We start from the raw sequence: 65,065 nt of genomic DNA on the forward strand, positions 1-65,065 counted from the left end.
ATTTTATGACTCCCTTAGGGAGGGGCAATTCCTGGAACTTGTTACGGGTGCGAGCAGTGGCAGGTTATCTGCATAGGAAGGGCTCTGAAGGAATTAACATTTCAATTCCTCTATTCTCTGGATCCTAACCTATCTGCCTTGCCGCAGTCTTGGCTGGGCACAGAATCACGAGCCACTCAAGCAGGAACAAAACTTTATTTTGAAAAAGCCGCCAATACTCTGTAGGCGCTGGCAAGCCAAACCCGGTCCTCCCATGAGGGCCTCCACCGGTTTCCACCGGAACCGCGCCTCCCCCGGAACCCGGGGTCCCCCGGACCTCCCCCGGAATTCCCTCCTACTATCCTTCCCCAACCAATGGGAACTCTCCATGAGTCCTGTAACATGAATCCGGTAGCAGGCCAAGGTGAACAGCGGGAGTCCAATTTCCATATGAATGTAAATCTTAACATAATCATATCTCAGTGGCTAGCTGGCGTCACTTTACAACCAAAGGTGCCATACATCGTATATTTGCTTGTGGCTCCTAGCACTGCCTAATACTGGTTTCACCAGCACCACCACCACCAAAAAAAAAAAAAAAAAAAAAAAGATGTATGGAAAAGTCAAAGTGAGATATTAAGTCCTACCCAAATCTATTGCTAAAGAAAAGTGACTGTTGGGAAGAGAAATAGCACTGCTGGACTCACCATGGAAGGGAAGCTGGCTTGCCATGACAATAATTTAGGGCACTGTGTCTTCTTGGTGGCACAGGGGAACTTGTGTTGCCCCAGAGCAAAAGTCCTTTGGTGCTTTGACACTTTCAGCTCTGTCAGATCTCTGTATAGCAAGAAGCAGAGACGTGGAAAAAAAAAAAAAAAAGAAGAAGCAGAGATGTGGATTCATCTTTGGGGAAGGCCTTTCCTTTGGTATGAGAAAAAAGGGCTGTGAGTATTTGCCACTGTCAATAAAATAGTCTGTATTTCTTAACAAGTTTAATGTAATTCAAATCAGCCTGTGTGGTTCATTTCAGTTCCTTCATTGCCAAACCTGGGAGCGGACTGCTTCAGTTCCTCTGCCTTCTCTTTGTGATGATCAAGGTAAAAGATATTGAAGATATTGGCTGCATCAAACTTTTTTTTTTAATATTTACTTTTTTTTTAGGTGTAGATGGACATGACACAATGTCTTTATTTTTTAAAATATTTTTTAGTTGCAGTTGGATACAATATATTTATTTTTATGTGGTGCTGAGGATCGAACCTGGGGCCTCGCACTTGCTAGGAGAGCGCTCTACAACTGAGCCACAATCCCAGCCCCTGCTTCAAACTTTTTGACATTATTTTTCTTTCACTTAATAGTTGGGGGAGGGGTTTTCAGGGATTGAAACTGAGACAGGGGTTCACTTGATGCTTTGACTATCTCTCTTGTGGCTTTGAAACTTACCTATTATAGCCTAGGGGCACTTAAGCACTGAGTCACATTCCAATCCCCCCCCCCTTTTTTTTCTTTTTAGTATGGGGGATTGAAAGTGGGCATCAACCACTGAGCCATATCCCCAGCCCTGTTTTGTATTTTATTTAGTGCCTTGCTATGCTGAGGCTGGCTTTGTACTCTTAATCCTCCTGCCTCAGCCTCCTGAGCTGCTAGGATTATTGGCATTCACCACTGCGCCTGGCTCCCAGCCTGTTTTTCAATATTTTTTGAGACAGAGTCACCAAGTTACTTATGCTGTCCTTAAACTTGCCATCTTCCTGACTCAGTCTCCCAAATCAGTGGGATTATAGGTGTGTGACACCACACCTGGCTATCTTTTTCTTAGTAGATCTGGTATCCTTTTACCCAGCTGTGAGCACAAAATCCTTGATTTTCTTCACTTTTTGAAGCATGATGACAAGGCACGCAAAGGGTGAGAATCAGCACAGTAAATGTCTTTTTTTTTTTAATATTTATTTTTTAGTTTTCGGCAGACACAACATCTTTATTTGTATGTGGTGATGAGGATCGAACCCTGGCCGCACGCATGCCAGGCCAGCGCGCTACCGCTTGAGCCACATCCCCAGCCCCACAGTAAATGTTTAGAACCAAAGAGCAGCAACCGATGCTTTTGAAGTGCCTATTCACTCCAACCCTGTGGATGGATCACTTTACTTCACCTTAATTGGAGGTCAGTTTTTTTATCATTATAACAAAATACTTGAGGCTGAATGACTTTTAAAAGAAAAATGACTTGTCTCGTTTATTGATACTGGGGGTTGAACTTAGGAGCACTTTACTACTGGAGCTACATCCCCAGTATCCCTTGTTTTTAGAGACTGGCTCTCTAAGTTGCTGCAATTGGCCTTGAATTTGTGATCCTTCTGCCTCAGTCTCCCAAGTCACTAGGATTTACAGGCACACACTACTGTTCCCAGCTGAAAGGGTTAATTTAGCTCACAGTTCTGGAGTTCAAGGGTATGGCATCAGCTCTGCCCAGCTCTGGCTTCACAGCAGATGGCATTGTAAGGGTCCGGCGAAGCGTCGGAGAAAGAGACCACGAGACTAGCTTCATGCAATGGCAAGGGGGATTTATTGGATCGGTTCCAGCGCGCTGGGACTCTGTGCTCACTCAAGAAGGGCGAGCAGCCCAGAGCCCAGAGCAGAGGTCAAGCAGAGCTTAAGTACACTTTTTGGAGAGGGTGGGGGGCTTTGCATACATCAGAACAAATCATCATGAGGCGCGGGAAAATTGAACAACAACTCTGATACATGATTAGTCCATTCATTGGCGGGAACAGGCTGGGCAGGGGTGATTGGTCACTTCTAAACTGGGTACACATTCAAACTGATTGGTTCGGGCCCTGTGACAAACTGCACAGGGCCCTAGGCTGAATGGCCAGTAGGGCGTTGTCTTAACTATCTCAGGAATCTGGGTGTAACAGAGGAACTTAATAGTACCTAATCTTTTACATTTCAATTCAAGGTTTCCAGCTTAGAAACTTTACCCTTTCAGCATCATGGTGGCAGAAGTGAGAGGGAAAGATCACATCGCCAGAGAGGAAGCCAACTGGCCATTCAGAGTTCAGTCTTAAACTTTTGTAACAACTCACTCTACTCTGGAAAGAACTCACCCCAGGAGACCAGCATTCCCTTCCAAGGCAGCCAGAGTGATTCCCACACCTCCTGCTAGCTCCCACCTCTTAAAGGTTCTATTCCCTCCCACATCACCACCCTGGGGACCAAGTTTACCCCACAGGAACCCTTGGGGGATACACTACATCCATACCACAGCACCATCCTAAAGGGCTCTCCAGTTAATAAGAACTGGAGTGAATCTTCTCCTGACCCAAAGCTTTGGAAGAAAACTATGACATCAAAATTAACCTGAAAACAGTGCTTTTAGAGTTAGACTAAGCAGCCAAATGAGCCAGTTGGTTTATTAATATTTATAGTTGAGTCATGTTGTAATTTTGTTTTAAATGCAACAGCTGAGAGTTTTCCTAGATTCCAAATGAATATTTATTAAAATGAAAGTACATTATAGTGGTTTAAAATTAGAAGATTTTAAAATAGAATTGAGAACCAGAAATTAGTGGGAATTCCCAAGAGCAGATGAAATTAATCAATTACAAATTTCCCTTGATTCCATTTCTATATAAACAGTGATTTCTCTACCAAAAAAAAAAAAGTGATATAAATGACTAAGGGTCCATGATCTTTTTTTTTTTTTTTTCTTTATTTTGTGTTGTAGGGAGTACTGGGAATTGTGCTCAGGGGTACTCTATAACTATACTATCTCCACAGCCCTTTTTATTTTGAGACAAGGTCTCACCAAGTTGTGAGGCTGGCACACATCCCTAAATTGCTGGGATTGAGGGTGCATCCTGCTGCACCTGAAAGGGTAAAGTTTCTAAGCTGCAAAGCCCGAGTTAAAATGTAAAAGACTGGGCATTGTAAAATTTTTAAACTACAAAGCCTAAGTTAAAATGTAAAGGATAAGATTAAGATTTGTTTCAAGTTCTGTGAAGTTTTTAAAGTTCTGTTAAGTTGCAATTTCCTGAAGTGAAATTAAGTTCTGTTTTCCCCGAACCTGCAATTCATGTAGAAGCTAAAAACAACCCCCTCCCAGAAACCGTGCAGTCCAGCACGGACACACTTCAGGGCCCAGACCAAACAGTTTGAATGTGTACCCGCTGTAAGAATGACCAATCACCCCCACCCCACCTGTTCCCGCCAATGAATGTGCTAATAATGTCTCAAGAGTTGTTGTTCAATTCTCCCGCGCCTCATGCTGATTTGTTCTGATGTATGCAAAGCCCCCACCCTCCTCAAAAAGTATACTTAAGCACTGCTTAACCTCAGCTCGGGGCTCTGGGCTGTTGAGCCTGGAGCCTCAGCGCGCTGAACTGGATCCTCAATAAATCCTCTTCTGCAATTGCATGAGTCAGTCTCTTGGTGGTCTCTTCCTCCTTACACACCCAACTCTCACAGTAGATATTTATTTGCTGATTGATGTGAGATTTCATTTGCTACAAGAAAGTTTAGTTCAATTTCATCTAAAAAGTCCCTGAGAAAAGAATGTACTATTCAAGATGGATGAGGTCTCAAGATACACATCCTGATTAGATAGGCACTAGCTACAGGCTTCCAAGTTTCCATCTTTTACACCAGTGAAAGAGAGGAAATCCAGGCTCTTCAGTTTAGCTTCAGCGTTATCAGTAAACTCCCTGGTGGCTTTCTGCAGTGGAAGTCGGGGTGGGCCCATTGGAATTCCAGAGACCAGAGTCATGATGGCTTTGGTCTGAGATACTCCAAAACCTAGACAAGAAAAATAAATGAGGAAGCATATCTGGCACTGTCCACATCCACAAAAGCATCCCAAAGAAGAGATCTTATGCCAACAATGACTTCTACATTAGGATAAGATGCAAGTAAAAGGCACATTTCTTGTCAATACTGTCACCTTGACTGGGTAGACAAAGAAAGGACTTTTCCTGTTGCACACACACAGGAATGCTGGAAAATGTTAACAAACTATAAAACAAAACAAAGTAAGGCTCAAAGTCAACCTTTGCAAGCAAAGGAGGAGGATCCAAAGCTATCAGGAATACAGTTATAAGGATAAGAAAGATCTGAAACCAAATAGCCCTTGAGGATAATCTGACTTAAGGTATACACTGGTGTGATATTTTTTTTTGTGTGTGGTATAGCAGATTTAACTGAGATACCCAGCTCTTTTTATTTTTTATTTTGAGTTAGGTTCTCACTAAGTTGTTGAGATTGTCCTCAAACTTGTAATCCTTCTGCCTCAACCTCTCAAGTAGCTCAGTGGTATGTAGCTCAGTGGTAGGGTGCTTGCCAAGCATCTGTGTGGCCCTGGGTTCAATTCCCAGTATCACAAAAACAAACAAAGCCAGGTGTACTTGAAAAAATGCCAAAAAGAAAATACTGGAAATAAAATGCATACTGTTTGTTCAGGGAAATTAAACAGTAGAAAACACAGCTAAGGAAAAAAAATGGTGATTTTTTAAGAAGGCAAGCCTAAGGAAACTCAGAATATAGCACAGAAAGACATGTTAAATATTTTTTTAAATTAAAGCACAGGGCTGGGGATGTGGCTCAAGCGGTAGCGCACTCGCCTGGCATGCGTGCGGCCCAGGTTCGATCCTCAGCATCACATACCAACAAAGATGTTGTGTGTGTCCGCTGAGAACTAAAAAATAAATGTTAAAAAACTCTCTCTCTTTCTTTGAAGAAAAAAATAAATAAATAAATTAAAGCACAGATTTGAGAAGATCCAAAATCCATCTAATACATTTTCAGAATGACAGTCTTCAGTGAATGCAGTCAAGACAATATTCACAGCTGATAATAGGGACTTTTTCAGAACTGAGGAAAGACGAAGCCTTCAGGCTGAAGAAGCAGGTGAAGTGGGTGCCCTGTTAGTATGCAAAAACACAATAATCTTGTGTCATAATCCCTAATCCCTGTCTTTTAAAGTATCTGTCACTTGTTTTCTTAGCTACCTATTGTTATGGTTTCAAGCTATAAGAAGTAACTTCCTTTTATTAAGTGAACTTAGTTAAAATAACAACTGAGCATTGGGAAGGAAATTACTTAGCAGGATTAAACATATGGAATAAAATTTGGCAGATGCAAAATGGACTTCCAGACTTATTATGAGTAGGTAGAGCAAGGAGCTGTCTTTATGTTAAGACAAGTTTCTTTAATAAGTCTTCCTTTGACCAAGTCATGAAAACTTCAACTCCCATGAAGTCTGAAAAGATCTTTTTATTTTATTTTATGTATGTATGTATATATGTATGTATGTAAGTAAGTAAATAAGTAACAGGGATTGAACTCAGGGACACTCGACCACTGAGCCACATCCCCAGCCCTATTTCGTATTTTATTTAGAGACAGGGTCTCACCAAGTTGCTTAGCCCCTCACTTTTGCTGAGGCTGACTTTGAAGTTGGGATCCTCCTGCCTCATGGGCCACTGTGCTTGTCGAGCTTTTTAAAGACATGTTTTTTAGGTCATGAAAACTATCTTCAAGAGCTCCTCCACCCTTAAAACGCAAAGATTCAGACAAACAAGTAAATCCTTTCTGTTAATATCTTAGATTCACGTTTTACAAAACTGTTGCAGTAACATAGCTGGTAAGTAAGATGATCTTATGTGGCATAGAGGTCAACTTCTAGTTATTTTTAACCTTTCAGTATCATTTTTTTTTAATATGTAGTTTTTAGTTTTCGGCGGACACAACATCTTTGTTGATATGTGGTGCTGAGGATCGAACCCGGGCCACACACATGCCAGGCCAGCGCGCTACCGCTTGAGCCACATCCCCAGCCCTTTCAATGTACTTTGTAGGAACATATAACTATTATGTCAAACCACAATTTTGTGAAAAGTATTGTCCAGGACAAGGGAATTATAATAGGTAATTGATAGCATGGGCAGCACTCAAATATGACAAAAGTCATGACAGTACAAATGCAAATGGAAACACTGTCTTGGAAGGATTAAGAGAGCTAGTTGAGAACCTTTGGGAAGGAGGGGCTGGATACATAATAGGTGCCTGGGGAGAAGGAAGTTTCCAGGGTGAGGCAGAAAGGATCCGCATGGGGAAGTGGGAGGACTGCCAAGAAAACACCAGAAACTCTTCCTGGACTTGACCCAGGTTCATTTGGCTCAAGGGCCGGTCTCTTGCAGAGGATGAGTGAATGGTAGCATTTGTCATTTGTTGTGGGACATCATTTAAGACACTCTGGAGAGCTTCCTCTGCTCAGATTCACTGTATCCCCTCTCTCCCCAATTTTATTTTGTCATATTATCCAAACCTTCATCCATTTAAGCTTACCTGTGTTTTGGGGTTTTCTTTCTTTCTTTCTTTTTTTTTTTGGTGCTGGGGATGGAACCCAGGGCTTTGTGCATTCAAGGCAAGCACCCTACCAATTGAGCTATATCCCCAGCCCAGGCTTATCTGTTTTATTTTATTTTTTAAAATATTTATTTATTTATTTTTTTAGTTTTCGGCGGACACAACATCTTTGTATGTGGTGCTGAGGATCGAACCTGGGCCGCACGCATGCCAGGCGAGTGCACTACCGCTTGAGCCACATCCCCAGCCCCAGGCTTATCTGTTTTAATAAACTCTTTTTAAATTTCAAATGCTCTTGGGAGAGCTGTCAGTCATTCACAATTTAGTAAAATCTGTATTCAGACCTCCTTCCCCAAGTACTTAGGCTGAAGTCAGTCACAGTTCAGTAGCAGCATTTTAATGAGCAGAGGCAAGTGTTGACTGTTGAGAGAGAAGGTAGAGAAAGTGCAGCGCATATGGTGTGGGGAACAACATGCTAAACTGGAGAAGATTTGTAGAAGACTATCAAAGACCTCCCAATCAGGGTTACTGAACCGTTTTATTTGGTTGGCCCTGGAGGGTAGTATTAAAAACAGAACCCAGCTTGCGACAGAGCAGTCAACAGTGCTCTTGTTGAACCCTCAGAGAAAGTGAGGAGATTCTGTTCCCTTTAACACTCCCCAACAACAGACAAGGCAGGAAACAGATGTGGCACTTACCTAGTTTGACCACAAAGTTGATAAATCTCTGGATGCAAAACTAGAAGGGAATAAACAAATCTATAATCAACATTAGTGAACTGTGAAAGCTGAGGAGGTGGAAACTTACAACCCCTCAGGGAAAAAGGGAAACTGAGGACAATTTCCCTCATCTGTCAAGTTCCCCAGCCTGCTAAAAGTAAGCCTGCCAAAAGTATCTGACAAACTGCTCCCAAGATGTGGCCCTGCTAAACCCTATAAAACCCAGATCCTTGTAGCCAGTTGCCATTTTCCCCTTGAAAATGTGCCTCTCTGTTGCTTAATAAAGCATCCCTGGTCAGTTGAGGTGTGTCTCCATTTCTTTTTCTTTTTGTATTCTCTTTCATTTCCTTCCAAAAACAACTTAAGGAATTTAGCAAATTATGGAAATTTTAAAAAGTGTGCACATCTAAGTTTTCTGAAGGCCTATCGTAGTTGGAAGAAACAGACGATCCACCCAGGATAAGGTAGGATCTTTTCATGCATACAAACTTTATAGAATAGGCCCATGCAGAAAAAAGTGAAAACTGTAGAATGTTACAGGTGGTAAGATGGGAATGCATCCCTTATCCACCAGTTTATGAGGAAAACTTAGCAGCTAGTGTAGTGTTTTTTAAGTCGTGGTACACATATCTCCGAATACCTTCAAGATAACCAAGGGGTGCTTGGACAAGGCTGACTTGTTACAGAAAGCTCAGTCCTTGCAACTGATGCCAATCCAATAACAAGGACTCGGTTTTGAGAAAAAGGAAAAGAGTTTTATTGCTTTGCTAACAAAGGGGAAGCATAGGAAATTACTGTCCCAGAGGTTATGATTCTGCCCATCCAGGGGAACAGGGGGTTTTTAAAGTGATTCAAAGGCTGCATTCTGCAAGTCCTCTGTTGCAGTTGTAATTCACTTGTTAATTTGGGAGACATAATTTCTGAGATCTTCTGTGCCACCCCCAAAGTCTGAATTACTTTTTTTCTTGTGGTGGTTGTATGTTCAAGGACAGACAACTCTGGAAGAAAGGTAATCCTGTTCTCCGGGATTAGGGAGAGGGAGAGATTAGGGAGAAGGAGGGAGAGAGGAAGAGAAAGAATCATATCCTTTTAAAAATAAGTCACAGTGGCAGGGAAGCAAGGACTGTCTTCAAAGCATAAAGTGGACCACTACAATGGTTTTATGAGAATTAACTTCTAGTTATTCAACCGCTAGAAGTGCTGTATTCTAAAATAGATTAAGCCGGGCACAGTGGCACACACCTGTTATCGCAGTGGCTTGGGAGGCCGAGACAGGAGGATCACAAGTTCAAGGCCAGCTCTGGCAATTTAGTGAGACCCTGTCTCAAAATAAAAAATAAAAAGAGCTAGGGAAGTAGTCCCCCCCCCACCACCAAAAAAAGTATTGATATTGATAAGAAGAGTGATAATCCAATTCTTCTGATTAATGGATAATGTTTTCTTGAGGATCAGAGGGTTTTCCTTTTCCTTTTTTTAAGCAGTTCTTGGGGACTAAACCCAGGGCCTCATGCATGCTTGGCAAATGCTCTACCATTGAATTACATCCCCCGCAGTCCTTTTGATTTTTAAATTTGCTACAGGGTCTCACTAAATTGCTAAAGTTAGCCTCAAACTTGCGAACCTCCTGCCTTAGCCTTCCATGTAGCTGGGATTACAGATCACCATGTCCGCCTATATCTCATTCTCTGAAAGGGCTGCACATAATTCCATTGCTTAAATTGGGTATATTAAGTGTAAGCTCTTGGAGGGCTATAACCAGCCTTATTGAAATTCTGCATCTGGCATAAATCATCGAAATGCTAGCTCAGTCCCTGGCATATGAGTAAACGAGTAAATTTACCCCATCACACTTGCCTTCAGTAAGAAGCAGAGAATGTGCTAAACTGAATTCCTACTAACACTGCTTTTTTTTTTCCTTTTTTTAAGAGAGAGTGAGAGAGGAGACAGAGAGAGAGAATTTTTAATATTTATTTTTATTTTTTAAAGAGAGTGAAAGGAGAGAGAGAGAGAGAGAGAGAGAGAGAGAGAGAGAGAGAGAGAGAGAGAGAGAGAGAATTTTTTTTTTTAATATTTATTTTTTAGTTCTCGGCGGACACAACATCTTTGTTGGTATGTGGTGCTGAGGATCCAACCCGGGCCGCACGCATGCCAGGCGAGCGCGCTACCGCTTGAGCACATCCCCAGCCCTACTTATTTATTTTTATGTGGTGCTGAGGATCGAACCCAGTGCCTCACACATGCCAGACAAGTACACTACCACTGAGGTACAGCCCCAACACCCCCAGTCCTCTTTTTTTTATTTATTTTTTTGAGAGAGAGAGAGAGAGCGGGAGGGGGGGGATCTTTTTAATGTTTTATTTTTTAGTTTTTGGCAGACACAACATCTTTGTTTGTATGTGGTGCTGAGGATCGAACCTGGGCCGCACGCATGCCAGGCGAGCGCTACCACTTGAGCCACATCCCCAGCCCCTCCCAGTCCTCTTTTAAAATATACTTTATTTAGAGATAGGGTCTCCCTGAGTTGCTTAGGGGCCTTGTTAAGTTGTCGAGGCTGGCTTTGAACTACTGATCCTCCTGACTCAGCCTCCTGAGCCCCTGGGATTACAGGTGTGAGCCACTGTACCTTGCCCTAACACTGCTTTGAATGGGATGATTTATTTGATTAGGGACTAAAGGGAAAAAAAGATAGAAACTGAGTCAGCCACAAGAGAAGCTTGAGTGCAGGGTCAGTTACACAGCTGCCTCACAGTTTGCTCCATTTACGGTTTCCCTTTCATTTGGCTCAGAACAGGCTGGAATTTTCATAAATAAGTTCTATGAAACTAAAGAAAAAAAAAAGAAAAAGAAAACAAAGAGATGGCAGATTCTGCACAATTCAGACTCTTGAACCCTATTTTAAACCAAAGTCGTGGCATGATTAGTTAGATGACACAGCTTCTTGTGTCCTACGTAGTTTCTGCTGTTAGCTTCACCTAGTCTGGATCATAGGTAACTATTAAACTATTTAAACTGTAAGAAGGAAGTAGATTTATGCTGGCCCAATTTGGAGGCCTAAGGGTGGAGAAGAATCAAGCACTCCTTGGTACTGATTGCTCTTGTTCTCCTCAGGTTGGAGCTGCAGATTACCCTAGCTGCTAGAATATTTGTACTTTAGCTAAGTAATTCTCTAATTACCCTGATGGTGGCCTGTCCGTTCAAACAGATCCCTCAACTGAGCTTTATGAGGAGAATCCACTTGTTTTGCCTTTGCTTATTCTCCTTCACTGTCACTTATTTTCTCTGGCTGCTCCTCTCAGCACTGAATGCTATGCAGAAAACCCCATGTCTCCAGGCCCCACCCTGTTTGTTTCCTGAGAGAGAGAGAGAGAGAGAGAGAGAGAGAGAGAGAGAGAGAGAGAATTTTTTAATATTTATTTTTTAGTTATCGGTGGACACAACATCTTTGTTTGTATGTGGTGCTGAGGATCGAACCTGGGCCACACACATGCCAGGCGAGCGCGCTACCACTTGAGCCATATCCCCAGCCCCTGTTGCTTTCCTCTTCATCCCGTTTACCAACAATGCACCCACTCTCCACTTATGTCTCCATGGGTTCTGCCCTTCAGTGATGCTCTTCTTTCCCTGGACAGCTGGGCTGTCCTCTGTGCAGCATTCACAGCCACCATTATTGTCTCTAGGGCCTTCTCTGTAACACACCACACATCTGCTTTCTCCTCCTGTTTCAAAGTGTCTCCCTGTGGCTCCCCACGAGGTTTCCTGCCTGGTGGCTGTTTTCTATCCGGGCACATTTCCAGGGTGCTGACCTGCCTGCCTTTGGTTTAAGCCTTCCCAGTTTTAGGTTCCCAGCTTCATAGCTTCCTCCTATTCTCTGATGACTCAAATGAGTCCTCAAGGGGGCTGCATGTGGTCCATTTCCCAGAAATCTAGGACCATTTTTTTATAGTCACAAAACTACTTTGAAGATAGAAGTAAAAATAAGATCCTTTCCAAAAGGAAGAGAAGAGTCATTCCCTGTGAGGCCTGTCTTGATCAGACAGGGACAATGGGGACAGGTTCTGTTTGAAACAAATGAAGCAAAAGGGAGTGAGGTGGTTTCCATGGGGGCAGGTGTGCCAGGAATGCTGATGAGGGAGAAGATAAAAGACCCTCCTGTAGGAAAGGCTGTGAGTTTATATGAAGCAAAGAAAAAGTCTGGAATTTAACTCTTCTGTATAATTAATATGAACCAATAAAATCAATCAATAAATGGTTTACCTGATAGTTCAGGGCTGAAGAGAAGTCCTTCCTCTCAAAAGCCTCCAGCATCTGGTTTGTCTTTTTTCCTAGGTAGTTATAGGTGCTGGCAAGACAACAGCAAATACTGCAGGGTCAATAACTCAACTGGAAAGGTACAGATCTTCACCACTGCTGTTTAAAAAGGGGAAAAACAAAACAAAACAAAACAAAAAAACCCAGACTGCCGTAAGTCTATTTTTAGGTCCTAATCTATAGGGGACCAGGTTGTCTTTAGTTCTGAGCCCTCTAGCAACATAAAGCAGTGTCCTCAGAGAAGGCAGAGAACACCAAAAGGGACAAAGAAAAAAGAGAGAAAGGTTAAAATCAGGAAAAACAGAACAGAATGTAAAAGCTGGAGGTGTACTTGGTTGGGAATGATTAAGGCTAACACCTGCCTGCCCCAAGGGCACATGCAGGGGGAGATGCTAGGAAACTGTGGACAAAATGTAGCACCTGGGAAGAGTCCTAAAAGCCATCTGCTGAGAGCTGGGTGTGTGGAGCGCCACAGTAAGACCTGCAAATCCCAATAAAGTAGCTAAATTCCTCTCCCACTTACAATATGTTAATTTGGAGACAGGATTCCAGAGAGTAGAGGATATAAAATGAAGGACCATTTGTTAAATGCCTATCATATTCCAGGGGCTTCACACAAATCAGATTTAGTCCTCTCAGAGCTCTGGAAGGTAATTCTGGTTTCTATTTTGCTCAAAAAAGGACTGCCTAGTTGCCGTGGAAGTGGTAGGAACAGGAGGGTAAGGGAATCAATCTACAAAATGGGCCCACAGTGCTGAGCACCACAGGTTTTTTTTTTTTTTTTTTAACAGTCTCACAGTTTCTTTTTTTTTTTTTTTTAATATTTATTTATTTATTAGTTATTGGCGGACACAACATCTTTGTTTGTATGTGGTGCTGGAGGATTGAACCTGGGCCGCACGCATGCCAGGCGAGCGCGCTACCGCTTGAGCCACATCCCCAGCCCCACCACAGGTTTTTTTAAAATTATTTTTTAGTTGTTGATAGACCTTTGTTATTATTTTTTAATTTACTTATATTCGGTGCTGAGAATCGAACCCAGTGCCTCACATGTGCCAGGCAAGTGTGCTACTGCTGAGCCCCAGCCCCAGCCCCCAGGTTTTCACTTTCAAAAAGCATTTGCCTGAAGCCCTGCCTGGTGTAAGTCCACAGGATATGTTACATTCCTTAGTAAAAAAATTCCCTGTTATCTGCAGAAGAAATGCAGGCCCAGAAATGCACATAAGAGCAAAAATTACCCTCAAGAGAAGGATTTTTGTGACCCTTAAAGAGACCAAATCCCAGAACTTGAAGAGATAAGGATAATTTCCCCTAACCATAAAACCTGTAAGAACAGGTTCTGAATATGTCAAAATACACTTTACTGTCAGGTATATCTTTTTTTTTTTTTTTTTTAATGGTGCTGGGGAGAAATTTAATTATAAATAACAGGGCCTTGTGCATGCCAGGCAAGTGCTCTACCAACTGAGCTATAACCCCAGCCCCTGTCAGGCATATCTTTAAAAAAATTTTTTTTCAGCTGTTAATGGACCTTTTATTTTATTCATTTATTTATATGTGGTGCTGAGAAGCAAACCCAGTGCCTCACACAAGCTAGGCAAGCCACCACTGAGCCACAACCCCAGCCCCCATTGTTCTCTTTGGTTCCCATTTTCCTTGGGCAGTATACTTTGTTGGAGAATAACTGTTTAGATGTTAGTAACCATTCTTTCTTTTTGTACTAGGAATTGAATTCAGGGGCATTCAACCACTGAGCCACATCCCCTGCCCTATTTTATATTTTATTTAGAGACGGGGTCTCACCGAGTTGCTGAGCACCTCACCATTGCTGAGGCTGGCTTTGAACTTGAGATTCTCCTGCCTCAGCCTCCAGAGCTGCTGGGATTACAGGTGTGGGCCACTGTGCCCAGCTTTAATAGCTATTCTTTAACTTGTACTCCACTAGGGTCACTTTGATCCATTTCTCTTTTGATTATGATTATGGAAAATCCCATGAGAAATACTGAATGATAATAAAAATAAAATGATTAAGGACATTGCATTGTTTCACTAATGGCTTTATTCAGCTTCTGTACTCCTGCTCGCTTGCTGGCTGCTGTGTCAACCTGGATGTGGTTTTTGCCTTTAAAAACCCTAATATGTTGAAGCTCAAGGCTCTTTCCTGCAGAGACAACGTGGTCCTACAGAGAGCAGTCCTAGCCAGTCAGACAACAAAGACTCTTCAATTTGTACAAAACTGGGACTTGGTGTGTTTTCTGAGTGACCTGCCCCACAACAAACCCTGGCCCTTTGGGGGACACTTGACTAGACCAGGCAGTGCTATTTAATGATATTCTAAGGGGCCATTTTTGGGCAGCAATGACTGGCCAGGGGCATGCTGAAGTAAAGAAAGCCCACCTGGAGAGAGAGAATGAGAAGAGAAATAAAGAGGTGGAAAGGAGGCAGAGTGAGGGTCTTGGGAAGAATCCAGATGCAGGATGACTTGCCTTGGCTGTTGACAACTCTGTAGTTCCTGGTTCCTCTCTAGGGTCTGGTTTTTCCTCCTCATGGTTTTATGTACTCTCTCATTATTTTATAATAATTTTCCTTTTTTAAAAAAAAAATCTAAGGTAGTTTGAGTGGGTTTCTGTTATTTATAATTAAATTTCTGACACAGACAATGTAAGTACATCCTTGAGACACTGATCATCAGGGTCTGCAGCACTAAGGGCTGAACCCAGGAGCTCATGTGTCTCATCTCTAACTGCAATGGAAGCTTCTACGTAAGGATGACCTAGTTTCTAACCAACTGCTGAGCCCTACTTAATTCCCTTTCCCTGAACAAACATGGGAACAAAAGGTAACTTCTATTAGAAAGGATGTGTATGAAAGAAATAAAACTGCTCCAGTGATGAGTGCCTTCCTGTGGGACTTTAAATGTATAATGGCTGAGACAAATGAGTCATGCTTACCTGCCCACGGCTCCAGTTGCTCCCATTACCAGACCACTCAACAGTTGCTAATGAGAAATAGACAAAGAGAATTCACTTTTAGGAAAAAGAGAAGAGAAACTCCAGTATATCAATCATTACCTGAACTGGAGGGAAACCGACTTGCTGTGTCAGGGGTGACTTACCTCATCCACCCCAAAGAGCAAAGAAAACTGTCGTTGGTGATTCTGATCAACACACTGGCCGAAGTCTAAGAGATCTGTGTCACTGAATTTCAGCCCTTGGAAGGTGGGGATCTTATCCTGAATCCCATCCAACAATTCCTCTGCACGAACTGCTCAAAACAATAAATACCTCCTTAATCTACACAGCCTCAGAAAATATCAAACAACATTTCCTAGAGATCCACATCAGCCCTGAGCTGCCACTGGCTGCTGTCAGCTGGACTGGCTGTAGATGGCATAAAGGCTTGCCTCTGTCTAGTAGCTCCTAGGTACCTTTCAAATTATAATATTTAGCTTTCCATTCCTTGAGGGCAGTCGATGGATATTTGTGACATTGTCAATACAATATTTGGTTTCTGCTCCCAATTCCTGCAACAGAGCTCCTGAAACCTTTGTAGACAGAGGTGCTAGGAGGAGTTATTGTTCTTATATTCGGTTTTTGACCCTGGTTTCTTACATATAGCTGCTAAGATGTTTGGAATTTCCTGAGTGATAGGTGCATCTGACCATTTTTACATCCCTTAGAATTTTCTGGCTGATAGGAGCATTTTGTTTTAAGGAGTTGATTCCTGATGGGTTCTTAGACTCTGGATGCAAGTTGGTTGAAGACCATGTGATTAGAGGGTTGGGACTTTCAGTCCCATCCCTTAACCTCTGGGTAGGGGATGGGGTGGAAGGTTGAACTGAACACCAATGGTCAATAATGTAATCAAGCATGTCTACCTAATAAAGCCAAAGGACAAGGTTTAGACAGCTTCTGAGTAGCAGAACGTGTGGAGGTTCTTGGTGGATGGCACTCCCAGAGAGGACATGAACTTTTGCTTACCCTTCCCACATGCCTTATCCTATGCATCTCTTCATCTGTATCCTTTGTAAGTCCCTTTGTAGTAAGTAGATAAGAATAGGTAAAGAGTTTCCTTGAGTTCTATGAGTTGCACTAGCAAATTAATCACACATGAGGAGGGAGTTGTGGGAACCCCAACTTATTACCAGTTGATCAGAATCACAGGTCACAACCTGGGACCTGAGCCGGCATATAAAGTGGGAACAGTTATGGGACTGAGCCCGTGGGATCTGATGCTAACATGAGGCAGACAGTTTCAAAATATAATTAAACTACTAGATACCCAGTTAGTCTCCAGTGGAGAACCTGCTGTTAGGTAGGGAGAAATCCATGACCCCACTCCCCCAACCCCATTCCATGTTGGTGACCAGAGGTGACATGTTTGGTAGTATGTGTTGAGTGTGAGGAAAGAATGGGAAAAACTGTTTATTTCCTCTGAATGTTTATAATGCATAGCCTTCCATTTTTCTTTTGTGGAATTTGGAAAAGGAGGGGCTTTAAAAACTAATCTCCTAACAAATTTCATCTAATTGTAAAAGTCTTCTCCCTGGAGAAGAACAGTAGAAATGAAAGAAAACTAGAAGAAAATTCAGAAAAGAATACAGTACCTTGGCTCTGGGGAGGCACTGAGAGTACAGGAGGTAGAAGGTAGACGCAGTCCTGCCCTTGTGGGGCTTTTGGTCTTGGATCTTCTCAAATGAGAAGAAAGAGGTGTTTGCTGTTAAGGGCTGAGAGGTCAGTCCTTCTTTCATGCCTAAGAACTGGCACCATGAGGTGGTGTGAATCATGGCAAAGGGCTGGGTATTAGAGGGACTCACTTTGGAGTAACTGAAGCTGCCTCATCAATGGTGCTTATGGGTAGCGTGGGATGGAGTGGGGCTTTCTTGGGGTAAGGGTTGGAGGAAGCGTCAAGAGAACCAGTACTTACTCTTTACCCCCGTCAAGGCAGGAATGTGATAGTAATAGAATGGCAATGCAGGGGCAGATGCTGCCACCTCTTTTAGAAAATTAATCAGGACATCTGAAAGTACAGGAGGAAAAGTCATGGCGTGAACAAATGGAAAATAGTGGCTTTCCCTGGCCAAAAAAAAAGAAAAGAAAAAGAAAAAAAAAATCATCTGATGGACACAACCATCCTTCACAGAAGCTGAGCAGTCCTGATCACGCCTAGCTTTTCTGACATTGCTACTGCAGTATCTTAACACCTCAATCCATTCAAAGTTTTATTTCCCTCTCTGAAGAAAGGCTCAAATAAGATGATTATTTTCTTCCTATACATATTCAACAACTATTAAAAAATTAGGGCTGGAGGTGTAGCTCAGCAACAGAGTGCATACCTAGCATGGGATTGATTCCCAGAGCATTAGTGTGTACGCATGCGCGCGCACGCGCACACACACGGAGCAAAATATTAGTGCAAACTTACCCATGCTTAAGAGACTGAAAAGACAAATTCTAGTAAAAATCAAAATGCCCATCACTAGAATGCTTCTCTCTTGAGAAAAACAGTCCCATACATTGCCCTGGGTCTGACACCCTAGGTTACTGTCTAAGGCAGAAGTGGATACCTGACCCAAACATAGGCACGTACCAATTGAGGCTCAGTAGACAACTCAATCAGATTACTTGGTGAAACAACTGAAGTACTTTAATACAATCTCTGCTGTGGATCTAGGGGTAGAAAATATTCCAGAGAACCACTGTACCACTGCCATCTCCAGTCTGAGATGAGTTTAAACTTCATGAGTTTACACACAGTCTTTCTGAATGGAAGCAAGGAGTAGACAGTGCAAGGCACTGCGCATTCAGAGCCATCTACTTACCCTTGTTCCACGGCTTGAGAAAGAAAGGTGCAATGACAGCAATGCCATCAGCTCCAATTTCTGCTGCATGCTGGGCCTTTGTAATGAGAAAAGATCATACTAATGACCATCAGTGATTTATCACAGTCACCTACAGCTTAGATATTAGAGTTCAACAACAAATTCTTCAAATTTGCCAACTAATGCACCAGTAGAGAGTGGAAACAATGATTGAATATAATGAAAATGTCATTGCTAGGAAAATCCTAGGATGCAAACTAGAGATGCCAGGTAGAAGTAAGCTGGGTATTTAATCTTACAAATATTTGGATTTTTTCAGTACAAAACACCTTGCTGAGGAGACATGAATAGTTTATTATAACTGTTAACAGAGAAATTTCGGTATGTAATCTCTACTGTTCAGCCTACTGTATCATATTATCTTTCCCATCTAATGGCATGGCAGTCAAGTTTAATATTTATATTACAAATTGAGAGTACAGTTGAGAAAGTTAAAAGAAAAAGATTATACATACCACAAAAGATACATTGCACTAAGCTTCTAATGCTTCATCAAATTTCTCTTACTGGGCCTTTGTGATATTTTTAATCCATCTCAAGTAGAGTACCTAAACCCTCCATATTGTAAGAGAGCTGTGTATGGTCACTTTATACTGCACAGAGCCTGCTTCTCAATGGTGGCTTCCTAAGGTGCCACACCTATCTCCTCCAGCACAGCATCCACTACGTACCATATACCACATATAGCACTGCAAGTAATTTCATCATAAAAACGGAGGTCCCTTGAGTGGTCTCTCCAAAGTGGAACAGCATACATACCAGTTCTTGTGACTCCTTCAAGCTCAGTGCCCCCACATGAATCACCACCTGATCCAGCCTGCAAGGAAGAAAACACTGATGAGTTATTTGAAGTTTAGAAGAACACAGAGGGCTCCACCAGTCTGGTTTGTGCTAGTTTTAGCTGTTAGTTAATGCCTTACTAGTCTCAATAGCAAGACTATTAAAATTCTTTTTTTTTTTTAATATTTTTTTTTTTTAGTTTTCGGCGGACACAACATCTTTGTTCCTTGTATGTGGTGCTGAGGATCGAACCTGGGCCCCTATGCATGCCAGGCGAGTGCGCTACCGCTTGAGCCACATCCCCAGCCCCAGACTATTAAAATTCTACAGTGATCTAGCGCTTAATCACTGAGCCACACCCTCCTTTTTTTTTTTTTAAGAGAGAGAGAGAGAAAGAGAATTTTAATATTTACATTTTAGTTTTTGGCGGACACAACATCTTTGTATGTGGTGCTGAGGATCGAATCTGCCAGGCAAGCGTGCTACCACTTGAGCCACATCCCCAGCCCCTGATCTTTTTTTAAATAAAAAATATTTAATACAAAAATCATAATAAAATTAAAAAGTATTAACTGCATTACAAAGTGTAAGCACTAAAAGGTTACAGAGCTTTTAACTTAGTATTTATAAAAACGAGGCAAGAATGTATCTTTTTTTGTCCTCAGTAAATAAGCTGGCCACTAAAGTTATTTTAAATTGTCCCTTTCTTCCGATTTTATGAAAGCTCATTAGATACTGCTATTGATTCTATCTAATCAGAAGCACCTGGCAATGTTTAAGTTTTCTGTATACTGGCAGTTTTAAGCTACCTATTAAGTGTATTTAAAAAGAGAATTTTTGTACATCAAGACCAACGATAGCAAAGCAGTTCTCTCAGGATAGAAAGGCCATCTAAACTAACTCACACTTCACTCAAGACACCTGGAAACAGAATGCTTTCCTAGTCAAGAGCTTCACAGCAAGGACAGAATAGAAACATCCAGAAAAGGGCCTGTGGTAAACAATACAGGCTCTGCTAGGTAGGCACAAAGAATTGGTGATCAGTATCCCGGACACCCCAGAGCTTAGTCTACCAAAAGCCTAACAGCTTCTAATAGCTTCTTCAAGGTGTTATAGTTCACATCTGGAATGTCCCCAAAGTCTCACATGATAGAGGCTTGGTGCCCAATGCAACCATGTTCAGAGGTGAGGCTTTTGGGAAGTGACTGGGTCACGAGGGCTCTGAGCTCATCAATGGATTAGTCTACTGATGGGTTCATTGGGATGCCTGGCGAGGTAAACTATGGGACCACTGGGATGTGGTGGAATCTGTAGGAGGTGGGGCCTCCTACAGGAAGTAGGTCACATATCTTGTCCCTGACCCCTTGATTTCTCAAGGTCTCCTGCCTGTGATGAGGTGAGCGGATTTGCTCCACTGTATGCTTCTGGCCAAAATGCCCTATCTCACCATGGGCCCAGAAGCAATGAAGCCAGGTGACAATGGACTGAAATTGCTAAAACTCTGAGCCAAAATAGATCTTTTGTCCCTTAAGTTGATATTTCTCAGGTATGTGGTCATAGTGACAGAAAGCTGACTAACACACAAGGCAACAATAGATTTTAAAGTTGTTCCTCTATACTCGTTTTTTTTTTTCAATGCTGGGGATTGAACCCAGGACTTTGTGCATATGAGGCATGTACTCTACCAACTGAGCTATATTCTCAGCCCCCCGTTCCCCTACACGTGATCCTTTTAACAAACCACAAGTAGAAAAAGTTGGTGTGTAGGCTCATTTTATAGATAAGAAAAACAGAATTAGGGCTGGGGATGTGGCTCAAGCGGTAGCATGCTCGCCTGGCATGCGTGCGGCCCGGGTTCGATCCTCAGCACCACATACAAAGATGTTGTGTCCGCCGAGAACTAAAAAATAAATATTAAAAAAAAATTCTCTCTCTCTCTCTCTAGACTCTCTCTCTCTCTTTAAAAAAAAAAAAAAACCAGAATTAAAAAGTTCCAGACTAGGGGGCTAGGGGCATACCTCAGAGGTAGAATACTTGCCTAGCATGTGCAAAGCCTGGGTTCAGGACCACATAAAACAATAAATAAAGAAAAAAAATTAATTAATTTTAAGACTGAGACTCCAGGTTGGTGGGATAATTTTACTGCATCTCTATCTGGCAAGAGGCACTTAATAGCACTTAGCTATAGACTAACGAGCTCTGTTCAGAGAGTCTCTATGACTTTACTGAACCAAGTGCTGAGGAGGCCAAGAAATGTTTCATTTCCCCTTTAAAACATTTTCTATTGGTTTTAAAGGGGAAAAGAACAAAAGAGAGACTTTTGATTCGTATTAAAAGTGGAAAAAATGAGGCCAACTACAGGGAAAAAGAACCATCCTCCCAAAGGAAAAGGGAAGGCTGACCTCAATCTCAGTGCTGAGAGACAGGGAGCTAATCCCCATCCCCCCTTGGCACACAAAGGAAGCCTCAACTTCAAACTGCCACCTTACTAGACAACAGCTTTGACCTCTCCGCTTCCTCTCTGCCAAAGAACATTCCCCAAGAATGAAAGAGGAATCTCATGCAAAGATACTGTAGTTAAAACCATTCAGGGTGATGTGCCAACATCCAGAAATAGTAACTCTGAACTAAGAGGATAAAAGCGACAGTAAGGGGGAGGAAGGGGAAGTGTCTATTGACATCAGTTACCACTGTAAGGCCTTAAGAATACAGCCCTGGACCTGGTGTGGGGGTGCAGGGCTGTAACCCAGAAACTCCAGAGGCTGAGGTAGGAGGACCATAAGTTTGAGGAGGCCTCAGCAACTTGGTGAGACCCTGTCTCAAAATTAAAAAATAAGAAGGGCCATGGATGCAGCTCTGTGGTGAATAGAGCTCTCAAATACTATAAAAATTGGGAAAATAGTAAAGACAGGAGTCTGAGGAATTTAAAAAAATGTCCAGGGAATAAAATTTAAGGGTTAGCCAAGGGCTGGGGATGTGGTTCAAGCGGTAGCGCGCTCGCCTGGCATGCGTGCGGCCCGGGTTCGATCCTCAGCACCACATACCAACAAAGATGTTGTGTCCGCCGAGAACAAAAAAATAAATATTAAAAAAAATTCTCTCTCTCTCTCTCTCCTCTCTCACTCTCTTAAAAAAAAAAAGGTTAGCCAAGCAGTGAAATTTTGAGAATTAATAACTGATTAATCAATACTTGAGGACTTATTTTGATCAAGCATAGCCCCATATTTGACAGTGTCATAAGGAAGATGATAGGTAAAATATTGACATATTTTTGTTTGGAGATAAAGATGAAGACGTTCTTCCAAGATCATAACTAGGAATTAGTCTAACGAGAAATGAATTCACTGTAAAAAGCTGTTTCTTATCATTTAAGCCTCAGAATTTGACCAGAAGAGATGTTTGCTCTGAGATCCCAATATTCATCTTTGGGGGTGCTCCATGTGACCCTGGGGGAACAGCAACAGTGAGACTGGTCTTCTGCGGGCAGGATTAGCAAAGCTTGGTTGTGAATTCCATCACTGAATCCTCTGGTGATCCTTGGCTTGCTGAATCCTGGGGCCTTGCTGGGAAGTGACATGGTCAGGTTTGCATTTCAAAAGAATAGTAAGACTTCAAAGTGGAGGAAGGAAGGCTGACAAGCGGTTCTGCCCTCATTAGTAGTTTTTTTTTCCCCCCTTTTTTGCAGCGCTGGGGATTGAACCCAGGGCCTCACACTTGCTAGGTAAGTTCTCTACCACTGAGCCGCATCCCCAGCCCTCACCAGCAGGAGGCTCCCTCCCTGAGACGGAAAGGGACATGAACTGTTCAGTACCAGAGCTGGGCAGCCAGCTGTCAGTCACCACCCTCTAATCCACTTACCCCTTCATGCCAAGGACAGGTAGCCCTGAGGGGACTGGCCTTACGAGGACAAGGACAAGAGGCCATTTTCCAATAGTTTGCCAAGCAGTCTGGCAAGAAAGGAATGCAGTCTCCACAAGAAAGGAAGGGCTCACCTCGATGAGGTACAGGATGTCCTGGGCCCCTGCCCAGCTGACCTCCAGCTGGCTTCTGATCTCTGATGGGTGGTGGGGAGGCAGTGTCCCTGGGGAAGGCCTCAGCCAGCACAGGTCTGACTGGCATACTATGTTTTATCTCCACGGAGCCACTTACTTGTTCCTCCCTTGTGTCACCCACTCCTCTGCGACCTGGCGACGTTCAGAGACACTCAGGGACAGGCCTTCTCCAGTAGTGCCATTCACTGTTCCAAACAAAGAGTCACTCAGTGGGACCAACTCCTGCCTTCTGCTCCTCCAACCCCAAGGACAGAAGTGCAGGGTCACAGATCCCTGCCCAAGGGGGAGGGACACTGAACTATCAGAGGATGGAGGGGAAGATGCCATGTGCCAGTTTCCACTTCAGGCTCCAGGTTTTTCTGCCCTTCACTTTATCCAAGCAGTGGGAAGATTAATTGAGACTTGCAATTACATGTCTGTCCTTGTTATCAGGGACAGATGGCAAATATTTTAAGTAGAGGAGATAACTACCCACATTTAGGCCAATATCCAAACACATCACCCAGTTCTCTCTCTGGGCTTACAGGGCAGGAAAATCAACTCTATCCAGTATTGGCAGGTCATGGGCGGGGAGCCTATGTGGGTGCATTTGCATGCTGCAGATGCCAAGGGACCTGTTCACAGTCTGACAGTGAGCACAAGGGGTGGTAATAACTTTTGTACCAAAGAACTCAATATTCCCTTATTCTCACAGTCCAACAAAGCCGACATTCTTTTCAATTACAGTAGAAAATATGAGGTCAGAAACATGAAATAATTTAAACTTGAACCCAGAGCTATGTGATTCTGGAACTCATCCTCCTTCCTCTTCCCCTTCCATACAATCATGTCTCAATGATCAGAGGAACAGCCAATGCAGCAATGTGCAAGACAGAGGCCTCATGTGCAGGGCAGCACTTTGGATCTTGACCTCCAAGCCCTGAGTACTGGGCTGGAATAGGGCAGGCCAGACAGGTGAGGGAGGAGACAATGTTTTTATCCCTCCCTTGGGGGCTTGAGGTACTTCAGGTGTGCTCCAGTCCTAGGGATGCTCCTACTCCATTCCTACGTCCAGGGCAATCCTGGGACCCTCTGAGTAAGAGGGTAACTTGGAGCTGCAGGGGGACACTAAGTGGTTCTGTAATCAGGTCTTGGTTTTGACATGTGGCCTGGCTCAGTTTTACTCACAAATTTTAACCTGAGGTGCCTCCAGGGCCCAAGTATAGTATACTCAGAATGAAACCTAGTCACGGGTCAGAGAGCCTAGAACACCATACGAGAGGTAGCTCAAACACAGTTCTTAGGCTTACAGGGTCTGACTTTTTTTTTTTTTTTTTAAACCTTCACTCTGAAATAAATGGGGATAAGCACTCTTCCTGTTGAATCTTTTGTGTGCTTCGGCTTCCAGTCTTTCTTCCATTTGTAATTTGAAAGCTCAGTTGCAGACGGACCAAAGCCCACTCTTAAGAGAGCTAAGAGGGTTTTAGTTGTGACTTAAGAGGGCTTAGCTGCTATTCTCCCACATCTTAGTTGAATAACTTCATCAAAAGAGTATAATGGAGCCACAGATTTTCATCTCTCAATGGGAGTGAGAGCAACACCCTATCACTTGGCACCACCAAATGAGATCATCGGTTGAGGGGTCCTATAGGTCTAAGGGGAGACTATAAATTCACAGCTTTGAGTTAGCTTAGTCAGGCTCCACCAGAACTCAGTGGCACCTCATTGTGTTGTGTCATGGGTCAGTAATGAGGTGAGATCTATCTTCTGATGACTGAGCTCGAGAGAGAGATTTCAAGGCGACTTACCAAAAATGTTCTTCACTCCTTGTTCTTTCACCAGATAATCCACATACTGACCGATTACTGAAAAGTTGATTTCTCTAAAAGATATGGGAATAAATAGAAAGAATGCTTAGTCCTTTTAGATGGTTATTCGACCCATTCCCAGGTCTATGAATTACTCTCTTTTATTGACCAGTTTGTAAAATTCTTAGTCTGTTCTGAATAATGGCTGGGATGTTTTTTTTTTTTGTTCTCATTTTTCTGAATTTGGCAATTTCTCCATCCAGCTAAATGTGTCTCATTTACAAGTGCAAAATGCTATTAGGTGGTACATGCCTATAATCTCCAGGACTAAGACAGGAGGATTGCAAATTCGAGGGCAGCGTGGGAGACTTACTGAAACTCTGTCTCAAAAATGACAATAAAAAAAAAAATGACAATAAAAAGCCTGAGGTTGTGGCTCAGTGATAGAGCACCTGCCTAGCACTTGTGAGGCACTGGGTTTGATCCTCAGCACCACGTAAAAAATAAAGGTACTGTGTCCATCTATAACTAAAACAATATTTTTTTTTAAGAGAGAGAGTGAGAGAGAGAGAGAGAGAGAGAGTGTGTGTGTGTGTGTGTGTGTGAGAGAGAGAGAGAGAGAGAGAGAGAATTTTTTTTTAATATTCATTTTTTTAGTTCTCGGCGGACACAACATCTTTGTTGGTATATGGTGCTGAGGATCGAACCCGGGCCGCACGCATGCCAGGCGAGCGTGCTACCACTTGAGCCACATCCCCAGCCCAATATTTTTTTAAAAATGACAATAAAATGGCTGGGGATATAGCTCAGTAGTAGAGAGCTTGCCCAGCATGACCAAGACTCTGGGTTCTGTCCCTAGTCATGCAAAAAAACAAAACAAAAACACAAACAAAATTCCCCAACACTATTGGTTATAAACAGAGCTTTACTTTTTTTTTTTTTTTTTTTTTTTTGTGCTAGGGATTGAACTAGGAGGCACTTTATCACTGAGCCACATCCCCAGCTCTGTTTTGAATTTTATTTAGAGACAGGGTCTCACTGAGTTGCTTAGTGCCTTGCTTTTTGCTGAGGTTGGCTTTGAGATCCTCCTGCCTCAGCCTTCCTAGCTGCTGAGATCTACCTTCTGAGGACTGAGCTAGAGAGAGATCTCAAGGCGACTTAGTCAGCTATGACTAAGTCAAAAATTAAATGTATGGGATGACAGTGTGTGCACCCGGCGAGGCTTTACATTTAAACTTTATCACAAATAATATTTAAAAAACAGTTTACCTAATCCTCACTTGTCCTCTTTTGGGAAGAGTGATGATTTGGCATATAGTGTTATAAGAACCTTTTCTACCTGGTGAGGAATTCCTTAGGCTTGTAAGATAGAGAATTCCATCTGAGAATTTAAGAATTTTAGCACTTAATACCTGTGAAAATCAATGAAGGCTTAAACCAGTCTGCATTTGTTTTACTACTACTACTTTTTTTTTTTTAAAGAGAGAGTGAGAGAGGAGAGAGAGAGAGAGAGAGAGAGAGAGAGAGAGAGAGACAGAGAGAGAGAGAGAGAGAGAGAGAGAGAGAGAGAGAGAGAGAGAGAGAGAGAGAGAATTTTTTAATATTTATTTATTTTTTTTTTAGTTCTCCACGGACACAACATATTTGTCTGTATGTGGTGCTGAGGATCGAACCCGGGCCGCACGCATGCCAGGCGAGCGCACTACCGCTTGAGCCACATCCCCAGCCCACTACTTCTTTTTTTTTAATGGTTCTGGGGACTGAACCAAGAGTCTTGAGCATGTGAGGCAAACGTTCTACCAACTGAACAATATCCCTAGCCCTGCATTTGTTTTAAATGAAAGAGGACCAACAGTTGGAAAGGAGCTTTGCTGTCACTTTGCCTCTCAAAGGGTAGTCCAGGGAAGAGTCTGGTGGAGTTGATGGGAATGCAGAATCCCAGCCACATACACGGTCCTACCCAGCCAGAATCTGCATTTTCACAAGATACCTGGACAATGTGCCTGCACTGTGTAGTCTGTGGCAAAATGACCTTGGAAGGATCCAATGCTTAAGGTGATGAGGGTATTTTTTAAAATAAATACTGTGAGCTGATTGTGCCACTGGAACTCCTTTTTTTTCTTCATAAAAATCATACTGATTTTAAAACCTACAAACAGACTCACAAACAAGTTGTATTAAGTGTCTGACCCTAGTCAAAGGACAGGTGGGGTGATGGACAGAAATTCAAAGGAAAACTATGGCAGGTGTGGGTTAATGTTATGTTGCTAAAAAAAAGTACTAGCTGGCTGCCATTTGTACTTCTGTTAGGAGGGCCAGAGAATTCTAATTTAATTTTAGTCTTGTTAACATTCTTTTCATCTTTGCTTACTGTATTCCTTAAGAACAATAACAAAAAATCTGAAGCACCCAGGAATTGGACATCAAAGGAAAAGGAAATAGGAAGGAGACTGAAGAGAAAATAGCTGACTGTGAGATTAAAGGGAAAGATAGGAAAACAAAGAATGCAGAGGCAATTACTGCCCACAGGAGCCCAAAGGAGAGCCTGTTCACTCAGGAAAGGGGGTGCTTCAGTGCAGTCACAAGGTCACAGGTGTTGGCCTATATCCCTGTACGCCCCTGTCACTGCTCCTACCTGCCCTAGTCTGTGCCTGGTACAAGGTGGTGTTCAACCAAGGCTGGGCATTGGAGTGGCCACATGGACATTTACACTTGCATTATGCTTTCAGATTTCACTATCACACGTTAACTGAGTAAAGGAGATAGTGTATACGATTAATAAAATAGAGAAGAAAAAACAGCTATGACTAAGTCAAAAATTAAATGTATGGGAGTTCAGAAAAGGGCTGATAAAGCCCAAGGAGAGAGGCTGGGAAGGAACTGGGTCTGGAAAAGTAATGAGGACAAAACCTGATGATTCTCCTTCCCTCTAACAAGGGATTGAACCCAGCAGAGCAATACCACTTATTTACACATTTATTTTTTATTTTGAGACAGAGTCTTATAGGTTGCTTACAGCCTTGCTAAGTTGCTAAAGCTGGCTTTGAATCTTCGATCCTCCTGCCTCAGCCTCCCAAAGCCACTGGGATTACAGGTGTGTACAACCATGCCTGGCATCCAGCCTTTTTTATTTTGAGACAGAATCAAACCAAGTTTCTCAGGGCCTTGCCTAGTTGCTGAGCCTAGCCTTGAATTTGTGATCCTCCAGCCTCAGCCTCAGCCTCTAGAATGGCTGGGATTTATAGCCATGCACCACAGCATCTGGCTTCCTTGAACATTCTTGAAAGCTGCTCTCTGTCCGACCCTACGCTGATGTCTTCCTCTTTCTATACCCTCAGGCAGACCTAGGCCAGCATGTGAAACTCAAAGTCTCTTTCCTCAGTGAACTTCATACTGTCTTATGGCCTGAGTGGATCAGTCTTCCCTATATATTCAACCAGCCTCAGTCCATCCGGCCTTGCTGGGGGACAGGCTCCATCACTGGACAATTTCCCTCAGGCTAGGGATGCTAATCTATGATGCATCATCCATTCCTTTGAGAAAACAGAAAGCACAGCTTGTTTCTTATAAAATGCACCTAACCTACCAGAATGGGATCAATATTAGAATTTTTGGGGCGCTGAAAGAATTGCCCAGAAAATATTCTCGGACCCATGACCTTTTGGAACTACCAAATATCCTTAGAGAGACCACAGGTTGAAAAGGAGCGGCCTCTGGGCTGGGGATGTGGCTCAAGCGGTAGCGCGCTCGCCTGGCATGCGTGCGGCCCGGGTTCGATCCTCAGCACCACATACCAACAAAGATGTTGTGTCCGCCGAGAACTAAAAAATAAAAATATTAAAAAAAAAAAAAAAAAAAAAGAAAAGGAGCGGCCTCTAGATGTGCTCTATGACTTTCACAATGTTAAAATTTCTCTGCACATTAAAAAAACAACAAAAGACTACCTGTAAAGCCAGGGTGTCCAGCGATGCCAGGCTGTATTTCCACATAGATGGGAAGAGCAGTGGGGGGCCAACAGAGGCCTGCATGCTCCCTAGGCCACCTCAGGCCTTTCAGATCCCTGCCTGACTCGGCAGCCGCAGCCCTTGGCAGAGACTCGGCAGTTCCAGTCACAAGAGGACCCAGTGAAATCATCCTGAGACATTTTCATATTTGTCACAGAGGTGCCCCAAATGGCAGGTAGTCCTTCTCTTTTGGGACATTGTCTCTTCCCTATTTTCTCTCCCTATACTACTTCACTGTGGTAGCCAGGCCTAATTTCCATGGCCGAAGGCATGGTCAGTTGCCAAATATCAGGAAGTCATTAGAGAGAATGGAAATGAGACTGGATTATTCTTTCTAACCTCTAGGCATGTGGGGCTAGGTGCTCAAAGAAGTGAGGTGACACACTTCTATGCACATGAGAAGGCTGTGATGCCCCTTCTCATCCTGGGCACACAAGAACACACCTGATTACTGGCCACGTGGGGGACAGTGGCCCAGACCCAAATTCCATGCTTGCTTTTGCCATTCTTTTTTATTTGGGGGGGTGGTGGTACCAGGGATTGAACCTAGGGGGCACTTAACCACTGAGCCACCTACGCACGCCTTTTAAAAAATATTTAGAGACAGAGTCTCACTAAATTGCTTAAGGCCTTGCCAAATTGCTGAAGCTGGCTTTGAACTCCGAGATCCTCCTGCCTCAGCCTCCTGAGACACTGGGATTACAGGAGTGCACACTGTGCCTGGTGACATTCTTAACCCCAAGCTACTTTCAATTCCCTTGGGTGCAGATTTGTTGCTTTGCATCTATAATTGATTGACTGATTTTGATACTGGGGATTGAACACAGTGGTGCTTTACCACTGAGCTACATCCCCAGCCTTTCTTTTAATATTTTGAGATAGGGTCTTGCTAAGTTGCTGAGTCTGGGCTTGAACCTGTGATCCTCCCACCTCAGCCTCCAGAGTTACTGGGATTATAGATGTGCACCATTGTGCCTGGCTCCATGATTTTATATACATAAATTTTTAAAACATATTTTAATTGTTAATGGTTCTTTATTTATATGTGGTGCTGAGGATTTAAACCAGTGCTTCACACATGCTAGGCAAGTGCTTGACCACTGAGTTACACCACAGCCCTCCATGACATTTTTTAAAAAAGTTCCTTTTTAGTTGTAGATGGACACAAGATCCTTATTTTATCTTTTTAATGTGATGCTGAGGATAGAACCCAGTGCCTCAGGCATGCGAAGGGAGCACTCCACCACCGAGCCACAACTCTGGCCCTCATGATATTTTTAAAAAATAAAAGTGCTTAACTTCTCACCCCCAGTACAGAGGCTACATAGATTATTTTAAAAAGCACCTGCAATCAGCCAGGTATGGTAGCCCAGGAGGCCGAGGCAGGAGGATCTCGAGTTCAAAGCCAACTTCAGCAAAAAGCGAGGCACTAAGCGACTCAGTGCGGCCCTGTCTCTAAATAGGGCTGGGGATGTGGCTCAGTGGCCAAGTACCCTTGAGTACTGCTGAGTTCAATCTCCAATACCCGCTACCCCCCATAAAATAAAGCATATACAATCAAAAAGGAATAAAGAAACCCTACTTGGTATCTCCCTGGAGATGATTCCTCTTATAGTTTGACATTTTTATATTCACAAATACACAGCATATTATTTTCTTATATAAGTATAACCTTATTATAAATCATTTTATAATATTTTTCACTTAGCATTCTAAATGGAGCATTCCTCCCACATTTTTAGACATTCTCTTGCTATCTTGACTAAATGACATTACATTTTCTGGATGAACATAATTTATTTAATCTTCTATTCTTAGACATTGAGTTTATCCAAACTACATAAGAGGAAAGAACTTCTTATCAAATTACTTTTGCCACAAACTGAGGCCCAAAATGGCTGAGTATGAAACTGCATGCAGATGCTACCGTTTTTCTCTCAGGGCCTAAGGATAAGACAATTTTTCTAACATGGTTATTCAGAGTGAAATCCCTATTGGTGTTTGTTTCCTGTCTGGTGTATGACACACTGTGAAAGATGGTCCTGGACAAGACAGAGTCAACAGAACTGGTATGATGAGGTATGGACATGAAAAAACCAGATTTTCCATTTTATTTTGCTTTTCTGCATAACTCTCAACATTCAAGAGCAGAGAGAAGTTACATGAGCCCTTGGCAAAATAACAATATGGCTGCTTCAGATCTTCTTGGGCAGAGAAGCATGCAGGGACCAAACTGTTCTACCCCGCAGGAAGTGGGAAATGTTCTGTTCCGGCAGGCTGGTGATCGGGACTCCAAAACATTGTCAAAGAGACAATAATCAATGTGACTCTGACCCCAGCAGGCCAGGCCTTTCCCACAGGGCTAACAGGTTTGTTTTAGGAGAGGGTGTTAGATTCCCATGGTGTTGCCAAGGGCATGGAAGAAAGAAACACGAATTTTTTGGGGATATTTTTGCCAATCTGAAATGGACTTTTTGTTCTAGTGACTGTGAACTTGCCCAAAAGAAAAGGTGACTTCTTGAAGCAACTAAGGAAAGCAGGTGTTTTTTTCCTACTGGAAAAAATGAAGCTGGGGCCTGAAGGTGCAGCTCAGTGGTGGAGTACTTGTCTAGCATCTGAAAAGTCCTGGGTTCAATCCCTAGCACTGGGGAGAAAAAAAGCAAAGAAAGAAAAGAGGATGGTGGGATGACTGGTGGGATGGTAGATAAAGACCTGTTTCCAGCTATGTGGCTTGGGCGAGCTTGTTAGTCTTTCATTTCCAAAGGTTGCAGCGTCTTCAACTGCAAAAATAGAGATACAGTGGCACACGCCTATAATCCAAGCAGCTCAGGAGTCTGAGGCAGGAGGATCATGAGTTCAAAGCCAGCCTTAACTAGTTATTCAGAGTGAAATCCCTATTGGTGTTTGTTTCCTCTCTGGTATATGACACACTATGAAAGATGGTCACATGGACTGGTATGATGAGGTATGGATTTTCTGTTTTATTTTGTTTTTCTACATAACAACTTAGTGAGATCCTAAGCAATTTAGCAAGACCCTGTCACTAAATAAAGTATAAACCAGGTGTGGTGGTGCATATCTGTAATCCCAGTGGGATTAAAGCCAGCCTTTAACAATTTAGTGAGACCCTGTCTCAAAATAAAAAAACTAAAAAGGGCTGGGGATGTGGCTCAGTGGTTGAGTGCCCCTGGGTTCAATTCTTGTTATGGGAAAAAAAAAAAAAGGTATAAGATACAGCTCCTTCACAGAGTCATTGTCAGGATTACACTGGAACACAACACATAAATAAAAATGCCCAGCACAAAGAAAGACACAGGGGATCTGATCAACCAACACGAGCTGCTTCTCTTCCTCTCTTTTTTATATTTATTTTTTTAGTTGTAGTAAACACAGTTTCTTTATTTCATTTTTATGTGGTGGTGAGGTTTGAACCCGGTGCCTCACATGTGCTAGGCGAGCACTCTACCACTGAGCCACAACCTCGGCCCTCTTCCTTTCTGTTGACTATTGGTATTAATCATCCGTGAAGTATGTTACTCCTGAAATAAAATCTACCCCAGTGCCACTAGATGCTGAAGATATAAAATAAGACACATGCCCAGTTGCATGTGTCTGACCTGTTGCCTGGCACTCAGTAAATACCTGACGAATAAGGCAAAACAGCAGGAAGTAACTTGGATGCTATGCAGAAAGGTGTGCATGGGGAGGCAGGAGATACCAGGGAAGGATCCTCTAAATCTTTTCAGGGGAGTAGGGAAGAATTCCCAAAGGACGGTGTTGGGGCCAGGAAAATGATGCCCAGCGTTTGGAGCTCTGGTGTGCTGAGCACTTTGAGCTAAAGAAGATTAAGTGCTTTTAGGAGCAGGCTGAGAACCATGGACTATGTGACCTCCTGCTCCTTCTCCAGGCACGGGGGAACACTCTGATGTTCCCTTATCAGAAGGAACCTAATTCCATTGTCATATCCTGCATGAAACCTTACTGACCAGGGAAGATTAAAGTCACATTGGCAGAAGAAAAAAGTGGGGAATGCTACCATACCAAAACACTGTCACAAGCTACTATCTGTTCTTCAGTGTCATTCAGTTTCCAGAAAATAAAACAAAAAAAAAAAAAACCATTTATGAATGATGGTTCACTTTTGGGGCCCCCTTTATTTCTCTGAAAAAACAATTTACTCTTTCTCTGAAAGTGCCTGCAGTCCCAATTCCCTCTCCACTGTCAAGAGGGTGTGTAGACCTCCAGTCACCTCGTCCTCCTTTGAATGTCACATTTTGTATGACTCCTGTGCGTGTGTCCACATTAAACAAATTTGTATGCTCTTCTCTTATTAATCTGTCTATCGCCAGCTTATTTCAACAGACTTAAAGACTCAAACCTTTAGAGAAGAGGGAGAAATTTCCTTTGCCCGGAAATGTTTTTGATGGGTAATTAGAAATGTTCCAGCAGAGTAGAAAGAGGAAAGGGTGATGGTGCAGAAAGACGGGAAGCAGATGCTAAAGGCGGAAGCCTGGAAGGGAAAAAGGCTTTGACGGTTAAGGGAAACAGACACAAAGCAGTAGAAATGAAAGGTAAATTGGGAAGGACCTCCTACGTCATGGGAATTTGGGCTTTCATCTTTACACCAGTTCATCTCAGACTTCCAGGCACTAAAGAATCATCTGGGACCCCTTGGTAACATGCAGGTCCTGGTTCAGTGGTAGGTGGTAGGGTCTGAGATCCCGCCTGCCTACTAAGTTCCTATGTGACACTGGAGCAACTGGTCCATGGGCCACAAAATGAGTGGCAAGGGCTTCACAAAAGGGAGTCAACAGAGATTCCTAAAAAGGAGACCTCAGATTTATTCACTAGGAAGCTCCCTGGGCTGCAGGGTAGAGAACGGAGGGGAGTTGCAGCTACTTTATAGTCTAACTGGTGATACAATACGGCTAATGACATAACACCAGGACACTGCGGCCTGAGTCAGATTGGGTCTTGGAGATAATGTGGTTGAACGCTCTATTTATTTATTTCCTGGCACTGGGGACTGAACCTAGAAGAGCTGTACTACATCCTCAGTCCATTTTATTTTTTAAGTTTAAGACAAGGTCTCGCTAAGTGGCTTGAGGCTGGCCTGGAGCTTGTGATCCTCCTGTCTCTGCCTCCTGAGTCACTGGGATTATAGGCATGTGTCACTGAGTCTGGCTTGAGACTTGCACTGTTTAATTCTTAAAAGTTCCTACAAAGAATTTTTTAAGGGTTTTATATATATATGTGTGTGCGTGTGTGTGTATTTAGTTGTTGATAGACCTGTATTTTATTTGTTTACATGTGGTGCTGAGAATCGAACCCAGTACCTCACACATGCCAGGCAAGTGCACTACTGCTGAGCCCCAGCCCCAGCCCCAGCCGGCATTCTAACTTTTGAATTTCAGGAAAGTGAGGTTCCTGGTTGAGAAAAGAGGACCTGATTTAAAAAAGGAAATGGTGAAATGGAGGTCGCAGGGCAAGACTTTGAGAAATGGGGAAAGATCCAGAAAAGCAGAGACCTTTTAGTTATCTCTACCACATGGGACCTGGGCTTCCAGGGAAACAGCTGAATAGGCAGGAGAACACACAAACACTCGCAGGGGGACCCAGATAAGCACTTCCAGGCTAACAAGAAGAAGCCACTTCCAGGCTAACAAGGTTCTTTTTCAGAGGTTAAAGTAGCACAGACCAGATGTAGGTAGTGTTTTCAGCTTACAGAGAGATCCTACTCTTTTGCAGGAAGTAAACTCTGCCTGCTCATGCAGTCACATGCCTTCTGTTTTATCTGCCCAATAAATAGCTGATGCATTGAGAAATAGCTGACTTCAGTCTTTCTCAGAACTTGCAGAAAGGGAGAAGTAACAAGGGGGAAAATTGTTATTCAGTTGACTAATCTAAAAGCCATTTCAGCAAGTTAGACCCAGTGAGGATGGATCTTTCTTTTTTCATGGATCTAGAAGCCAGATATTGGGATCCAATGATCTAAGAGAAAAATGGGTTGTGGCCAACTTTGAGGATACTAAAAATCATAAGAAATGTCATTCAGTTTAAAGGGTAAGGTTAAGGTCTACAAATTCAGCAGAAAAACACCAGAGATAAAGGCTTTTTAAAAATGTACCCTAAACAGCTCATGTTCCTCTTGCCCTTAACTTATATATAATGAAAGTTCAAATTACTGACCCTATGCTAGGCACTATTGTATGGATTATCTCATTTAATGCTCATAAATCTATGTCTGCCTGTCATTATTTTTTTACAGAGGAAGAAAATAGGATTGTCAAGAGAGAGAGAAAAAAAAAAAAAGCCAGAATTCTCACTGTTTTGGTGCATGCCACCTCTGACAGATTAAAAAGGAGGAGTGGATATCATGCATGGTCACCTGTGGCACATGACCATCGTCTGATCATCCAAGCAAAGAGACTGCAACAATATTCACCTAGAAGCCCAAATGCTGGCTTGGAGAGGATTACACCCCAGTCACGTGCTCTGGCTCTTTCCCCTCCCTTCACTCCCAATATTTAATCCATATTGAAATGGACTGTAAACATGTCCGTGCCTCCCTTTTGCAGACACCCATCCACCTTCCACAGGAAAGGTTATTTTATCAAGTCTGAGCTGCCTGTCTTTCTGTGGGTGTGTGCTGGAGCTCCAACCCAGGGCCTCATGCTCACCTCGTCAAGAAGGCATTCTGTCGCTGGGCTGTGCCTCCCTCCCTAAACAGCCTGGCAGAATCCTGCACCATGCAGACATCTAGCGATGAGATCCCCAGAGTAGCCAGAACAGCACCTGATGCCAAAGCATGCTAAAACGGGATTCTTCCCCCTCCAGTTCTAATGGCCCAACGTGGGAAAGCCGGGCTGTGGTGGACTCTGGGGAGACTCTGCTTAGTGGGGCTACAGACACTGGGGGGCAGCAAGCTGCCATTTTTTTGCTTCTTCCTTTCTGTGGGGTGATATAGAAAGCTCTTTCCTGACAAGGGGGTCAGAGAGAGTAAAGAGGGACAACTCACAGAAGCTGCCATTTGGCAAGGGCACTCCCAGAGGTGTGGGGCTTAAGTCACTGCTGTTCTAGAGTGCTTCCGTCCTTCTCAGCTGGATGAGAGCAGATCCCCAGTAAGTCCCGAAAGATAATTACCCATTCTCAGTCATTGGTGTGATGGTTGCAGCAACGAGACCCTGAAGTTTCTTCTTTGGGAAGGCCATTGAGCTGCTGGAATGTCTGGAAAACATACAATGTCATTTTGTCTCTTTCTTCAAGGAATGTCAATTAATGACAAAACTCCCAGGCAAAGTCCATTCCTGGTTTAGAGCTGTAAAATATGCTTACAAGCACACAAACGCACAGAGTGAGTGTAAAATGTTAGAGTTTAGTTCTAATGAGCAGAAAACTTTAAAGTCAAGGAGAGGGTGGTGGGCCTGGGAAAATCCTGCCTGGAAGGCCTCTGACTGTAGCCACACAGATGACTGAGGCAAACCAAAACCTCAAAGATTCGGGTCAATAACAGCAGACCCAAGAGAGAAGTGCAACCCGATTCAGGTAAGAAAAACATATAAATAATTACTAAAATTGAAATATGTTCAGAAACAAAATGCTCTTTTCTTTCTCCATGTTTTCATTCTGTTAAACTGGAGTCTCACCTAAAACCAGCACTTACAATCAGTCTTAAGGTTTCAGTGTGACTTATAACAATCTTCAGTTACATTTGCCTAATATCCTTTCATATTCCAATTTTGACCAGTCTTGCCCAGTTTTCCGAGTTCTAGTAGAACATGTAAACCTCATATTACCTCTCTCTTTCCCATTGCAGCAGACTTCCAAGGGAGGTCAGGGAATGTTCCACTGGACTTTTTCTCCCTGACTTGAGCCCTTTGCTTGATATCTATTATCAAGCGATAACTACTTGGTTGGATGAATGAGGTGCTCAGACTGTAGCAGGAGGATGAAGCCTCTTGGAGGGGACGCTCATTGCTAAGTCAACCCCACACTCATGGCAGCCAAAGGACCCTTCCACTGGCAGAATGCAACTGTCTGTAAACCGTGTAGGAGACCCAACACAGCCAATGGAGCACAGTGCTTGACAGCCTGGGTTCTGTGGGCAAACTGCCTGCTTCAACTCTCAGCTCTGCCTCTTGCTAGTTATAGACACATTATTATTTTTTGAGCTATAAGACAGAAAAGCCACAAATGTGATTTGAAGCCACATATGCAACGTCTAAAGTCAGAGAAGAAAATAAACAATAATCAGATAGTATTTTGTGACTATTATACAAAAGTGGGCTTCTAGCAAATAACAGTGATACAGACAAGTGATCAACAAGAGGAGATATGTTATAGTTCTGACATTCCAGGCACATTAAAAATCCAATGCCACTACACTGAGATCTGGCCCAGATAACATAGCACTTTTTTTTTTTTTCTTTTGTGGTGCTGGGGATTGAACTCAGGGCTTTGTGCATGCAAGGCAAGCACTCTATCAACTGAGCTAATCTCCAGCCCAACATAGGACTTAATTATGAACAAACTCATTCTGTCTGCTCATCTTATAACTGTGAACCTCATCTCCCTAAATGAGAATCAACTTCTGGACAGAGAGTCCTAGCTCAGGTGAACCCTTGAGAAACACTAATTGCTTCCGTGACAAGCCAACATACCTTTCCTTGCAAACTGACGTGTTCCCAGCAACACTAGCTCCCGACATCAAGCTTAAGCACTGCATGCAGTGCTCCTCTGTGCTGAAGAGCAATGAAGGAGAGCCTAGACTGAGCGACAGGATGCTAGGATTTCTCTGTCATTTCCTAGTTAAAACCTGAGACTAAAATTATATTGGAAGTTTATAAAGATAAATATAATCACCTGATCCACAGGGAAAACACAAGACAAGAAATCACAAGATGTGGTTCTAGTCCTTGGGCCTCCTATGACCACCTTCATTACTATGGGCAGGTCACTTGGCCTCTGAACCTGGGAGGCCCCACGTATACCAGAGGAATGTCAAGCATCACATGAGTGAGACACTTTGCCTGCTGTGTATCTTCACCTGGCACTCCTACAAGCATATTATTAACTCAAGATACTCCAAGAGGGCCTACCAGTTGTCCTCTAAATGCTTTTTCCCTCTGTTCCTTTTAGTAGAGGGATTAGAGGGCCAGCTCTGGAGTCGAACTTCATGGGTCCGCATCCTGGCAAACTTTGGCCTGTTACATGACCTCTCTGTGCTTAGTTACCCTTCTGTAAATGGGGATATGTTTCATAGGGTAGTTGAGAAATTAAATGTAACATGCTTGACAACAGTGCCAGGCACATAGCTAGTTATGTTCAGTGCCCTCCATGAAGTCTTGCCTGATGAACATAAAAAGATGGCACAGGTATTATTATTCCTTTCCCAGCACCATCTTCCCAGGTATACACATTCTGCTGGCATCTCCTCCTCAAGCCTCTCTATTCCTGTCTATTCAGGAACTGAGGCATTTCAGTTTTGCTATCTTTTCCCCTGGCAATTCTTTCTCTCCTTTACCGCCCTTCTCATGACTTATTTCTTGTTACTGCTTATCTAGACCAGTGGACATAACCCCTGGCCCATGGGGCCCATCAAAGTGCAACAAGGTTCAAATGATAGGAGTGCCGAGCACTTAAGCTGGCATCAAAAGTCTCCTAAATCAAACACTACTAGCAGGTTCAGGCTAAATAGACTTCTGGTTTCTGCTTAGGGCTGCATTTATTTCATACTTAGTAATCCTGATATTCTCAGGATGTTCTGTCTTTAGTTGAAATAAATCAAATTAATTGCCACTTGAGTAGTTCAAAACATAGGGCTTGGAGAATACTGGTTAGGGACTGGGAACCACTCTCTCCTTCAAGCCACAGGGACTGCCAGATCCATCCTCCAGGAGCTGGAACATTTCTGGGGCCAACTCCCTGGCCTGTCCCCACAGTCCAGTGCACCAGCCAAAACTGTATATTAACTGCTCCCTGTGGCTCCTCTTGGCCCTGGCCTGCTAGTCTTTGTTCCCAAGGTACTCCCACTGCAGTCCCCTCAGTTTAGCCACCTTTAAAAAACTCACTTTAAAAGCCAGTGAATTCCCTGGTCCTCCCAGCTGAAAATTATTTCTTAACCCTCAGAATTTCCCCCTAACACTTGCTTTTCATAAAAACCTCCTGACAGAGTTAGAAGCAGGAAAGTTTGGGTTCCTCTCCTCCACTGCCAGCCATCTGGGGGTAGGAAGAGCTTCAAAATTTTATCTTTGCAGAAAGCAATGCACTAAATAAAGAACACTTGCTGACTTGGTGAGGTGTTAAAATCCTATAGAAAAAGAAGGGGTACAAGAGCCCAATTTTAACACAGGATGATCAATATTTTCAAAATTCGAGTTTCAAAATACACTTGGGATGTTATCCTTTCTTGATAGCTTTTATCAAGAGCAAATGGTAAAAATGTTCTCCAGCCCAAGGCTTAATGTGAATTTAGAATGTAATTATTAAAACACTGAGGAGGGGGTAATACACTTAAAAACTTACACCTGTATTCACAGATAAGAACTGCAAAGAACTCAAGCGGCTTAAGTCAAAATTCTCTAGAGAAAGGCAAAGTTTAAAAAAAAAAACATAAAATTTTTAAAAGGGGAGGGGGGAAAATCTCGCTTTGCCCAAGGAGAAGAAGAAAGAGAGACATTTGAAAAAAAGAAAAGGCAGAAATAGAACCAATTTTTCATGTGTAATCGTTAGAATCCCTTCGGCTCAAGGGCTAACTGATCATTTTGAGACAAGGATCCTCGGAGACCCGACTACGCGGTCCCTACCGAAGCCGGGGGAGTGACACTTGCCCGGGCCGGGAGGGTGTCGCATTCACACTCGCTCTGCTGCATTCCCCAGTGTATCTGCTTCCTTCTGGGCTCGAGTCGCGCGGTCTCACCGACCCCAGCGCCTGTTCCCCGCGCCTCTGGGCAGGACCGCGAGCGCCTCGTCTGCCTGCGCCCGCCGGTCCTCGCAGCGGAGCCGCGCACGACGCGCCTTGGTCCCGGGCGCCCAGGACGCGCTCTTTAAGTCGGCTGGCGCAGGACCACGTGCCGCGCTCGGGCGCCTGGGGATTGTAGTTCCACGGCCCCGCCCGCGGCGCGCCGCCCGAGCCGGAGTGGCCCTGAGTCGCCTCCTCCGCCGGGGTGACCTTAACTGTGCTCGGAAATGCGGTCGGCGCCAAGTCCGGTGCCCCGGGAGTCAAAGCCTCCGACCAGGGGCTGGGGGCGCGGAGCCCACGAAACCTCTCCCTCCCTGGTATTGGTGCCTCTGCGGTGTGAGGTCCGGGCTGCCTTTACCAAGCCTGGGGAACCCCGCTGCCCATCAGGCCTGGCTCTCTTCAGGCCCCGCCGCTGCCCCAGCCTGGCTCGCTCTCCTGGGCGAAAGAGATGGCGGATTTAAAAATGGCTTAGCTACTAATGCAGGAGGTTTTCTGGTGTATGCTGGAGAACAATTGGAAGAGTTTTGAAAGGGAAACGTTTTGTTTTGTATTTTTTAAAATAAAATGTCTGTACTTGTAGAAATGTCTAGAAGCGTTATTTGTTTGTGATGCAAATGTGCTATTGGCGATGGAACCCAAGCCCCCACACCCTTGCTAAACTACACTGAGCTACATCTCAAGCTTTTTTTTTTTTTTAGATTATAATTATATATAATAGTGGGATTCATTACAATTTGATTAACCTCATTCCCCAGTATCTTCCAGTTAGGTAGAACTTGACACAGGCAGTCCCATTTTGAAACATTTCCTCCATTTTAGCAAGAGTCACTTCACGGTTACGCTGACTCAGCCTGACCTTAAAACCCAGACAATACTTCACCATCATGCAAAGAAAGGAAATTAATGTATCTAGTACTGAATCCCGGAAAACACATGGTTCCACATGGGGCAGTGATCACCTCAAAGAAAGTGACCAAAAGGCACTTTCCTGACAACCCCTAGCAACCGACTAATCACAAAAATTCCCCCGGTCCTCATGCCCCTGTATCTACTGTAAGTGGAAAAGGGTCCCAGTCTCTACTGGCCCTCATCCCCAGGTTTGTCCACAATAAACCTGCTACTGTTGAGCCACGGCCCCTGTTATCTTCATTTGCTTCTTTCCTTACACTTCCCATTCCCTCATTTCCTCTCTTCTCCTGATCCACTTGCTCAACTGATCTCCCTTCTACTATTATTTTAATCGGTGCTTCATCAATATATATACAAGTGGGATTTATTGTGGTATATTTGTACATGGACATATTTTTTTTTCCTTTTAATTAAAAAAAAATTGAGATAGGGTCTTTCTAAATTTCTGAGGCTGATCTGCCCTGGAACTTGCAAGTCCACCTGGTGAAGGCATTCCTGCACCCGCTGTCTGACAGGGTCACAGCATGGGGGATGCTGTGGCAAGGCATACCATCTGGAAACTGGAACCATTAGGAATGTTAAGTGTTTTGTTTATGATAACTCATATGATAACAGGGCATACGTCATCAATAATAAAAGTATGCATTGCCTGAGATTGCAGGAAAATTCTCAGAATGACACTAAGGGTACAATGGAGACATGCCCTGAGGTATGTTTCAATATCTCACAGGATACAAACAATGATGTTATTCCTGAAGCCTAAGCAACGAGAAATATTTATCCCATGGTTAACAATTTATACCAGCCTCCCGCAACCCTATCCTAAAACCACAACCTGTTCAATAGCCTAGCTACAGAAAAACAATTGCTGTGCCAACAGTACAAGGACCACCCTATGTAGCTTATGGTATCCCCTCGAGAACAAGAGACTAATAAAAATACATTCCCCAACCAATAGGCCCTCCTTTGCTTTTCACAGAAACTTATGATGAAAATGGAAAATACATAGTTAATATAAATGACAAATGGGTTGAGGTGTAAAGCCTGCCCTTTAGTTGAAGATTACAAAGATAAGAATTGGTGTGCTTTGACCAAGGATCAAGGAAGTTCTTTAAGAAAGCAGTTGAGGCTGGGATGTAGCTCAGTGGCAAAGAGTCTGCCTTGCATTCGCAAAACCCTGGGTTTGACCCCCAGTTCCAAAAAAGAGAGAAAAAAAAGAACCCCACCAAAAAAAAATAAGATTAAGAAAGCAGTTGAATAGGTCATATGAAAAAAAGGAAATTACCTTGGAAATTAAAATAGAATAATGTAAAATTAACATAGATATATTTTAGAGGCACTTCAGAGTAGTAGGCTTTTAAATAATAGACTTTCACTACTTTAAGTGTGTTTTACTGGGATTTTAGTTTAGAAGTAAAAGTCATTGTACTGTCATGTATGACTAATTAAAACAAATAAAAAAATTTAAAAAGAAAGCTTACCAATAATCATAAGTATGCTTTAAAGTTAAAGGTTAATGAAATAATTATAGGTATGCTTTAAAGTTAGAAGTGAATAATAGGTCAGGAGTCATGTAGTCTAGTTGTGTTGCCTAGCACCTAGTGATTGAGTAAAAACGCAAAAGCTTAATCATGATTGTCTAAGGTTACAGAAAAACATTTTGAACAATGTACTCAATATCTTAGGTAATCAATGTATGTCAGAAAAGATTGTAACCCTTGAAAATCATGTAAATCAAAAGAGTTTCAGGCTTTGAAGCCACTGGAGCTGCCTATAGTCTACTTTCTAATATTTGACATTGTACTCATAAATCAGGAGGAACATAGCCATAAACAAGTCCTCAGCTTTTTCTTGTTGATGTGAATGGATGCTTATTATTTCATTTAGAAAAAATAAAATTTCCAAAAGTATTTCTAGTTTGCAAAGTACTTTTAAATGCATTATAATTGCTCTTTCCATGCATGCAGCACCAGAGATAATTGCTAATAATTATAAATACCACATTCAGTGCTTACTCTGCCTGCACGGTTACTAGCTATTTAAATTTAATTCATAAAGCAATCTCATGTGGTAGGTACTTTTGAGAAAGTTCATATATTATAGATGAGGAGGCATCATTCCATTTCTCAGAACAGAAACAGAAGTTTAAAGAGCTTAGGTAATGTCAGAGACCATAGCAACGGGAAAAGTTGAGCTGTGATTTGATTTCACATAGCCTGGGAGCTTATAATTTCTTTCTTTTTTTTTTTTTTTTTTAGTTATCGAGGGTTGAACCCAGGGCAATTTTGTTACTGAGCTACATCTTCAGCCTTTTTTATTTTTTATTTTGAAACATGGTCTTGCTAAGTTGCTGAGGCTGGCCTTAAATCTGTAATCCTTCTGCCTCAGTCTCCCAAGTGGCTAGGAGCTTATAATTTTAATCACTCCTGCATGCTATTCTGTGGAAGGAAGAAAGGGAAAGAGGGAGGGGAAAAAGTTCTGGTTATATGAGATGACTTTTCCTAAGGATGTAGCATAGTTTTTATTTTTTAATTTGTTAATAATGTCAATAAGAATATCATCTGAACAGCACAATGTCAGTGACTTTTTAAAAGACCCAACTTAGGACTCCTTCCTTCTGTACCTAAAAGATATAGGTATTAGACTCAACATTGTCAACCAATTAACCCATATTCTAAATGCCTAAATGATCTACTGTTTATATAAATATAATATAAAGCAATTCCTTATAACCAGGTGTTAGAATTTGTTAAGAAGTAGATGCTAAAATGGGATTAGATGTGCAAGAGATTTACTGGGGGGCTGGGGATGTGGCTCAAGCGGTAGCGCGCTTGCCTGTTGTGCGTGCAGCCTGGGTTCGATCCTCGCACCACATACAAACAAAGATGTTGTGTCTGCCGAAAACTAAAAAATAAATATTAAAATTCTCTCTCTCTCTCTCTCAAAAAAAAAAAAAAAAAAAAAGAAAAAAGAAAAAAAGAAAGAAAGAAAAAAAAAGAAAGAAAAAAAACTTACTGGGGAAAAGAACTGGAGAAAGCAGGGACTGAGATGTAGATTGACATCTGTGGAAGGAGAGCTGGAAGGAAAGAGGAGGAAAGGATAGTATGGGGTAGGGAGAGTCTCACCAGAATGGGGTGCAGGTGCACACAGCGTCCATTCTGTGTGCTGACAAACTCAGGGCCTTTTGTGTGAATTGTGGGGGAGACATTGATCTTTAAAAATATGGTAAGTGTAGAGACAGATCTGGACAAAGATTACGAGAACACTGAGTGGGATCACATCTGGGCTGAGGCATGTGTGTGTGTGTGTGTGTGTGTGTGTGTGTGTGTGTGTGTGTAGAATGTTTGAGAAAAGTCTTCCTGGAATGGGTGACAACCCCCCCTAAGCTCAGACAATGGGTAGGTCAGTAGGGCTTAAAAGGGACAGTTAGATAGCAGGGGGCTCAGAACTGGGGTGCAGCCCTCGGACCCTTTCCTCATAAGTGGCAAGGGCTCTGTGACCTTTCCTCTGTGGTTATCCAGTATCATTTAATCATCAGTCTTTTTTTTTTTTTTTTTTTTTTGGTGCTGGGGATTGAATCCAGGGCCTGATGCATGTAGGTAAGGCAAACACTCCACCAACTGAGCTATAGACCAGCCCTAATCATCAGTTCTTAATCTTTCATGCTTATGTTTCTTGTCCCCCATTGCACCGTGAAGGACTCAAGGCCAGCACTGTGTTCTATTTCTTCATGTTCCCCACAGTGCTGGGCAGGGTGCCTGTTTACCTGCAGGCAGAGAAGGTGAAACCTGGAGATATTTACTCCCTTCAACTCTCCTTTGTTTTAAGAAAGTGTATTGTAGTTCTACATCACATTTTGTTTGCTGCAATTGAAGTAAGACCTCCATGGGCTGGGGGAAGAGCTTGGGGATCTGGTGAGCTGAAATCGATCAGACTGTTTCATCTGTGGAACAGCAGGTGGAGCCCATCACATGTTCTTGCACTTATTTCTTCCCCTTATTTCTAGTAGGGGTGCCCTTACCAGAAAAGAGGAAATGGATTTAGTCAGCTGAAAACTGGAACCTTCATGAAGGAAGAGACCTAAGTTGGGTCTTGAAGGGCTGCTATCTGTTGTAGGCAGTAGAAGCCCTGTCCATTGGTGAGCAACTCCTTTCTATTCAACTCTATTCTATTCTATATAGAATGTGTGAGGTCACAGGTGTAAGAGTTCTGGTTTGTATGGGTGTCCTTGGGGCTGGTGGAAAAGATGGAGTATCCTCAGAGAAGGGTTCAGGTCATAAATAGAAGTTGAATTGATTGCTGGCCCCAGGGACAAAGACCCTTATCCTTCAGGGCCTGTCTTCTGAGGATGAGCCCAATCAAGAGGCATTTCTTGAGGGGGTGGAAGTCCTGTGCTTAAGCTGGTTTCAGAGAACTCTGGAGTCACAGGGAGGGACATTCCTGACAGCAGTGTCTTGCAGCAATACTCTCCTGTCCCCTGGCTTAGCCATGTGAGACTCATACCAGTTTCCTAAGGAGAAAGAAAGGACTTGAAGGAAAACAATGAGTTGAACAAAAATGATGAGCTTCCATACATGGAATTCTTAGCCTGGGGTCTGTGACTCTGTTTTTTTTTTTAATAACAGTTTTATTGAAGTATAATTTAAGTATAATTCATCTATTTAAGTATACTTTTATTGAAGTATAATTTAAGTGCCATTTATCTATTTAAGTATACAATAGTTCAATGGTCAATAGTTCAGTATATTCAGAATTATGTAACCATTGTCACAATTGATTTTAGAAATTTTCATCAACCCTCCTCAAAAACCACATAACCTTAGTAGTCTCTCCCTTTTCTAGACCCCCTGCTGACCCTTAGCCCTGAGCAACCTCTAATCTTTCTGCTGCTATAGATTTGCTTATTCTGGACATTTCAAATCAATGGAACCTTACACTGTGTATGGCTGGCTTTTCTCATGTAGCACAATGTTTTCAAGGTTTGCCCATATACAGCACAGCAGGAAACAGTACTTCATTCCTTTTTGTGGCCAAATAATACCTGACTGTTTGGAGAGACCACATTGTATTTACCCATTCTTCAGGTAAAGGACATTTGAGTTGTTTCTGCTTTTTTTTTTTTTTTTTTTTTTTTTTTTGGTTATTATGACTACTATGACTGCAGGTTCTAAACTCCTGACATTTTGTGGTGTCCTTTTCCACTGGAGTTAGTTTATAGTATTTGGGCCTCTGTTCAGTTCCTCAGAGGTCTCAAGTCCTTCCCAAGGTCAGGGCTTTTCCATGTGCCCAGGATGCTCTTTATCTCTCTGTTTCTCCTTCTTCAGATCCTGGTTTAAATGAGAGGGTCCTGTCTTCAGATCCTCCCAGTTCAGGTCTCCCCAGCACCCACTGCTTTCCCTTTTGATCACCACGTGTGTTTGTTTTTTTCTGTTCTGTTCCATGTGACACCCAGAGTGCCTACACTCCACAAATAGTAGAATTAGTATGGATAGCAGAAAGGATGTGGATAACCTAGGGCAGTGTCAGCCCTGTGACCTGAATGTAGACTTCAGTGCTGATGGAGGAGGGGGCCTCCCTGTTGATTGGTGTTCATGCAACAGTAGGAACCTTGGTGGCCCAGAGAGATGGTGTTGTCTCAAGTGGGGAGCTGGGGAACTCACAAAGACACAGAAGATTATATTGCTTCATGAGTCTTTTCCCCAACTGGAAGTTTCTGGGACTATCCGGAATCAATAACAAGAAGTAATTCCTGGCAATTTGTGGAACACTTCCTCATCGCTGACTTTGTGACCTAGGCTTCCTGAATTGCATCCCTTGATGTTTGTGTCCAATGGGTCACATACACTGTTTGGTCACCTCCGAACAGTAGAGAAAAACTGAAAATGCAGGTCTGGTTTGACTATGAGTATAGGAAATGATGAGGGTACCATAGGTTGTAAACAGAAGAGAAAGTTAATATTAATTTTGCTTGACAGGGCTTGACAATATTCAGATTATCACAGAAGCAAATCTTCCTTTTGAAGGATGTTCAGCCTATATCAGCTATTGCCTGCATGAACACAGGCACTTTGGAAACACAAGAGAGATATATTCCTACAGTTCTCGGAGAGAATTTGCTGGTCTTGATTCACTGGGGGGGACAATTAATGTCCCCATTAGTGCCCAGATCAGAAACATAGTAAAAAAAAAAAAAAAGAGAGATATATTCTACTTGTGACAACACTGCACATGTTCTTCAGAAATCTCAAAGAGTAATGAGCTTGCCTTCAAAAAGCATCCCCAAACTCCCAAGCTGCTCCCATAACAAATAGCCTATGTCAAAAATTCACCACCAGGTGGCAGTCGATCAGCAGAAATTGCTTTTTTCTTCATGAGTCTTTTCCCCGACTGGAAGTTTCTGGGACTATCAGGAATCAATAACAACTAGATGATATTTCTCAGCTCTCCTCCTCCTCCAAAAATCTATGTAGTTTACATCTTGAGTTTTTAACATATTCAATCCGTCTTTTTCTCATTGATCTTAAATTAATGAAGGACTGGGGATGCCTAGAGTGCTCAAGGCCCTGGATTCAATCCCCAGTTCAGGGGGAAAAATGCATAAAAACAAAGAAATCAAACACAGGCAATTAAGTCCCCTGCTCCATATTGGTTCTTTGGGTTTTGAAGATAAACGTGACTATAACTCGGCTATTTATTTATTTATGAACCGGGGATGAAACCCAGGATGCTTTACCACTGAGTTATATCCACAGCCCTTTTATTTTTTATTATTATTAATGTTTGTACCAGGGATTGAACCCAGGGACGTTTAACCACTGAGCCACATCCACAGCCCTATTTTGTATTTTATTTAGAGACAGGGTCTTACTGAGATGCTTAGCACCTTGCTAAATTGCTGAGACTGGCTTTGAACTTGTGATCCTCCTACCTCAGCCTCCCGAGCCACTAGGATTATAGGCATGTGCCATTGTGTCCGGCCCCAGCCTTTATTATTTTTTATCTTGATACAGGTCTAAGTTGCTTAGGGCCTTGCTAAGTTGCTGAGGCTGATTTTAAACTTGCAAACTTCCTGCCTCAGCCTCCCAAGCTGCTGGAATTACAGGTATGCACACCCAGCTATTTTTTATTTTGAGATGAGGTCTCACTAAATTTTGCAGGCTGACCTTAAACTTGCAATTCTCCTGCTTCAGCCTCCCAAATTGATGGAATTACAGGCCTGTACCACTATGCCCAGCCAACCCAGCCAGTCTTGATTTTTTGATGTGTAGAGAATGCTTAAAAATTTTGTTCAAGTTTAGTTTATAAGCATATTCTCTTCATGAACAAAATTCTCTACCTCCTTCATCAAATTGAGTTGAAATGGGACACTTCAGAAAAATGTATTTTAGCTCTTAAATAAAGAATTTCATTGTATGTTACATATGTTTTGAATGGAGGAAAAACTTACTGGAAAGAATTTGATGAGGTACATGAAATTTCAAATTTAATTTGCTTCCACCCAAGGCTGGCTTGATGCTGGGTAACAATTGAATTTGAGAGCTAATGGTCCAGGATCTGGGAGACTTAGGCTCTTCCTGAGAACTCAAGGAGATTTTGTTTATCTTGTACCTCTTATTTCTTCCACCTAAGCTTTTAGGACATGGTCACCCTGGTGTGATACACACATTCCAGTTTTCAGAGTATTTCCATTGTCTCCTTCGGCCAGGTTCATCTGGCCCTAATGGAAAGCTTGTAGAAATTGTGCTAAAATCTCACGTTTCCTTCTGTTGCTCCATTTCTCAGCTTAGGTGTCTTAGCTATAGCCTAAATTATGTTATCTCCAAAAGAAATATACAATCTCTATTTAGTTATGCATTGAAAGTTGGGCCAAGTAGGTACAAAAAGGCAAAATGCAGAATAACATTTATTCATTTCTCCCAATTTTATTAAAAGAAAAAAAAGGGGGTATGTGTAGGGATACACCTGAATATGCATTAATATATTCATAACGGTAATGTTAAAATACTTACCAACTGGTTCAGCATGGGTTAATTGGCTCTTATTGCTAGGGGGCTCCTAAAGGTCCCCTAATGTCCATGCTTAGAGCCTTCAGTGATGAATGAAAAATCTAGGGGGCAGCACTCCAGGGGTGAGAAACAGCAGCTCTTCACCAACCTGTAGGGAATACTGAGCTATCTTACCAACTGTGTGGGCCCATATTGGTGCAGGCCTGCTGTCATCAGCTGTTTTTCTGGGAAAGAGGATAGAGGCAGAGTACTATTTAAAATGCTTTTTGTTTGAATCCTGTTTAACCAAATGCATGTGGTAGAAATAATTTTGTTTAGTTCAGGAGATGTATCTTTTTTTATCTGGCTCTTGATGTTTCTATCCAATTACTTGATGTCAACCTGCCTCCAGTCTCAGGGTTGATTCCTTTGATTCCATCTGATCAGATCCTCCACCAAGAGCTTTCCTCAAGATCCTCTACTTCTACAGGAAGAAGAAGCCTGGCTGAACTCCCTCTCAGCCTCCCTCAGTTCCCCCAACCCTCTTTTTGTTACTTATCTTGTCTACCTACCAGACCTTAATTTTATTATTACCCGTTCAGGCATCACTTTGCTTAATCTCATGATTGGAATATGGTTGTGTGTATCTTTCCACAAGTTTTATGTACATAGAACCTGTGTGACCTTAGGTTTTATCTCTGTACCAGCACTGGTGGTAATAGACATTAATTAGTGCTATTAACATCATTAACAATTAGGGAAATGCAAATCAAAACTACACTGAGATTTCATCTTACTCTGTTCAGAATGGTAGCCAAGAATACCAAAAAATAATACATGCTGGAGAGAATGTGGACAAAAAGGAAGTCTTATACTCTTGATGGGAATGTAAATTAGTACAACTGCTTGAAACTCAGTATGGAGGTTCCTCAAAAGACTAGGTATGGAATAACCATATTCCTGGCTATACCACCCCTTGGTATTTCTCGTAAAGAATTAAAGCCATCTTACTATAGCAATACATGCATACATTATAAGCACAATTCACGATAGCCAAACTATTGAACCAGCAAGGAATCCATCAAGGATGAATGAATAAAGAAAACGTGAAGTATATATATATATATATATATATATATATATATATATATATATATGCACACATGTACAGAGTTTTATTCATCCATAAACAAAAATGAAATTATTCATTTTCAAGAAAATGGATTAAATTTGAGACCATTATGTTAAATGAACCAAGACAACTCAGAAGATCAAATGTTTCATGTTTTCTGGCATACGTGGAAGCTAGGGAGGAGAAAGGAAAAAAAAAGGTGATGGTGGTGGTGGTGGGGGGCGGAGAAGGGGGACTGCACGTCTCATGAAAATCGAAGGGCCATTGGTAGAGTTGAAGAAAGGGACCAGTGAAGGGAGGGACAGGGGAAATATTGAAGAATGATATTGGCCAAATTCTATCGTTATATTGTGTGCATGGATGAGTATATAACAACAAATCCCACCATTATGACCAACTATAATGCACCAATAAAAACATGGAATAAAGTGCACTCCTCTATCACAGGATGTTAAAAAAAAATTGTGCTGTTCACTTGCATTACATAGGTTTGTGCCTCCACCTGCCTGGTGCAGAGCCAGCCTCCCTCCAAGTCTCTTATGACATGGTGGTAACTGCAGGGTGCTCCCTGCCATCCATCCTTTCCTGTTCTCCCAGGTGGAGCTCCTTGCTGATGTCCCTGCCCTGCAGCCTGGCAGGGGGCAGGGTCTCATCTCAGCCTAGGCTGTTCTCTCCTGGGCTCACAAGAGCATCAGCCACACCATCCCTAAACTTGTGGAGAGAAGCTCCTTCTCTTCTCTGTCTCATGTTTTCCCATCTGGGCCCCAGAGCAGCTGACTCTTGTCTGTCCTCTGGCTGAGCCCCTCCCTCCCCCTGCAGGGTTTCTCTCTGGGGGGCTCAGACAGGAGTGTAAAGAGATAGGTCAGGGAACCCAGTTGGAGACAAAACTTTTCCTCCCTGCCAAGGATGCCCTTTCCTATCTTTTCTCTGTCCCCAACCCTGCAAAACAGTCTTTGAGCAGTCCCCTGCTTTATTAATCAGTGCCTGCAGCAGGGAAAACTATTTCTTAGATGTATCAGACAGTGTTGGCTTTTAGTAGTGGGTGTAGGTAGTCTCAAGCTGGTGGCCTGGCCACAAGTATTCTATTCACACTCATCTCCGTGGGTGGGACTTTTCTGTTGACCTGCCTGCGTTTCATAAGATGGTGGGTTCCTTGAGTGGGAGTCCCTGGCTGGGTGGTGGTCATTGTTGTACCTCTAGGGGACCACCCCCTGCTTGTGACGTGGCCACTTTTGATAAATATTTTTGAAAGAATGAATACAGCCAATTAGCACAGATAGCAAAGGGAAACTTGGGTGACACCTGCAAAGGAAGAGAAGCTATTCTTAAAGGAGGTCCTCTATCTTATAAAGTGGCCACTCAGAGCTCTCTAAGCAACTTAGGTCCTCAGGGTGGGGAAAACCCAGGGTGAAAGCTGCACTTCCTGGAGAGGCTTAATTATCTTGTTTTGAGAGAATCACAGGTTGAACAATTATTTGACTAGCTACACTTTATTGTGCACCTGCCAGTTGAAAACCTGAGGACAAAAGCATGGAAGGCTCTATAGCATGACCAAACATATTGATTGTAAGGGGGAAAGGCAGGTGACACACAGGGACAGAACATTTTATTTACATCATCCCCGATTCAGAGAAATACAGTTAACCCAATTCTCAGTTCACTTAAATGTTTACAGCCGGGGTAAAAATGAAGAGCTGTGGAAGGGATTTGTTGGTGTGAGATACTGGGTGTTTCTTCTCTTATTATTTACTGAGGGCGAATCAGGTGTCATGTGATAGACCACCAAGTACAAATGACTTCATCCTGAAAAGATGAATTGTGTAACTCCGGCATGCTGAGAAGCAGCCCCCGATCACAGCCTGGGCAGACACTATGCTATTCAAGGAGTGTGTGGGACAAACAGAGGTATTAACTATATTTATCATGTTAATAATAATACTTACACTTCCTCCAAGCCACCATAGTGACAGAAATTGGGAAAAATAAGAACATTGCAGCAGGCTTCTGGGCAGTCTCACAAACAACCACAGTTACTGGAATGATTTCAGAGATGAGGAATCAAAGCTTAGCTTCAGGAGGGGGGAGGAAGGGATGAATTTGTCGACGACCACACAGCTGGACGAGTCTCTCTAATTCCAAGCACAACATCTGTCCCGTGCATGGCAGTGCCTCCTCAAGTAGAGAATGTGACCACGTAGGATCTTCAGATGAAAAATCTGTGATTTTTAAGAATGGTATTGTCTGGTTACCTGTTTTGGTCTCCGTGTCGCACAGACATTGGAAAGCTTGGGTAGAAACAGAAAGGCTGTGACTGGAAAGACTATGGTCCCTTCCTCTGTTACCCAGCACCTTATCTGTTTCCACTCAGAGTTTAGATAACTCGGTCTATGTCAAGTCCATCAGAAAGTCAGTCAAGCAGTCTCCCAAATCACCCACTCACTGCCAACCCAGAAACACCAGCATTTAAGGAAGAACTGCTGGCTTGTGCCTGGCACAGCGTGGAGGGTCGTGGGGAAAGGCAGAGCAGGACCAGACAGGGTCCCTGCCACCCTGGGCTTGTAATCTAGATGGAGAGATAAGACAAAAATACATGACACAGTTACAGAATCTGACAGAATGTAATAAAGTGCTAAATTGTGTGGTGCAGACAATTAGAGAACAAGACAGTATATAATAAAGTGCTAATTGTGTGGTGCAGACAATAAGTCTAATAGGAGTTCAGCGCAGGGATGGATGAGTGTGGGCTGCAGTCTTCAGGGGAGGCTTCTCCTCATGTCAGTGCTGCCCCGTTTATCCAATGCATGCCGGGAGAGGGAACGTGAAACAGAAGCCGGATTAGGAGCAGAACAATGGTGTCACACCATGGCAGCTCTTCTCAGTCTGGATGAGGACAGTAGCAGAGACAGTCCTTTGAGAGTGGCAGTCTCCATTAAAAAAAAAAAAAAATCAAACAGAGAAGTATTTTATTCTTGTTATTATGTTGAAGATTTCTGCAGAAACTTAGAATTATATTTTAAGTCTAATAATGTCTTAAATGTACTAGGAGAATGCTCTGTTTAAAGGAACCACGTTGTAAATCCTTTCCATAAATAGATACTATTTTTTTCATTCTAATCATTTACTAGTTTACCTTTAAACATAATTCCTTCAAGCAGATAGTAAACAGATATTTGTTATTCCTTAGAGCAGATGGTAAACAGGCATCTGTATACCTCGGGTAGGATTGGGAAACATTTTGCAAGATAGTTCAACAATGTGCGTCTCAAATCTGTACTATGTGCCTATTCTTCAGCCTATCAGTTCCACTTCCAGAAATCTATCCTAAGGATGTAATAATTATGATTGACAGAAAGAATAACTTTTCCACAGTCATAATTATCAGAGTTAAGAGAAACTGGGTTCCATCTAAAAGCCCCCACATAGAGGAATGATGAAATATTTATAAAATGCTATGTGTAGTTATTAAGATGGTACCTTGAAAGAATATTTAATATGGTGGAACATGTTTGCAATATTGAGAAGTGAAAAAAGCAAATTCTAAAACTTGTAGCGTATGATTCCACTTTTGTTAAAAAATACATTTTATGCAGAGCAACCTATCTGAGTGGCAAGATAGAATGTACTTTCTACGTTTTGTGTTCTGCAAAATTTTTAAATGTGTTCTAGGTTTCATGGTTTATTTTGTAATAGAATACACATTAAAATTCTATGATTCTCTGATTTAATGTGTTTTGAAAGTGTGGATGGTTATAATTTGAACTGTTCTACAGCAAGTTTTCTTAGGGATAGACCTGTCCAAGCTCTCTGCTTCCTGATTGCCATGTTCTGAGTTGCCTTCCTCTTTCACCCCCACCCCTGCCCCCCGTGATGCTCTGCTTCATCAGGGGCCCAGAGTAATGGAGCTGGCCATCTGTGGAATGAAATCTCTGAAACCATGAGCCAAAATAAAAATTTCTTCCAGAAGAAGAAGGAGAAGGAGAAGGAAGGAAGAAAGAAAGAAAGAAAGAAAAGGGAGGGAGAGAGAGAGAGAGAGAGAGAGAGAGAGAGAGAGAGAGAGAGAGAGAGAGAATATGAATCTGTTCTTTGTTCCAAGGGATGTCCAAGAAGGGGAAACAGGTATAGTCAAAGAGTCAAATAAGTTGCACAAATAAGTTCTAAGTCCAAGATGATCATCAGAAGCATTATTCCATTCTCTTTTGAATTATAAATAATTCCTATTAGCAGGATGTCTGCCTTCTTTTCTTGAACTCACATCCATGTAGGAGCTGTTTGGGAGGAATACTCACTGTAAGACTTGTACAATGTGACTTTTTAGGAGCAGAGCGTGCCAGAGGGGGCGGAAAGCCCAGGGCATGGAACGATTTTGAAGACTTCTAAAATACTTTAAAAAAAGGTAGATGTGCCAAAACAAGAGTTTCAAAAATTGTGACGTATTTTAAATGTTTATCTTGAACAAACTGATAACTTTAACACAGAACCTCAGAACAGGAAGTACCACTTCTGTGTGAAATTATGCCAAAGGTTTAAATTTGAGATCCATGGTGAATGTAAAGTCCAGGCCAAACAAGCCCTGCCTGGAAACCATGTGGAGGATGTGGAATTATTGGGGAAACTAATCTGAAAATATGTGGAGAAGATTTGGGAATTTTGGTTCAGAGGATTTTCCATGTCTAAAATAAGAACAAAACTGTCTTCTGTTCTAATAACTCTTTCTAGAGCTGTCCTGAAAGAGGGCTTTCTCTGAAACCTTCCAATACAAAACCATGTTATTTTCTCATCCTATGACTCGGTGTCTTCCTTTTTCCTAAATTTTGACTAATTTAAGGTCTTGAAATATGCATGTTTCAACTCCCTTTAGTTAATAATTTTCTATTTTAACCTCTCCACCTAACTTTTCATCTTTCAATTGGCTCAATGAAGATACAATGTAGAAAGTCAGAATTTTACCTCCTCTCCTGTCCCTAAAGAATATAGAAGAAATCCTTGGATACCCAGATTTTGAAGTCAAACTTTAGCTGATACAGCGACATGTTTGCCTGTCTTTGAACATCCATCCATCCTATGGAACACTTCTTTTTGCTGAGATTGGCAACATTCTCGGAGGACGCTCACGAGGACACCCTGGACATATCTTTCTCTTCCAATTAATTTGGGTAGGTTGACCCTTCAAGTTTTTATCATTGGATGGCTTAGTACAGTGCTCACCTGGAGAATGAAGGACAGATGTAAACTAATGGAGGTCTTTTTGACAATACAGCAGACAAACTGACATGGAGAAGTCTTCCCTCTCACTATTATCACATAGAACGTCTAGATAAAATGTGGCAGCAATTTAAAATATCTGTGTCCAACCAATATCGAAAACAGTAAGAGGACCACTCTTGTTCTCAATGTGAGAAGGGAACTCGGAACCAGAAAATTTTAGCTGATGTTGCTGGATAGGTCCTAGGCTCTGGGGCTGGCATGCTGTCCATGTGGGGACACAACGTAGAGCCTCAGGCCAAATGTGGACAGATCACTGTGACTAGGGTTTGTTAGATTTAGCAAGCATAGATACAGGATGCCCAGTTAAATCTGAAGTTCAGGTAAATAGCAAATCATTTCGTAGTGTAAGTATGACCTACAAGTCAAATGGGACATCATTATGCTAAAAAGTAATTTGCTGTTCACTAGAAATTCAGATTAAATTGGGTGTTCTGTTTTTTATCTGGTTACTAACTGGAGACCAGCAGGGGTGCCTCATCCATGGAGAAGGGACTAGAAAAACACTGGCAAGTGCAGGGAAGCAGGAAGGAGCTTGAGTTGTACTGCAGCTCTCTCTCTCTCTCTCTCTCTCTCTGTGTGTGTGTGTGTGTGTGTGTGTGTGTTGTGTAGTGTAAGCATCCCTCAGGCCTTACCATGAATACGTGTAATATTGAAATTCATACTATCTGGGAGACAGAAAAGCCACAACCTGATAAATTACCATAAAAACCAGTCCAAGACTTTTGAACCCTTAGGTCCAGAAGCAAACAAACTGCTGTGTTGGGGGCATTTCTACAATTGAAACACATGGTTATGTAGTAGAATAACCATTCCTGCTAAAGTGAACTCTTAATAATAATAATAATAAATAAAAGTTACAAACCAAATGAGGAAATAAATCACTCTGGAGGGGAACCTGAAGATAAAATAAACAGAAGAATTAGGAACTCAAGAACTGGGTTAATTAAAAAATCTGAAAGGGACTATAAAGTAGGCATTGCTTTATTATATTTGAGTGGCTTATAAATAATGGAAATTTATTTCTCAGTTCTGGAGGCTGGAGAAACCTAAGAGCAAGGTGCTGGTGGGTTTGGAGTGTGGTGGGGGGATTGCTTCCCGGTTCATAGACAGCCATCTTCCCACTGTGTCCTCACAGGACAGAAGGGACGAGGAAGCTCTCTGGGGTCACTTTTACAAGGACAATAATGCCATTCATGAGGGCTCTGTCTTCCTGTAAGGAGTCACTTCACTTTGGGGGTTGTGATGTCAGCAAGTAAATTTTGGGGGTGGGACCAAAACATTCAGAGTATTGTAAGAATCTTTAAAATATCAGAGACACAAAGGAAGGAATAGAATGAAAACAGTTCATTATGAAAAAGAGCAGGTTTATTTGCAAAGGAACCAATTCAAAGTGTAGACCTCAAAAACAAATTTGTTGGTATTAGAAATGCTAAAGGAAACTCATTTTAAGTAGCATATTAGACATCCGAAGAAAACAATTGAATTGGAAGAAAGAACTGATTACCCCGAATGCAGAACAGAGAAATATAAAACATATGAACATGAATAGGGGAAATGGAGGCTCACATGAGAATTTCACATGGTGCCCAAACACACACACACACACACACACACACACACACACACACACATATATTAAGAAAGCTAAAAGAAAGGGAGAGTAGAGAGAACAGAGTTGCAATTGTTTAGATGTGATAGAATTTGCAAAAAATAAAAGAGGTTTGGGGCTGGGGATGTGGCTCAAGCGGTAGCGCGCTCGCCTGGCATGCGTGCGGCCCGGGTTCGATCCTCAGCACCACATACAAACAAAGATGTTGTGTCTGTTGAAAACTAAAAAATAAATATTAAAATTCTAAAAAAAAAAATCAGTCCTAGAGACTGACAAAAAAAAAATAAAAAAAGAGGTTTAAACAAGATAGAAATTAATTTCTCTCCTATATAAGCAGTCCAGATGTCGAGAACTGGCAGGGTGGCTCTCTGTTGTTCTCAATTTGCGGCTTTATTTTGGGATCCCCTGTGGATACTTTGGCTTCAATCCTCAGGTCTGCGTCCCTGGCAGGGGTGAGGGAGGAGGAAGTTTGCAAGGAAGGGGAAAGGGCATGTGGGCCTATTTGTTTTGAACGCACACACGTCACTTTTCCTATCATGAAGTCATTAGAGAAAGCGGTTTCATCCATGTTCGGAGGGGGGGGGGAGCGGGGAGGGGAAGAGATAATTTTATTACTAAAGTAAATAGAGAAAAATGGATATTAGATGGCAACTAGCAGGTTATCCCGCAGAGGTGTGGCAATATTAAGAGACAGCATGACTGGAAATATCCAGATTAAGGTAAAACAAGAGTCCTAAGAATGAATCAGAGCATGTTCTAAGCAGAATAGAAAAGAACAAACCTCACACTGGACTGATACTGCAGAATACTAAAGCAAAGGAAAAATATTAAAATAACTAGAGAATGAACAGATTAACCATAGAGGAAGAATAGGTCAATAAATAGCAAATTTATCAGTTACAACAGAGTCAAGAGAACAATAAAACAATATTTTTAAGGTGTTGATAAAAGTAATTTTTCAGATTAAAATTTATATCCAGCTAAACTATAATTCAAGAATGTGGGGAAAATAAAGGCATTTTCTGATAACTAATTTCAAAAATAGACTTTTGCTGAAGGGATTATTAAAGGGTGTGCTTCCGTAAGACAGAAATTGAATACCGAAAGATATGGGATGCAAGAAACAATGACAACATCCTGTCTGTATAATATTTTTGAACCCAAATGCACTTAAAAATTAGTTTCCAAATATATAAGGCAAAATGTGACAGTATTATGAGGACAAGAAATGTCATGGATTAGAACTAAGGATATAGCTCGTTGGTAGAGTTCTTGCCTTGCATGCACAAGGCCCTGGGTTCAATCCCTAGCATAAAAAAAAACCAGTACATCAAATTATAAATCAAAAGATTTGGTTTATGGTCTTCACTTTGACACTATAGCTTAGAGCTTCAGGTTAAATGAGACATTATGACAATTTATTATAACTTAAAAGATGAAAAAACTCAACTCCAACTCTCTGCGTGATCCTGTGATATATTCTTACATTTTGCCATGTGGGTTGGATTAGGACAGCCTGGGTTTAAATTCTTGCTCTGTTATTGTCTACCTCTATGACCTTGGAGCAATTTAACCTTTCACATTGTAGAAATAGGAACTGTAATTGTATCAAACAGAGTTCTTGGCTTCACACAAGAAGCTGATTCTTCTTGAATAAATTGAGGGGGATTTTATCTAAAATTTTTTTTTTTCGGTGGATCACAGAACTTTTGAGTAGAATGAATAAATGACTCAAGGATAAACCTTGAGGAGCAATATATAAAACCAAACCAAACCAAACCAAACCTAACCAATTCTAACTAAACCTAACCTAACAACCTAATCTAACCTAACCTAATCTAACCAAACCTAACCTAATCTAACCTAACCATGGGTGTAAAGGAAAACTACTGCTGCCACAAACTGTACCTTCTAAATCAGAAATACACCAGTGGCTTGTAATCCTGCCTGTAATTCCAGTGGCTTGGGAGGCTGAGGCAAGAGGATCATGAGTTTAAAACCAGCCTCAGCAATTTAGTGAGGTCCTAAAGAACTCAGCAAGATCTTGTCTCTAAACAAAATATTAAAAAGGGCTGGGATGTGACTCAGCGGTTAAGCACCCAGGGTTCAATTCTGCGTACCAAAACAAAACAAAACAAAACAAAACAAAAAAACCCCTTGTCATGCCTGAGAGATGCCACCACAAAAACCAAGGCTCCTCTGTCTCCCTGTCACCAGGAAAAATGGAAAGTCTATGCAGAGCTTCTTTTCTCCTGCTGCTTCTTTCTGAATCTGAATCTTATGATGGCATGGTGATGTCCTTAACTGGCAGCAACAAATTTATGTGCCTAAATCCTAGCTCCAAGAGAGGCTAGAAATTTGCATTCTGGCTTTTATGTTGGAGTGGTGATGACTCATCATTTGGATATATCCCCAGATAAACAAGGGAGTCTCAAAAAGATGATCGGCTTCCATGAATAGGCTAGATGAAGCTGCCATGGGAGAGATGGCCACAGTAATAATGATAACAACATCTACTGTTCAGAATTGAAACTTGTCCCTACATTTCAGGGATCTAGCCTTTTGTGAGTCTTGTTAGGTGGAGAATCTTCTTCCCACAGGAGAAACCAAAAAAGAACAGACACTATTTGGGTTGAAATCTAGCCAGCTAGCATGTGGTCGTGAGGCCTAAGCCCAGTTAGCCAGTGTTCTTGTCCTGGAGCTTTATGGCTATAAAGGTGATCAAAGAAGCAGGGGCGGCTTGACAGTCACAGTGGTGGCAGCAGTATTGATGGCTATGACAGTCAGCATTCAATATCCAGTAGCAATAACTATCATAGAGTCCAGAGTCCAGCAGCTCTTGTTAGTATGATGAGCATCTTTTTTTCTCAGCTGAAAATGGGCGCACTTTAGAAGGCATGTACAGGATTAAATGAGAATCACATACAAGAAAGGCTTCTGAGAAACATCAAACCCCTTACACATGCAATCCATGATTCTCTTCCCCTACCACAAGCACAAGCTTTAGAACATAGCCTAATGTTTGGAGTTCCAGAAGAAAAGGAACAATCCATTTACTCCCTAAGAGAACAAATAAAACTTGTAAGAGGTAACAAAGACCATTCATCCATCTGACCATTATGTATTGAAAGGTTATAAATGCAGAGCTACATTGGCTCATTGGGATACATATCAAGCAAGGACACAATTTAATTCCATCCCTATCACCTACTTTGACAAGTTGGTTTTTCCGTCATTATGTTATGCTCAATGTGCAATTGAGATGCTTGATTTCAGCTGTAATGTAACTTCTGAATATATTCATTTGGAGCTGCAGATAAAGCTGATTCATTCTCTGGCATATTACAGTTTCTCTCAGTTAAAAAAAAAAAGACAACTCAAAGACACTTCACTGCCAGATCTTTATGTGGCAGGAATGTGCCATTGATGCACCCGAGTTTTTTGGTTTTGTTTGTATTTTTTCCTTATCCTCATACTGTGTTTTTTTGCAATATTTCCCCATCTACTATTTGTGTGTGTGGCCACACTTCCTTTCTGTAAGAAAAGGAAGAAAACTGGAGGGATCTTTCCACTTTTGGAGCTTAGTCAGTGCTGTGCTGGTGAACTGGTTACTGGGGAGAAAATAAAGCACCCTGATTTGTAGCGTTTGCCAATTACCATGGTGTAAATATTCCTTCTGTGGTCAATTTCACGTCACTAGGGTGGCATCACTGAACATGGAGTTGGGAAGAGATGTGTACAATCAGCTCATGCTAACTGAAGGCCAGGCAGCTCTGGCATCCGAGTGCATCTTAAATGTTGGCTCTTAAGAAAACACAAAGGCCATAAGCCACACTGTCGAGTTTTATGTGTTTCAAAGCCGGAGTGTCCCCAAAGCAGATTTCAACTATAAAATTTTGTCCCATGGAAACCTCCAAGGTTGTTGTCCCCCTCAACTTCTTAAGAACTTGCTAATTTAAATGAAAAGGAGCAGGGATATCCCTCTTAGCCTTCCAGTGAAGAAGATGGAGAGGCTGTGTGTGTGTGTGTGTGTGTGTGTGTGTGTGAACTCTGTGAGTCCATATGTGAAGGAGCCTTCCTCGTTCATCAGGATAATTTATTAAGTTTATACAGTTTTCTTCATTTGAATCTCCATGATAAAGAGGAGGGAGAGAGCTCATCATGGAGGAAGGGAGATTGCATTCTTCAGATTCCAAGCCTGGTGCTTTCCCCCTGCTTCCCACTGTCTTCCCATAGCAGCTGGAGGCCACTCTGGTTTCCCAGTGACAATGCAACTCAGACAGGGTGTTTTCTTCTCACTGCCAGGAAGCTTCTGATTTCATCAATCCTTTTTCACTTTCGAAAAGGGGAATTTCCTTGACCTTGGATGGACTTGCTATTTTTAGTGTCTCCTAGGATCACATTCCTGCCAAGGCCCTTCTCTTGCAGACTGACTCCGACTGACCACTCACAGATCTTTTCTGGGAGCTGGGACAGGTCCAGCTGGGACATGTTGGAGTGATGCTTGAGAGCTGCCCAAGGAAATTTTAAGCTTCATCTCCATAGGTAACATGTGCTGGGTCAAACTCGTTATTCTCCCAAGGAAGACATTTATCTACTCTGTTAACAGGGCCAATAATGAATTTTTCTGATTCCAATGATTATCAAACAGGCTTTAAGATGGTGCAAAACTTACCCCATTTGCTTTAGAAGCAGCCACAGCAATAGTCCTTGCTCAACAGGAGGGGAAAACAGTGGCTGTAGGGGAAGCTTAAAAGTTGAGCAGCATTTAATTAATGCATTCATACATTAACCAAATATTTATTGTGTGTTTATCATATCCACGGCTTCATTGGAAGGCCCGAAGTCTCTTAGGGCAAAATGTCTGTCTTGGTCTTCCTCATACTTTTATTTTTCTTGGGGGCGTGCTGGGGATTGAACTCAGGGGCACCCAACCACTGAGCCCCTGTTTTATATTTTATTTAGGGACAGGGTCTCACTGAGTTGCTTAGTGCCTTGTTAAATTGCTGAGGCTGGCTTTGAACTTGCAAACTTCCTGCTTCAGCCTCCCAAGCTGCTGGGATCACAGGCTTGTACCACCATGCCCAGCTCATGCCTTCCTCATACTTTTGCATAGTAGAAAGGCAGACACATGCACCAACAGTCATAAATGAATGTGATACATACTACAGAATAAATTGGGGAAGCATGTGGGGGAAGGTGGGCAACTGCCAAGGGGAGCGGAGGAAACTTTTATAAGGGTTTAAAAAGTGCCAAGACTTAAAAGACAGTAAGTAATAATATTACTGGTGCATAATATTGCACCAATTATGCAATATCATGTGCCAGGAACGTCTGTCCCCTTTTTCATATATTCCATATATTAACCTGTTTAAATTTCCAAAACCTCCACAAGGATGTAATTGTCATCCTTATAGGAACCTGAGTCATGGAGAAGTTAAATAACATGCCCTACGTCACTCGGCCTGGGAAACAGAGCTGAGGTTTGAATCCAATCACTAACCTCTGTACTCCAGGACTCTGACTTGCTGGGATTGTGTAAGGACAGTGGGGGACAGAGGTTCAGAGGACATTCCAGGCAGAGGGAACAGTGTAGGCAAAGGCCCAAAGATGTGAGAAAACATGACATGTTTGTGTTTTGTTTGGAACCGCAGTGGGAAGGCAACATTCAGGCATTGATCAGACATGCATCATGTTTTTCTTTCATTACAGTTTTCCTAGAGAACATTTGGAAAGTGACTTATCACCACCATTTCTTATAATTATAGTGTTTTCCGGTCATCCTGCTGAGTTGTTGGCTGAGGGTGATTTTAAAAACATCCCCAGAATAAAGACTACAAATGTGTTGATTTCCCTGGATTCCTGAAATTTGACTGCTTGAGGGCAACATTATAAGATTGATTTCCAGAGAAGACAACGTTTCCTGAAAACAATTATTTTGTATAACCACAAAATTCCTGATCACGGCTGAGGTTTTTGCCAATGTCAGTTATTGGTCCCCAAGTGGGACAATGTACAAATTGACTCAGTGTATATGATGAGTACCCAATATATGTGCAAAAATTTTATTATGTAGTAGTAGCAAAAATAAAGCAAGGCAGAATTCAGCCCATTCTAAATGAAGGATAACCTGGCCAATTCTCTCTCTCTCTCTCTCTCTCACACACACACACACACTATATATATATATATATATATATATATATATATATATATATATATATATATATATATATATTTCTTTTGGCAGGGGGGATACTGAGGATTGAACTTAGGGGCTGTTGAGAGCCACAGCCAAAGGGGCCCCAGCAAACTTCTAGCTGCCAGCAAACTTCCAGCTGCCGGCTGATGATTGGCTCACAGCAGCCCCAGCAACATCTAGCTGATTGGCTCCTCTGCGGTGATGTTCATTGGGCTGTTTCCCTGCCCTTCAGACTGCCAGCTGATGATTGGCTCACAGCGGCCCCAGCAATGTCTAGCTGATTGGCTCCTCCACGGAGCTGCTCATTGGGGGACTTCTTTGGCTCCGCCCACGCGACCCAGCCAATCAGCCTCAAGAGCAGGAGGATTGTGGGAGGTGGTGAGGTTTGTGTGGGGGTGAGAGGCTTGGGGAAGCTGGTGGTGGCAGTTGGGCTCTGAGGGTTTTTTCCTGAGGAGCTGTTTTGTTTGGCGTTTGTAGTTCTAAAAATAAAGTTAGTTTCTTTTGACAAGTGGCTCCTGAATTGTGCCCAGCCAGACTGCGGCAAGGGGCACTCAACCACTGAGCCACAACCCCAGCCCTATTTTGCATTTTATTTAGAGACAGGGTCTCACTGAGTTGCTTAGTGCCTTGCTGTTGCTGAGGCTGGCTTTGAACTTGTGATCCCCCTGCCTCAGCCTCCGGAGCCCCTGGGATTACAGGCATGCGCTACCATGCCCAGCTCCAATTCCATATTTCTTGCATAATTTTCTGTTTCTAATGCACCAGAGGGTCATTCATTCATTTACTGATTCAGCATTTCCTAGGTGCCCATCATAATAAAAGCTGATAACAGCAGTTCGTGTTTAATAGAGAGCTTACTGTGTGACAGGCACCATGCAAAGCACCTTAGAATGCTCATATTTAATCCTCACAATAACCTCATGAAGTAAGAATAATATAATCCCCAGATGAGAAAACAGAGGGATTAGGAAACTTGTTCCATATCACAGAGCTGGTTGAGCTGTCAGAGCTTGATTTCTGTCCCTGACATCTCAGCCTAGGATCTGTCTGCTCTCACCAGCTCATCTCCTTATGGATCAGGTCCTGTAGTAGGCATGGTACTGCAGATACAACAAATAGTAATCACGTCAGAATGAACCAGATGTACCGCATTGGATCTCAGACTGGTGCCACTGACCAACCTGTGCCAGCTGATCTGCCTGCAGAGATGCGGCTCTGGGACAACACCAGCCTTACCATCTTCCTACCCATTTCACTTTGCTTCCTGACTCAGGAAGCATATTGGAATGCATGTGAGTAAGAGTGACATTATTATGGGAATGCTATAGAGTCAGCACTAATTTATGAAAGTGAAAATCTTTTGCACATTTTTGTACTAGAGGATGGTGGGTATAAATCTTAGGACCCAAATGAAAGTATCCAAGAGATATGATTTTTTTTTGTTTACATAAATCAACCTAATTTTGACTCTGGCTACCCAGAAATTGCCCTCAGTCATTCTAGGCTAACCTCCTCATGCCCTACAAACTTGTACCAAGATCTACAATGTTTTGTAAGTCAACACGTGTGTTCAACAATTATCTATACAGGTTCCACTGAAAGTTAAGTTGTCTTTTTTTTTTTTTTGTTAGTACTGGGGATGGAACCCAGGGTTTCACACTTGCTAGGCAAGTGTTCTACCCCTGAGCTACATCCCCAGTCCTTTGTATTTTATTTTGAGGCAAGGTCTTGCTAAATTGCTGAAGGTGGCTTTGAACTTGCAATCTCCTGCCTCGTGTGTTTCTGGGGTTACAGGTGTGAGTCACTATGCCCAAGAATTTCTTTGGAGACTTGGGCCGGAACCCAGCTCGCTGAGGCTGTGCATAGCTTTGTCCTCCAAGATGTCTTAAGTCTCTCATCTCCCTAACAAAAATAAATAAATAAATAAATAAAAGGCTGGTTTTTTTCTCATAGAGAAATCTCTTCTTTTCCCCTCTGAAGTATTTCCTTCTCATCAAGTCCTATTCTCCTCAATGGGTTTTGCTTTTTGTGAAAAAGAAAGCAAATCATGGTGTAAACTATCTTTCTTTTTTCTCTTTCTTGCTACAAACCTCTTGCAAAGTGAGAAAGCAAGAATCTGCTTGACAGATGG

The 65,065-nt window shown here is 42.3% G+C and overlaps 1 protein-coding gene across 6 annotated transcripts; it reads right to left on the bottom strand.

The window, feature by feature from the left end:
- Positions 1–4,438: 4,438 nt before the first annotated feature.
- On the bottom strand, positions 4,439–40,141 carry NPL (N-acetylneuraminate pyruvate lyase; the record flags this gene model as incomplete). 6 transcript variants are annotated; one of them, XM_081298476.1, is made up of 13 exons in its annotated part: positions 4,439–4,773; positions 8,040–8,079; positions 12,315–12,399; positions 15,320–15,366; positions 15,484–15,632; positions 16,975–17,055; positions 17,295–17,387; positions 18,190–18,265; positions 19,009–19,066; positions 23,179–23,266; positions 24,869–24,942; positions 36,016–36,099; positions 39,702–40,141. In XM_081298476.1, 12 exons carry the CDS (start codon positions 36,081–36,083, stop codon positions 4,589–4,591), a joined length of 1,044 nt encoding a protein of 347 aa, XP_081154602.1. In that variant the 3' UTR covers positions 4,439–4,588. The 6 variants fall into 6 exon arrangements, with proteins under 6 accessions (XP_081154602.1, XP_081154603.1, XP_081154604.1 ...); XM_081298477.1 differs by having other exon boundaries at positions 39,678–40,141; XM_081298480.1 differs by having other exon boundaries at positions 4,642–4,773; positions 8,040–8,099.
- Positions 40,142–65,065: the final 24,924 nt, after the last annotated feature.

This window comes from Spermophilus citellus (assembly GCF_964194105.1).
Source record: "Spermophilus citellus genome assembly, chromosome: 6".
Lineage (NCBI taxonomy): Eukaryota > Metazoa > Chordata > Mammalia > Rodentia > Sciuridae > Spermophilus > Spermophilus citellus.